The sequence below is a fragment of the Symsagittifera roscoffensis genome, chromosome 4, assembly GCF_963678635.1.
Source record: "Symsagittifera roscoffensis chromosome 4, txSymRosc1.1, whole genome shotgun sequence".
Taxonomy (NCBI): domain Eukaryota; kingdom Metazoa; phylum Xenacoelomorpha; order Acoela; family Convolutidae; genus Symsagittifera; species Symsagittifera roscoffensis.
This window is the reverse complement of record NC_087065.1, coordinates 62,210,754-62,282,842: the sequence shown is the minus strand read 5'-3', so window position 1 is coordinate 62,282,842 and position 72,089 is coordinate 62,210,754. Positions and strand designations below refer to the sequence as shown.

The 72,089-nt window shown below is 39.7% G+C and overlaps 1 protein-coding gene across 4 annotated transcripts; it reads right to left on the bottom strand.

Annotated features, from left to right (window-relative positions):
• Positions 1–18,372: 18,372 nt before the first annotated feature.
• On the bottom strand, positions 18,373–65,300 carry LOC134845217 (unconventional myosin-Va-like). Of its 4 annotated transcripts, XM_063862117.1 has the most exons (24): positions 65,231–65,300; positions 64,873–65,152; positions 41,188–41,336; positions 40,662–40,970; positions 39,909–40,337; positions 39,078–39,211; positions 38,905–38,986; positions 38,473–38,823; positions 36,854–38,371; positions 36,699–36,779; positions 35,481–35,660; positions 35,087–35,332; positions 34,385–34,684; positions 32,843–32,920; positions 32,073–32,138; positions 31,278–31,826; positions 31,005–31,155; positions 30,247–30,420; positions 26,974–27,119; positions 26,738–26,809; positions 21,822–21,907; positions 21,342–21,516; positions 19,873–20,064; positions 18,373–19,693 (listed from the first exon to the last, which is right to left on the bottom strand). In XM_063862117.1, exons 1-24 carry the CDS (start codon positions 65,255–65,257, stop codon positions 19,631–19,633), a joined length of 5,838 nt encoding a protein of 1,945 aa, XP_063718187.1. In that variant the 5' UTR covers positions 65,258–65,300; the 3' UTR covers positions 18,373–19,630. The 4 variants fall into 4 exon arrangements, with proteins under 4 accessions (XP_063718187.1, XP_063718190.1, XP_063718188.1 ...); XM_063862120.1 differs by lacking the exon at positions 30,247–30,420; XM_063862118.1 differs by lacking the exon at positions 32,073–32,138.
• Between the last annotated feature and the right edge of the window lie 6,789 nt (positions 65,301–72,089).

The following is a 72,089-nucleotide window of genomic DNA, read 5'->3' as shown; positions in this document are numbered from 1 at the left end:
TTGCAAGATTTTTGAAATTAAAAAGTGTAAGTAAGTTAATGCGAGGATATTTCTTGATATAAACAATACAATTCCCTATATTTTGTGCAGGAAATTTTTGCTGAAATTAATGCAGAAGTCAACATTTCTCCTTATTATTTGCGAGCTTGGTTAAAAAGTACCTTCATGATTAATTTTCGACTGCTTTAGGTTTTCAAACAAAATCGAGAGACTTTTATTTGTTTCTAGTGGTGAATGATGCATACAGAATATAATAATTTAACAAGAAAGCTGCATTGTCAATCATTCTTAAGAAAAATTTTTTAAAGGGCGAGCTGTACTGGTAGTGAAAATCCAAAAAGAAAATCAGACAAGTTGTTTAGGAGACCGTCATACAATTTGAGAACGAAATCCTACAAAACGTTAGAGTGTGTAAAATATAGTTTCCGGTTCTATCAGTGCATGAGTGCTCAAATTGTAAAATTAAATGGCAAACAAGATGAAGGTTATCATGTGGATTAGTGCTTCTTTAGAAAAAACCTTATGCTCCTTACTCACAGTTCAGACAATTGTTTGTAGATGATTCAATGAAAGACAAATCCAACAAAATGCAACGCAATTGAACTTCTTATGATGATTATTCAATGAAGATATTCAGTCCCCCTTCCTCCACAGATTAATCATATCAACTCAGCGACACTAAAGAAACAGATGCTGGGGAAACACAAACTCTGATATCAGTATATAGTAACAATGAGAATCTTCCGCAGTGTGACGCTATTGTTTCTGCCAAAAAAAGTCGATGTTTCTGCCACGGTCAGCTTGAAGCAAACCATGCAAGTTGAAGTTTGTTTGGCCTCAGAAAAGCTTCCGAAACATCTCAACAATTGCAGAATCCTGTCTCAGAGTATGTCCGATGTACAGACAAGGATAAACTGCAATAGGGTCGTAGACTTCCATGATTATACCGACTCTCCAAAATTTAACCAAAGTTTCAACTAAAAAAGACCGACAACTGTACTCTTCAAAAAAAACTAGAATAAAACTTCCGCGTTCAGTCTCGATTTTTTCCCTGAACAGTAAATTTTAGTAAATTGAACCCACTGATTCAATTATTTAGAAAAGTTTGAAAATACTTTTTTCTCACTAAAAGCATTTGGTTTGGGGAATCCTACAGAATTACCTTCCATTCCCAAAAAAGCTCAATTTTACTGGAAGGGACTAGTTTTAATTGTGACATTCGACCAGAATGACCTGAAATGCATGGCAGAAAAAAAAACGATTTTTTTTCTGGAGCAGTTTAATGAGAAAATTGGCGACTTGGGAGAGGTCAATTTAGAGTGACGAAACAGTTTTTAAAACTTCGGTTTGGACGTGCATGACACAAAACAGTTTTAATTTTCGCGAACACTGAAACCGCGAAAATCAGAACAACGAGTTTCGCTAGAGCAAACAAGACGGACAGGAAAATATAGCGAACGACAGAATCGTAGTTGAAGGCATTTACGGAAGAGCACTCCCAATACTGCTGCTGCAATCGTTTCGGAGCAATTCTTGAAAATTTGGATTGGTATTGGGGAGATAGTGCGCAACAATTTTAATTTTCGCGAATACTGAAACCGCAAAAATCAGAAAAACGAGTTTCGCTAGAACAAACAAGACGGACAGGAAATTAAAGCGAGCGACAGAATCGTAGTTGAAGGCATTTACGGAAGAGCATTCCGAGCTGTGACAATTGTGCTGCTGCAATCGTTTCGGAACAATTCTTGAGGATTCGGAGGGGTATTGGAAAGATTTTGTTACCCTTCCCAGACCGCGACAAGACCGCTCCTTGACCGGATTCAAGAATCCTGAAGGGTCTCGGGAAGAGAATGAGAACTCAAGCTTTACAACTTCTGGCTTCCTGGTATGACCAGAATTGCATTTAATTAACATTCAACTCATTTTTCAGAATATGAGAAACTAGGAGCTGAGGGAAAGGGTTAATCCATCGCCGATGGATATGATGATTTTTATCTACTGAACAAAAACAATCGTAATATGATAATTATGCAGTAGCCCTGAATTTAAGAGTCACCTACTAGTCTGGGGATCCTCAAACCCAGCCATGAGCTCACTATTTTTGCTTAAACAAATTAATTCGCGCGGTTTGGCCAATAGCATTGAATAGAAAAGTTTTTGGCAACCCAATGTTAATTGAACTGGCTTTGCTAGAGACGGTTAAAAGCATGTGAAGCTGTGTTTAGACACTAGCCAGTCGTTTTAAACCTAGCTTTGTTCTCCGCCTGTATGTACTATGTACTTCCGGGCAAAAATTACAATTCTCATGCTTCAACCAGCAAAAATTCCAACTATCTATAGCTTAAACTGTAATTTAATCCAAAAACTTGATATTCTGTTAGATTTTTTTCGTGGCTTGTATCCTCTAAACTTGCATCTCAATTAGTTAGTTTCACTTCAGCAGACCACAATTTTGTCAATACTTGTTTGAATCTGACAAACTATATGCTAATTTTAAAAAAATTGTCTCTGCAGACTTATACATGAATTCACCGTTGTCCTGTCAATCAAAATCAGTTTTGAAAAACAATTTGTTTCTTTTTGATTGATTCAAAAAGACCAGATCCTCATTGGTACAACTGGCTACCGAATCTAGCATGCCACAACCTAATCCAGCAGCACAATCAAACTTTTCTAAATTAGTTTGCAAATCAGGGCTTGCCTGAATAATTAACCAACCTGAGCAAACTAAATATCACTTCCAGTGAAAATCCATCATATTGAAAGTTTCATATTGTACCCTGTGTTCCTTAAACCATAACGCCAATTAAAACTCTGTGACACGTCACTTTTTCAAACTTCAGTTTCGTTTGCTATCCTAAAACTAAAATGGACAATTGCAAGATAGCTGGCATGAATTAAGACTTTTTAACGCCACATTTCTATCTCGCGCAACAAAAAAAAATTGGCAAGGACATAAATTAACACTGCGGGTGCTTTTGCATGCAAAGGTTTGGATGAGAAAGGAAGGTTTTTTTTCCATATGCTTAAGAAACAACTTCCTTGTATTGTTTTCGTTCAAATGCATTCAACTATACGACCTGATATATTTGGTTTGATAGAAATGTTGACAGGCTATATATCTAGACAAAAATGACACAATAAGTTTTTTTTTGACACAATAAGTTGTAGCTGCCTTTTTTTCCTTAGATTTGACTAAGCATTAAAATTTTGCTTTATCTTTTAATTTTTTAAGGCTTGGAATGTATCATTGTTATCATTGTTTGATCCACTGTTTCATCTTTGACACACATAAGTGTTGAGAATTTTAGAATCTAAATTGAAATCTAAGCAAATCATAACGTTTTTGTTTCAATAAGGGTTAAAAGTTGTAAACACATTTTTCTTTGTCAAAAAGCAAACAGCAAAAACCAAATCTATTTCATACATTTGCTTCTTTGTTTTTTTTCATAAATTTTTAGCTCGGTTTCACTTAAATTAAGTAATCTCGCTTAGAAAAAAGCTAAAGAAAATTATTGAAACCAGTTTATACTTCATTAATGAGCCCAAATTAACTTTCCAAGCTTGCGAATTACCGGTGAATGCTCATTTCAACACTTTTTTATTAAGCTATGTTTTGAGTTCATACATTTTGGCGTGTAAATAAACAGTTAGCTTAAGAGATATCTATTCAAATTCCATCTTTTTCAAATTAAACTTATGTGTAGTTAGCTGGTTTGCTATAAATAGTAGTCTTCCCACCTTGCTTTCATTTTGATCAAAATCAAAAAGAAAGTCAAGTTTCAAGTTTATAAAAAACTACGGCGTCAACTATAAATTGCCCACTTTTTTTTTACTATTAAACTTATCTGTAGTTAGCTGGTTTGCTATAAATAGTAGTCTTCCCACCCTGCTTTCATTTTGATCAAAATCAAAAAGAAAGTCAAGTTTCAAGTTTATAAAAAACTACGGCGTGAACTATAAATTGCCCATTTTTTTTACTATGGCGGATGAAGCTCAGCGAAAGATTCTTTACTTTGGCTTATTTTCCGGAGAAGCGGCTATTTGAAAACAAAGAAAAGATGCGATAAAAATTTAGATTTAAACCATCATGATTTTTAGGAAAAGCAATCTGTCGACTCTCTCCAAAAAAATTTAAAACTCAAATTTTACTACCCATTTTTTCTTGTTGTCTATTGTTTCAGGGTAAACGATTCTTAGAATTCTGCAAACTTCTATGCATCTGGTGTTTTAATTTGCACGCTACTCCTTTTTTTTAGACCAGATTGCTCGCTACTTTGATTTTATAAATAATCTAAACTGTGCCTCACAAGCAAATAAAAGGTTGCCAAAAAGACCTACTAAAAATCAATGACTTCAAATATATGTTTAAATCTATAAATTTTTTATTAATACACAGCGTCACGTTAAATTTAGAATGATTGAATGAATTCAAAACAAAACAGCTTTGGACCAGCATCAAATGCATCAAATGAAATTCATCGATTAAAACGTTTTGTTTTAATATTTGTAAAATCTACAATTTTCAAGAGCTTCCACGAAATGTTCGTAGTTGGAAAAGTTGATGAATGCATCTGTATGCATCTGGTCTTTATAAATATATTGGTGTCCTTGACAATATTTCAAAAATTGTTTTCAATTTTTCGCATAACACACGGAAAAAATTACTATCACTGTTCAGAAGACTTACGGGTCTAACGTCTTGCATTATATTTGCCTTTTTTTGTTTTTAGCAACAGTTTTGTTTTTGCGAGGTAAAAACTAGAAAGAAAAAGGCAATTGAAAGTGTAAAAAGTCTAACTTTTGCTCCTATACTAATGTGTTCATCATAGAATTTCCTGTATAAGCCAGACGTGAGTTCTTCTGGTCCCAGAACACATTTATGTTCATTTTTTAATCTCATCTAACTTTTCCAGCTCGGTAAAGGGCTGCTGGTCATTTTTCTCCCACTTTTTTTCAACAAAAAATTAATTTTGCCATTCGAAACAGAAACTGTTTGGTTTGATAAAAAGCAATGCAAAAGCTCTTGAATTCAAAAAGGAGTTCAAATTTTGTTGTTAAAAGGATAACGTCTACCGTAATTTTTTCCATAAATTTAGAAATTAAAAAAAAAAATTTTAAGTCTTTTGATTCAAAACTTTGGAACTCGTTCAAAACTGTACGGATTCGTTTTCTTTGTTTTTTTAAAAGAAATATCTACTAATCTTTTCTAACTCATGCAAATTTGCTAGAAGAAATTGATATTTTTTAGTTTTGACAGCAGTGGAAATGTATGAGCTAACTGAATTGCGCAACAGTTTTTCGCGATGCTTTAACATGGAAATTTAATGAAATTCTTTTTTCTTTTCTTTTGTTTTGAAAGTTTTTTAGCAGATCTTGATAATTAAAAACTAAATCCTGGTGAGCAGCAAAAAAATTATTGAACAAAAAGATGGAAGTTTTTTGTATAAGACGCTTTTTATCATCTAAAATTGTTTCGTGCAATTTCTAGTAAATAGGTCTTGTTTTCGTTAAACGCTGTGATTTTTTTGAACACATACAACGAAAGATGATCAGATGGTGAACTTTAATTGGGTGAAACAGACTCAAATTCGCTTTGATAGACAAGAAATATTGTAGTTTAAAACAGTTTAGGCACGCAAAATTATAATTTTTAGGTCTTCATGAGTATTAAAAAACTCATCTCAGTTTGGATGCTTTAGCGTTCTGAATCTCTTAACTCCAGCGTCTTTCGGACAAAAAACATTGAGATGTTGTTTTCATCATATGAGAGCCTTACAATCTCCAGTCGAAAACGTTGAGGTTTCACTACATTGAATTTTGAGACTCAGAGCCATTTCTTTGAAATTACCCTATAGTTTTTCAGATTCAAACAAGTATTAACAAATTTGTGGTCTCTTGAAGTGAATCTAACTAATTGAGATGCAAGTTTAGAAAATATTAGTTTGTTACTTGTACCAAGACTAGCCTACCAAACAATCATTAGTCCACTGACATTGTTTGCAGCCACAAAAAATCTTGCAGAATATCAAGTTTTTGGATTAAATTACAGTTTAAGCTATAGATAGTTGAAACCTCTGCTGATTGAAGCATGAGAATTGTAATTATCGCCCGGAAGTACATATCGGCGGAGAACAAAGCTAGGTTCTGAAACGACTGGCTATCGTCTAAACACAGCTTCACATGCTTTTAACCGTCTCTACCAAAGCCAGTTCAATTAACATTGAATTGACAAAAATGTTTCTATTTTATGCTATCGGCCAAAACGCGCAAATTAATTTAATTTTGAGCAAAAATGGTGAGCTCATGGCTGGGTTTGAGTATCCCCAGACTAGCAGGTCACTGAATTTCAGGGCTACTGCTTAATTATCATATTACTATTGTTTTTGTTCAGTAGATAAAAATCATCATATCCATCGGCGATGAATCAAGCCTTTCCCTCAGCTCCTAGCTTCTCATATTCTGGAAAAAGAATTGAATTTTAATTAAATGCAACTCAGGACATACCCAGAAACTAAAAGTTGTAAGAATTGAGTTCTCATTCTCTTGCAGCAGCACTATTGGTAATGCTCTTCCGCAAAGGCCTTCAACTACGATTCTGTCGTTCGCTTTAATTTCCTATCCTTATTGTTTGTTCTAGCGAAACTCTTTGTTCTGATGTTCGCGGTTTCAATGTTTGCAAAAATTAAATCTGTTACGTGTCATGCACGCACAAATCCAAATTTTGAAAATAGTTTTGTCACTCCAAATTGACTTCTCCTAACTCGCCAATTTTTTCATTAAACTGCTCCAGATAAAAACTCGTTTTTTCCTGACATGCATTTCAGGTCATTCTGGTCGAATGTCACAACTAAAACTAGTCCTTTCCTGTAAAGTTGAGATTTTTTCGGAATGGAAGGAAATTCTGTAGGATTCCCCAAACCGAATGCTTTTAGTGAGAAAAAAGTATTTTCAAAATTTTATATATAATTGAATCAGTGGGGTCAATTTACTAAAATTCACTGTTCCTCAGTTCGAATTTTTTCTCTTTTTTTCTTCAGGGAAAAAATCGAGACTGAACGCGGAAGTTTTATTCTAGTTTTTTTTGAAGAGTACAATTGTCGGTCTTTTTTAGTTGAAACTTTGGTTAATTTTTGGAGAGTCGGTATAATCATGGAAGTCTACGACCCTATTGCAGTTTATCCTTTTCTGTACATCGGACTTACTCGGAGCCAGGATTCTCGAATTGTTGAGATGTTTCGGAAGCTTTTCTGAGGCCAAACAAACTTTAGGTTCCATGGTTTGCATCAAAGTCACCGTGGGAGCAACATCGACTTTTTTATCAGAAACAATCGCGAAAGATTCTTATTGTTACTGTTTACTGATATTAGAGTTTCACCAGCATCAATTTTTTAGTGTTGCTGAGTTGATATGGTTAATCTGTGGAGGGAAGGGTGCTGAATATCTTTATTGAATAATCTTCATAAGAAGTTCAATCGCGTTGCATATTGTTGGGTTTGTCTTTTATTGAATCATCTACAAACCATTGTCTGAACTGTGAAACGAGTTTACAGTCTTTACGAAAGAAGCATCAATCCACATGATAACCTTCATTTTGTTTGCCATGTAATTTCACATTTTGAATACTCATGTTCTGATAGAACAGAAAATAACTTTCCACACACTCCAGCATTTTGTAGGATATCGTTCTCAAACTTTTTGACAGTCTCCTATACAACTTGCCTGATTTTCATTTTGGATAGTCACTTCCAGTACAGCTCGCCGTTTGAAAACACTTTCACCAGAATGATTGACAATGAAGCTTTCTCGTTATATTATTGTGTTTTGATTAGCTCAATTTCGTAGTATAAGAAATTTCACTGCGTCCAAGTCATTACAAACAAATGGCAGATTTTTGATTTCGATCCTGCTGGACAGTTTCGTGTGAACATTATTAGGTTTTTGTGCCATTGGGATCCGATTGGGAAAATAGTTTTGCCTATTAATAGCAGTCCATGATTCTTTATGCTTGAGATTAACTGTTACTCTGTTTTTAATCTGAATAACTACTGACTCAAAATTTTTTCAGACATCTGTACTCTTCAAAAAAAAGTAGAATGAAACTTTCGCATTCAACCTCAATTTTTCTCTGAAAAAAAGAAAAAAATTCAAACTGAGGAACAGTGAATTTTAGTAAATTGACCCTACTTCTTAAACAATACAAAAAATTTTGAAAATACTTTTCTTTTTTCCCTAAAAGCTTTTGGTTTGGGGAATCCTACAGTATTACTCTCCATTCCAAAAAAAGCTCAACTTTACAGGAAGGGACTAATTTTAATTGTTACATTCGACCAGAATGACCTAAAATGCATGTCAGAAAAAAACGATTTTTTATCTGGAACAGTTTAATGAGAAAATTGGCGAATTCGGAGAGGTCAAATTGAAGTGACGAAACAACTTTTAAAACTTCGGTTTGGGCGTGCATGACACAAAACAGTTTTAAGTTTCGCGAACACTAAAACCGCGAAAATCAAAACAACGAGTTTCGCTAGAGCAAACAAGACGGACAGGAAAATATAGCGAACGACAGAATCGTAGTTGAAGGCATTTACGGAAGAGCACTCCCAATAGTGCTGCTGCAATAGTTTTGGAGCAGTTCTCGAGGATTCGGATGGATATTGGGGAGATAGTGCATAACAATTTTAATTTTTGCCAACACTGAAACCGCAAAAATCAGAACAACGAGTTTCGCTAGAGCAAACAAGACGGACAGGAAATTAAAGGGAGCGACAAAATCGTAGTTGAAGGCATTTACGGAGGAGCATTCCGAGCTGTGACAATTGTGCTGCTGCAATCGTTTCGGAGCCATTCTCGAGGATTCGGAGGGGTATTGGGATGATTTTGCTACCCTTCCCAGACCGCGACAAGACGGTGCTAGAGACGGTTAAAAGCATGTGAAGCTGTGTTTAGACACTAGCCAGTCGTTTTAAACCTAGCTTTGTTCTCCGCCTGCATGTACTATGTACTTCCGGGCAAAAATTACAATTCTCATGCTTCAACAAGCAAAAATTCCAACTATCTATAGCTTAAACTGTAATTTAATCCAAAAACTTGATATTCTGTTAGATTTTTTTCGTGGCTGCAAACAATGTCATTGGACTAATGATTTTTTAGTCAGCTAGTCTTGGTACAAGTAACAAACTTGTATCCTCTAAACTTGCATCTCGATTAGTTAGTTTCACTTCAGCAGACCACAATTTTGTCAATACTTGTTTGAATCTGAAAAACTATATGTTAATTTTAAAAAAATTGTCTCTGAGTCTCAAAATGCAACGTAGTGAAACCAAAACGTTTTCGACTGGAGATTGTAAGGCTCTCATCTGATGAAAACAACAGAAAAACAATCAAAAAACTTTTCAATGGCACCAGTATCTCTGCAGACTTATACATGAATTCACCGTTGTCCTGTCCATCAAAATCAGTTTTGAAAAACAATTTTTTTCTTTTTGATTGATTCAAAAAGACCAGATCCTCATTGGTACTACTGGCTACCAAATCTAGCATGCCACAACCTAATCTAGCGGCACAATCAAATTTTTCTAAATTAGTTTGCAAATCATGGCTTGCCTGAATAATTGACCAACCTGAGCAAACTAAATATCAGTTCCAGTGAAAATCCATCACATTGAAGGTTTCATAATGTACCCTGTGTTCCTCAAACCATAACGCCAATTAAAACTCTGTGACACGTCACTTTTTCAAATTTCAGTTTCGTTTGCTATCTTAAAACTAAAATGGACAATTGCAAGATAGCTGGCATGAATTAAGACTTTTTAACGCCACATTTATATCTCGCGCAACCTCATTTATATCTCTCGCAACCAAAAAATTGGCAAGGACATAAACTAACACTGCGGGTGCTTTTGCATGCAAATGTTTGCATGAGAAAAGAGGGTTTTTTCCATGTGCTTAAGAAACAACTTCCTTGTATTGTTTTTGTTCAAATGCATTCAATTATACAACCTGATATATTTGGTTTGATAGAAAACTTTGACAGGCTATATATTTCACTTTTTTGACACAATATCTTGTAGCTGCGTTTTTTGCCTTAGATTTGACTAAGCATTGAATTTTTGCTTTATCTTTTAATTTTTTAAGGCTTCGAATGTCAATGTAATTATCATTGTTTGACCCAAGTGTTGAAAATTTTAGAATCTAAATAGAAATGTAAGCAAACAATAACGTTTTTGTTTCAATAAGGGTTAAAAATTGTAAACACATTTTTCTTTGTCATAAAGCAAACAGCAAAAACCAAATCTGTTTCATACATTTGCTTCTTTGTTTTTTTTTCATAAATTTTTAGCTCGGTTTCACTTAAATTAAGTCATCTCGCTTAGAAAAAAGCTAAAGAAAATTATTGAAACCAGTTTATACTTCATTAATGAGCTCAAATTACCTTTCCAAGCTTGCGAATTACCGGTGAATGCTCATTTCAACACTTTTTTAATAAGCTATGTTTTGAGTTCATACCTTTTGGCGTGTAAATAAACAGTTAGCTTAAGAGATATCTATTCAAATTCCATCTTTTTCAAATGAAACTTATCTGTAATTAGCGGGTTTGCTATAAATAGTAGTCTTCCCACCCTGCTTTCATTTTGATCAAAATCAAAAAGAAAGTCAAGTTTCAAGTTTATGAAAAACTACGGCGTGAACTATAAATTGCCCACTTTTTTTACAAGAAATTTATGATCAAAGTTTTCACTTTTTAATAAAATGAATTATTTTTTCAGATCGCAATTGTGTTTGGTAGTAAACATGGAACTTACTCCAATTTTTTTATGTGGCCTGCCTTGTCGCTTCCCCAATGTTTAGCTGTTTTTTTTCTGAGCCTTTGAAAGGAATGAGGAAGCGTTCCCCTGAGGTTTCTAAGAGAAAAGGGCAATAACAATTTCAGATTTGGTTTTGGAAGGTTATATTAATAACGAAAACTTATATTTTTTTTCCAATTTTGTGTGGTCAAAGCTAGGCAATCAAAAAACAAATGCTCAAATGCTCTTTTTAAAAATTTACGTTTCTGGAAATTTCATTATTTGATAATTCCAGTGGAATCTGCGCGTTTCGTCCAGAAAAAATTGAAATGAAATTTTGTACAAAAACTTTCGTCACAATCCAAAATTGTGTTGATGACTTCAGATATTTTTTATTAAAATTGAGTCAGATCTCTGGCCTCACAACCCATTCTTTTTGATGAATCAAAAACCTATAACTAAAAATATTTTCTATTTGTCATACATCAGTTTTAATAAACAATTTTTTCTCTTTGATTGATACGAAAAGACCACATCTTCATTAATACTACTAGCTACCAAGCCTAGCATGCCACAACTCAATCCAGCAGCAAAATCAAATTTTTCTAATATAGTTTGCCAATCAAGGAGTACCTGAATAAATGACCAACATAAGCAAAATAAATGTCACGTAAAAATCCATCATATTGAAAGTTATCAATTTGTACCCTCGGTTCCTTAAACCATGACGCTAGTTAAGACTTTGTGATAGGTCACTTTTTTACACTTCAGTTTTGTTTGCACTTTTAATACTAAATAGACAAGTGCAATTTTGTTGGCTTGAGTTAAGTGTTATTAACGCCACATTTTATATCTCAAATGAAAAACCAACAATATATCCCAACCTAAAAGAGGATGATGCAAGGACATAAATTAACAGTGTGGTTGCTTTTGCACGCAAAGGTTTGCATGAAGAAAGTAGGTTTTTGCTTTTTTTTCCATATGCTTAAGAAACAGTTTACTTGTATTGTTTTTGTTCAAATGCATTCTATTGTACCACCTGATATATTTGGTTTGATACAAAATTTTGACTTGCTATATATCTCGAAAAAAAATTATTTCACTTTTTGACATATGAAGCTGTAGCTGCGTTTCCTTGCATTAGATTTGACAAAGAGTTGAATTTTTGCTTTATCTGTTACTTTATAAAACGTGTATTGTCATTCGGATACAAGATTGATTTTAATTTCTTCTTTTGGCTCATCTGCTGCTGAAATAGCGGCTCCTGAAAGCGTAGTTTATCATTGTTTTCCGCTGTTTGATCTTTGACACACATAATTGCGGTGAGATTTTTCCAGCCGAATTTGAAATACATGGAAACCATAGTGTTTTTTATTTCAATTAGTATTCTAAAGTTCTTATCACTTTTTTCTTTGTCAAAGATCAAACAGCAAAAACCCAATCTATTTCACACATTTGCTTGTTTGTTCATTTCACAAATTGTTAGCTCAATTTCGCTTAAATTAAGTCATCTCGCTGTGAAAAAAATGAAAGAAAATTATCGAAGCTAAATTATACTTAATTAACGAGCTCAAATTACTTTTCCAAGCGTAAGAACTACCGTTGAAAGCTCATTTCAACTATTTTTGAAGAGATATTTTCTTTAGTTTAGTTTCTTTACAACGAGAGAAAAAAATTATCAGGTTTTGATGATCAAAACAATCATTGCATAAAGAAAAATTAGGCACTAAAATTAATGCTTCGAATGTTTCCTGAAAACATTTACAGTATTTGCAAGTTGTTGTACTTGATAAGTTCAGTTGAACTGCGCGCTTTGTTCAGAAAAAAAAAACAAAATTTTTTCTCCCGCAGGTCAAAATGGTGTTGACACCATACTTTTTTAGTAAATTGAAACAGATCAGTGTCTTTGCAAATAATTTGCAAGCCAAATTTTAAAAAAATACTCATATCGAAAAGTTTTCCTGTATGTGGAATTCATCACTAGAAACAATTAGATAACCTTCATCTTGTCAGGTACCACTGGATACCATATACAGGTCGCACAATTCAATCCAGCAGCAAAACGAGACCTTTCTCTAATAAGTTTGAAATTGTAAATGTAACTGAACTTGACAGACTAGTGAAACTAAATTTTCTGTCCAGTAAGTGTCCATCAATTCAAAATTCGTTAATAATTTCAATATAATCGTCACATCAAGACTACCAGTGAAAATAAGTGATATAACTTTTTTCCACTAAATTTTTTTTGGTTGGTTTTAATCCTTAACTGCTCAATCACAAGTTATTGACTTTAATTAGAAGTTTTCTAATCGACATTCGTTTTTTGTAGACCATGAAAGCATTTCGGAAAGATAAACTATTTTTGCGAGAGCTTTGGCCAGCAAAGACTCGCTTAAGTCCAGTGAGTTTTTCAATTTTTACTTTTGTTCTATTACAAATTCATTAAAATGTGTCTTTTAACAACCACATAAATCATAACACTCATATTTTTGATTTCATCAAAAATTTTTTATAGCAACAGCTCTACGCTTAAAAAATCATTTAAGCGCTTCAAAAATTTTTTTTTAAAAAAACTAGATTTGAGCAAGCTTAGATTATTTCAAAACCCGGACTTTTTGTAGAAAAAGTGAGGTCATTGGCACACAAATCTGGTTTTGGTTGAGGTTCATCGAACAATTCCAATTAATTACTTCCAATTAACATATTTGTAGATAACATATTCATGAGGTAGCGGCTCTATGAACAGAGTAAAGTAAAAGCAGACAAGGACGAGCCTTGCCGAACACAATAAAAATAGTTTAGGTTAGCATTGGCTGTACTTGATAGCTAGTTATTGATAAAAATGATCACTTTCAAAATGAACAATTATTTGAGACTTAGGTCGAAAAAAAGAGAACTCATACTATCACACAAGCTGTGCTTGAATAAACACAAAACAATGTCCAAAAGGGATTGAAAGAATAGTCATTTCTACGCTCTATCACGATAAGTACAAGTCATGGATCCAGCGGCAACCGCCTACTCGTGGTGGATTCGTCTCCAACTGGAGCAAATGGTGCCAACCCTGCCGCAACAGCGACAGACTTCCCAGAAAGGGACCCTATTCGTCACTCAACCCGGGTTTTTGGTAGTGGAGAAGACAACGCCAGCCTCTTTTCTCCTGCTCCAACTACTGATGGCTGGTATTGAACCCAACCCCGGTCCGGCACAGAAAGTCAACTGCAAAGTCTGCTCCCGAAAGATGAAAACACAGACAATCAGATGCCACCAATGCAAAGAATGGATGCACCTGAAATGCAGCGGCATGCGCAAGACAGCCGAGTACCTCTCTCAGCCAGACTGGAGATGCCCCCCCTGCACTGCAGAGACCCCCCGACAAACCCAGAAAGTGAAGTTCAAGCTACTACAACTGAACTGCAATGGCATACAGAATAAAGCAAAAGAGCTCAGCAACTACCTACAAGAAAGGAAGATCACAGTTGCCGCCCTTCAAGAGACCAAACTACAAGAACGGAACAAGACGCCGAAGTTCCCTGGCTATACTGCCATCCGACGGGATCGTGGTCAAGGAGGTGGCGGACTCATGACCCTCATTCACGAAACTGTCGACTTCAACACCATGGACATAGATCAGCAGAACGACGGCACGAGAGAAGTCCAGGGAGTCAACATCAAGATGAACGAAGTTGAATTGAACATCATCAACTACTACATCCCTCCCTCCAGCAGCTGTCCTCAAGGTTACAAGGCGTCCCTGCAAGACCTCCTCTCCAGCAGCAAGACAATCCTGGTAGGAGACGCGAACGCACACAGTTCCTTGTGGCATTCCAGCAACCAAGAAGACACCCGTGGCTCCGAACTGGCAGAAGAAATTGACTCCTCCTTCGGCGTCCTCAACACCGACCACCCAACTCGCCTCCCACGAGGAGATCAGCCATCCTCGCCGGACATCAGCATGGCCTCCTCCGACCTGCTTCTCGACCTCTCCTGGAAAACAGAGATCACCCTGGGCTCAGATCACCTTCCCATGAAGATCGAACTGAAGAGGGACACAGAAGTCAGAGCACCCAAGCGCACCTTCGTGAACCTCAGCAGAGCCGACTGGGATACCTTCAAACAGGAAACAGAAGAACTCTTTCTGAGCGAAGAAGAACCATCTGACACCCACAGCGGAGAGAAAGTCTTCAGGAAGATTCTGAACACTGCTTCTGCTCACAACATTCCCTCCGGACGCATTCCCAAAGCCAAGCCCAACATTCCGCCAGCAGCCTCCCGCCTGATCAAGCAAAGAGACGAAACAAGAAGAAACAACCCTCACTCCGAAGACATTCCGACCTTGAACGCCAGGATAGACTTCCTCATTTCCAAGCAAAGAATGGAGAAATGGAAAGAGCATGTGGCAACATTCGACAGAAAAACCAATGTGACCAAACTCTGGAAGACAATCGGCGCGATCACAGGAAAGAAACAAAGTGCCCCTCCAAATCAAGGAATAAAATTCAACGAAAAACAGATTAAAGACGCCAGCAGTATGAGCAACGCTTTCAATATACAATACGCAAGACCAATGAACCACAAGACCGAGAAAGACAACAGGAAAATAAACAGAAACATAAAGAAACAACCTCTCAACGACGCCCCAGTCATTACCTCCAAACAAGTAAAAACTGCCATACAGAACGCGAAGAACTCCAAAGCATTCGGCCCAGACAACATCTCGACCACTCACATGAAACACCTCGGACCAAATGCTATCAACTACCTCACGAAGATCTTCAACCTGTCGCTCAGCAAATGCCAGATCCCAGCAATTTGGAAGTCGTCAGTCATTATTCCGCTGCTGAAACCAGGCAAAGACGCAGGCCTCAGCAACTCGTACAGACCCGTCTCCTTGCTTTGCCCAGCCTCGAAGATCCTGGAGAAGTGCATCCAACCTCTCATCACCGAACACCTCCACTTCGCCAGTCACCAACACGGCTTCCGGTCCAAGCACTCAACGGTCACCGCTCTTTGTGACATCACGACAGCCATCTCCAACGGCTTCAACAGAAAGAAACCAGCCGACAGGACTCTGCACGGTTAAGCATTCCAAGCTCCTCGACCTCATCAACAAGACCAGTGCCCAGTGCTCTGAAAAGATGGCTCGCGAACTTCCTACAAGGACGACAAGCAAGAACACTGTTTCGCGACTCTCTCTCAAAAGCACGGATAGTTCGGTTTGGAGTGCCACAAGGATCAGTTTTGTCGCCACTCCTTTTCAACTACTACGTCGCAGACGCACCTAGCCCTCCGGACGAAATCAAGATCAAGTCCTACGCAGACGACTTCACGTCCCTCATTCTCGGCACCGACATACCAGCAATGGCAGGAAAACAAACGGAGTACCTCGCAGAACTAGTGAACTTCTTCGAAGAGCGAAACCTCCAGATCTCCATTGACAAGAGTTTTGTCACGCTGATGACACCACAGACAGCCCAATACAAAACCGTTCCTGAAGTGAAGATAAACAAAGAACAAATAAGAATGAACAACCAAGCGAAGATCCTCGGCATCACTTTCGACACCATGCACACTTTCGGGGCCCATTGCAGAGACACTGCGAAGAAATGCTCTCAACGCAACAACGCCCTGAAAGCGCTTGCCGGCACTGACTGGGGAAGCGACAAGGAAACACTCCTCATGACCTACAAAGCCGTTGTTCGCTCTAAACTTGAGTACGGCGCCGCTGTGATAACGCCCACACTCTCCGAAAGCAACATCGAGAAACTACAGAAGGTCCAAAACAGCGCCCTGAGAACAATCACCGGATGCCACGCCATGACTCACATAGACCACCTTCACCAAGAAACATCCGTTCTACCAGTTAGACGACACCTCAGAATGCGAACGATACAACATCATCTCGCCAACCACTTGCCAGATCACCCAGGAAACCAACTCACGAAAGAACCCAAGAACCCACCAAGACTCATGAAAGAAACCCTCCAAACACGATATGAAGAAAGATACATTGAACCTTTACTCGACAGCAATAGACCTCTAACCGAAAAGAAGTACAGAAACCTGCTAAAAACGATCCACACAAATGAGGTACGCGACGCCTTACAAACCTACGAATACCCAGCAGTCCTCGGACACAATCCACCAAAAATTGCCAAAGAAGAAACCGAATTACCAAGAACAACAAGAAGAACACTGGCACAGCTCAGATCCGGCTACTCAAAGTTCCTGAACTCGTACATGAACAGAATTGACCCGACAGTAAGCGAACTTTGCCCGGACTGCCAGCAAACAAGCCACACAACTATACACCTGTTCGACTGCATCGCAAATCCTACGAACTTAACCCCAGCCGATCTCTGGAAGCAACCGAAGAAGACAGCAATATTCCTGAAACTCCCCACAACCCTGGACCCAACAACGAGCGACGAATAGATCTCAGAAGGGCAACAACAACAAGTACAAGTCATTGTTGCATGAAAAAGCAGTAATTAGGGAGCCCATGAGGTCTATGACCAGCAGATATCATAACATCTGTTGACGAAGTTAACAAAATTGCTTTGCCCCATTAGAAAATAAGCGTTATTATTATGATGACGGTATTAAGTCGCTCAATTTTGGTGATCAAAGAATTGGGCAAAAAAGACAAAAATTGAAAACACCTTGTTGAGCACGCTGTGGTGACAAAAAATGCAGGAAATGAGACTTCCATGAACTGAAATTGTTTATGAAGAAAACGAGATAATGGACCACAATAGTGAAAACGCATTCATTGTTCCAGATCTACGGTTTTGGCGCACTGGAGAAGTGTTAGATCTAGAAACTGATGACTCAGACATTGTTGACTGGGAGGCGTCTGCCATTAAAAAATATTAACAGCTATCAGCTTTCATCAACTCAGAAGCTATAGAAGACAATGAACTACCTCCAGCCAAGCGCTCGCATAAGTGTTAAGAGTAACACATGAAGATAATACTTAACGCATGGCCGCTTCAGTTCAAGTTTTACCAATCGTTTCCTCAAAATACTGAAAATGTAAATGCAAGCTACCTTTAGAGCTGTGGAAGAGCTTTCATTAAATTCTGCAAACAAATTGATTGTCTATTTTACGGGATTGATCCAGTATTTAGCGGGGTTGATATGTTATTTTAATCTCGTAAGATGAATTGTATGAGTTCGGGTTCGGAAAATATCAGGCTCAAGCATGTTTCTTTCCCCCGCCGCGAGATATGATATTTTTGAAAGAGCTAAATACAACGGTTATGGATGGCTCACAAGATCCATCGCCTTACTACTTAATTACTTTTCCCAAAGTTGGAACGTTTTTTTTAGCGCTTGGGATTAAGCAAGCGTAATGAAACATTCAAACTTTGGTAAAAGTAATTGAGTAGTTAATTTTTCATTCGGCTTTGACCTTCCATCTTAATAATTTCAATTACGAATTGACTCTAGCAGGGAGATTATTGTGACCAATAATCGTGTTAGTAAACCCAAGGCCAATACGTTTTTAAGAACTTTTAGCACGAATAACACGTTTTTTGTCCGAGCTAATTCTAAGTCAATTTATCAGCTCAAGAAGAATAGGGCTTGGTCAAAAATAAATTAGAGCACACATGCAATGAACATAATAGAAAAAATATCAAATCCATTTCGTCTAGCAAACTGAGTCTTTAAACAGCATGAGTAACGAACAAATGCAGAACTCTGGGGACGAGAATTCTGTGAATTTTGAAACTTGTTGGCACCAGGAAATAATTCTTCTGTATAAAAGGTCCGGCACTGACTCAGCAATTCTATTAGGGAGTACTTCCGATTCGTGGAATGGAGAATAAAAAGCTTATTTAAGGAATGTATATCACGGCAAAATAAATTTAAGAACTATCAGTTTTCATCTCCATACAAGAGACAAACGAAAATCATTTCGCTATCAAGCTGTTTGCAAAAATTTAGAAGAACCGTTTTGAATAATGAGTTGTATGTTTGAATGAGCACATTCAAGTAGTTCATGGCCTCAATTTCAAACGATCCTTCACAACTTAAGAAAAATAAATTACACGGTTACAAACAAATACAGCAAGCACAAGCAAGTCTAACTAATAAGATTTATTTCTCAAAAGGATATTTACAAATTAGGAATGAATACAAGCTGGGAAAACATGAATTTACTTGATTTTAAAGTTAACTTTTAAAATTTTCGTTTTTATTTGACACATTCTTATAGTCCTAAGAAGGCTTAACTAAGCATAATACAAAAACAAGCACCTTAGGTAAGGGTAATGAAAAACAATTTCAGCTATATTTAAACTTGTCATTTGAATTGGAGGATTATAATTTCTCTATTGTATATTACAAGTTTTATACAAAAAGAGTTACTGCAGTAATAAATATTGGGTTTCTGAGACTTTCGATGATCGAAACGATCACAATAAGGTTAAGCTACTACGACATTTTAATACAAAATATTACACAATTTTTTTGTTCTGGATTTTAAAACTTTGAATTTATTTACATGCTCCAGAAAATTGCATTCGATTTGTGCATTTGGAAGGAATGATAATAATGATAAAAATTGACTTGCTGCACGCTTGGAAACCTTTGAAAGAATTCTCGAAATTCCATTTTGCACTTCTTGATCGTATATTAAACATCAGCATCTTTGGCACAATTTTTTTGATTATCGTACAGTTTACGGTTTTTGTCTCTTTGGCGTGAGATTCCGTCCAAGATTCAGTTTGAACAGTTTTGCTTGAGCCTATCCTTTCATATAGTACTAGAAACATATGATCCCGAGGTGGTGAAGATAAGAGAGGTAGTCTTGAATCTCATTCAGCGTTCCAGCCCCTTTAAACCCTTTTGATGAAGTCCAAAGACAGCGTCTCTGGTATTGTAATAGACAGTAGCGACACCTAAAACACATCAACTCATGACTAAACTACTTGATCGCATATCAAAAAACAAACTTAAATGGATTACTTTTTGACACCCTTTTTTGGTAGCATTTTGGAATTGACAATCGTTGAAAAGCTTAGTTTACACAAAAATGAACAATTATTAAATTTTGTGGGACAGTTGATAGTATTTCTACCTGCGAGGGGTGGTAGGGGAATGTGATTGGGAAGAGGTGCTTGCTGTCCATCAGCAGTGACCCCCCTGCTCCACCGACACCGGGGGGACTAGGTCTCTGCTTCAACTTCTCCTCTGTCTTGCGAATGAAATCTACAGACACTTTGTCCTCGTAGTCATTGATTGGAGTGTACAGACTCAACACTTTGATTATCTGCAATCAAACAACACAAATTTAGCTTTCAATTACTTTATAACCACAACTTATCACAAATATACTAAATTCACTTCGCTTGTATACTGATGATTCTTAGATCTGTTCTTAGATGACTTTTGACACTAAATTGTTTTATACTTCGCCAATTAAACATATCCGAGACAAAAAAATAAATAGTACACAGAGAAGCTAAGCCGAGTATCGGAACACTTCCGATATCACAAAATTGCGTTACAACATGGTGAATGGAAAAAAACTTCAATTTATGGCCTTAAATCTCTTCAAATTTCAAGATTAATCTATAAAACACACTTTTTTGACAGAATAAAACCAATTTGAGACACAGAGACGAAGCTGTACCTCGCAAACAATAGCAATAAAACGACGAAAAGGAGATCATTAAATAAAAATTAGGCAAGTCGAAAGTGCCACCAAATATAAATCAACTACTTTCTTCTATTTGCGCGTTAGGTTGGGAACAAGTAGATTGCTACTAATAAACTACGCTAAATGGTTCGCTAATGTGAAAAATGGATCAACAGGTAATTTTTTCCGCTAGGAAATCCGAAAATTAAAATCCACTTTCGGAACTAGAAGTCGATAAATTTTTCATTGACTTTACATTTTCGCTGTTCGTTAGTGGAGTTTGCCTTCCTTTTAGAATTGAGTTGAAAATTAATCTCAAAAATCAAACCGCGGAAAATTCTAAGACTTCCTGAAAAAAAATCATCAAGACCTGTATAAAAGTATACACGATGTTCATGACTCTTAAAAACGAGCTGACGGAAACTAGGACGAAAACTACGAATCCGAAAATCAACATCGAAACAATAAACTGAAACTAACCTCGCCTAAATACTACATAAATGATGGTAACTTGTTTTTTAATTTCCAAGAAATTGAGCATGGCAACTTATCATTCCTACTAAATTTACCATTCTGTGAACATGTTATTTACGGGGGAAAAGTCTAGTACCCGATTGCAGCACTCTTGCTGATCTCAAGGGTAAAGAAACTTTCTCAAATTGAAATAGATTTATTTCCAACGAATTTTTATGGTAATTACTATGGGGTTTCTCGTTTATCTTATTGAACTATTTAATTTCCACCCTGGCTATTCGGAATGTTTTGACCAAATAAATTTTCAGAACTAGACGTCTCAAAAGACTAATTGTCGCAAACAGGAAAAATACATTTTCGCCTTAGTTAATTTTCCCAGTATAATTAAAACGAGCTTTGTTCAGTTCTAGTGCAAACATTATGGGTTCACTAACTTGTTGGTTAGTGAGTTTCTTGCACATGAACACGATGTTGTCGACATCTGCGTCTGTTTTCTTGCCCACTTGCAGCAGCTGTGCGATCTCCACCAGCACTGCCAGCTGTTCCTCGGTGCCACATTCTGCCAGTCTGTGGTTGCGAAGCCACTCCTCCAACTCAGACAAGTTGTACCTGAAGTATCATTACATTCATTACTTTAAAAAAAAATACATAATAATAAGATCCTAAAACAGTTTACATCGTACAGTGAAGACTAAAAAATAAAATTAAGGATCAAAAACATGATGCGTATCTGTATAATTTAATTGGTTAATCTGCCACGAAAATGTTTCGGAGCATCTTTCAAATTTCCTTTATGGAGACCAAACTATCATACTTGTATCCTTGTAGGAAGTAATAAACGTATTTTTCAGTAAAGAGTGGTAACAAATAGTCACAATGTGAAAATTATTTGAAGTGAATGATGTTGTGCGTACCTGATCTGCATGCCCTTGAACCAGTGGCACATCTCCCTTCGCAGCAACAGGTTGTTCACAGTAGACGACACCACCATGTATATGATCTAGGCAGACAACGTGAGATTTTATGCTTGACTATTTTTTGATCAAATTAACCCAATTTGAGGAAACTCGATCAATAAATAATTTTTATTCCGCTGAGAATTCTGAAAAAGAAACTAATTCTTGTTTTTTACGCCATTTGTTTTTAAGTTCTTTTAAAGCGTATATAGCTTTCCTCAAAATTAAGAAATCAAGTCAAATTTGGCGTGAACTTTCCTGAAAAACGACAAAAAAAACCAATGCGACATATATAAGTTTCTTCCCTCCGTCTTTTACACTTCAATGCGTTAAAGCCTTATTTTAGAAATTGGTTAGCGAAAAATGCAACCAGAGGTTTCTTTTTTCACAATTTCTAGACCGGTGTTTGACTTAAACAATTTTAACGACATTTGAAAACCACGCCAAACCGATCTCTTCCCGTTCTCTACAATTTAGTATACGACTGACCTATGTGTATCGGAAATTAAATAACGCTAGCTACTACCACTAAAGCAGTAACAGCAACTATTAAATTGACAAGACTATTCAGCAACCAAAGAAAACCCAAACTCTTTCAGATTTGGCACGATAGTTTTCGAGAAAATCAAAAGTTTCCGAACGGTCTAAATTTCAAATGTCGATTTTTTCTGCGTTTAAACTAATTTCTACAAAAAAGTTCGTAGTTGCTCAGCAGACAAAACTGCTGCTACCTTTTCTTTCGATTGATCCCTTTATGCCAGATTTGCCATGATAGTTTGAGAAAAGTCAAGTTTCCAAAAACGGTCAAACTTACAACATTTTTCTACATTAATTAGGTTATAGCCGTTTCTGCGGGAAGGATTCTAACAGCAGTTCTTATGATTGAGCCTTTGATCTCCAGTGTTTAGCAGAGTAGTTTTCAAGAAAAGGTAAAAATTTTCCTAGAAACGGTCAAACTAAAATTTGGACATTTTCTGAAGCCATAACGCTTTGTCTACAAAAACAAAAGCGAAGCCAAAAAAAGTTATCAAGAAATTCCCCCACTACAATTTTCGAAGGCCGCCGGGTAAGGTAGAGAGACAAGCAGAATATGCGACACAGGGTCTTCCCATCACACAGGGTATTTGCATTAATCATACAGGGTCTTTTCGCCACTTTTGAGAAAGCAAAGGTGCCAGCAAAGAAGCTTCACTTGTGTAAAAAACAGTTGAGAAAAAAAAACAGTTCTAAAAACAAAAGTCAAAGAAATGAAATCAAAACCCGAAAAAAGTCTAAAAAACAGTCCCTTCAATCGAATTGACAATTGTTTCATTAGCTGATCAGATTATTTTCGGATTAATTCTGGTATCAACCCTGTCAGCTAAAGGAACAAAAATTTTTGTGATAATTCATCTGGTTGATACGTTAGCATCACGGAAAATTATCAATTTACGACAGAACATCATAGCAAAATTATTATTAGCAAAATTTTAATACGCATCAACAAAAATGGACGCTTTTTAGACATCTAGTCAGTGAAAAACTAGTTGCTAAAAATTTTTCAGTTGCAAATGTTTGTACCACAATTCACGTACCAGCGAAGCAAATGATTTTTCAATTGAAAACTATGAATGACTTATCCATGAACAAATTTCTTCTCAAATGAAAACTATGAATGACTTATCCATGAACAAATTTCTTGTCTTATATTAAACATCAAACAATGTCGGATAACTCCCTTCCGATGCACTCTACATAAAGCAGTTCTATTAAACGCGTTCAGCCAAAAATGTATTCGGTTAAAATCGCTAAGGATCACTGTCAAATTCTCGGCCCTAGTGACATCAAAAACACAAAGTGAGAAAAATTACCCAAGCAGAGCAGCAGTTTCTGATGTATCGCCAAAACAACAATTTGGCAGTCCAGCGAACGTTATCCCACAAACAGAAATACACAGAAGTCAAAGAAGTAAACCAAAAATGGGAGCAAACTTTGTTAACAGAGTTTGCATTACCGGGCATAACGATGTAGCACAGAATGACGAGCAGTTTTATCAACTGTCTAAGCAAAAAGCTCTACAGCATGAAAGGCGGATGGTTGTGTTTGCAACGTTACAAGGGTTGGATTTACGTCAAATGACCGCTGACTCGTTGTCCAACTTACATTTTCTAGAGTTCCCAAGATATTCTATCAACTAGGCATTAAATACATATCAATTCAAGGATGCCTTTTACCCATAGTTTACCATCTGCTTATAAAAAAAAGAATCATCGTTTTACCTCCTGGTGATGTTTTAAAAGTCAATTCTTCCAAACAAATTACAATTGACTTCGAAGTGTTTGTAAGAAAATCAATTGCAATAATAAATTCCAATACGTTTTGCCTCTTCCCCATAAGTCGGTGACTAACCACAAACTCAGTCATCAGGCCCCACCATTTATCACAACACTCAACTAAACTTACGGGAGCACATTCGATTAAATCTCGCAACAGCATTTCTGCCTAAAGAAGACGTCCTAGCTGCCGGTGATTTTCTCCGAAGTATGGCATCTGCAGACATCAACCGATCTTCGATTATTCCGAGGACACTTGCATTGGTAGATTTAACAGGTTCGGCATAGAACATTGGAACAACGATTAAGAAGGATGTAATAGCGATTTTGTTAAATTAGTGAACGGCAAGCATCCTTGCTTTTCCTGTTCTTTGATAGTTAATTCTGCTCACGTTTGATGTCAAAGCACAAAATAATTTTGTCGACGTCATAATAGACAGAGGCAAAGCTGCGCTTCGCAAACAACTGCGAGAACACGACCGAAAATCAGCTCTATCAAATGAAATAAGAAAAAGCAGAAATAAACTTCGAATTAGCAAAACTCGGCTATGTGTCGGTTTCGAAACTGCGACCTGCCAAACTTGAGTCTCACTCAATAACCACTCAGCCACGGGTACTTAAAATCCCCAAAAACTAGTCACAAATAATGCAGCTACATATGCTAATAAATTGTCAATTCGATGAAGCAAAAGTAGCACTAAATACAAAAGGACGAAATTTTGCTTGTTGTAAATTGGAAAGCATAATGCTATGTTATGTATAAATTATGCTAAAATTATGTATAAATTATGCATTTCAAAAAACTTGCGAGATACATTAAGTTGGAAAGTTTCTAAATAGAGCTTTTTATCATTGTACTGCTGTTTGAAACAAATAACTTTTTTCGGTTCATTTGATGACATAAAATTACATCAGCTGTGTTAACTTTTTACAAATCAAATGTCGACGCACATATGATATTATACTGCTACCGCAGCCTACCGATTCAAAAACGCCACCAAAAGTAGCACTTTTATTTGCGAATTAGGTTGAAAAAATTCGTACAAATACACTTTGCTTCGCTACCTTTCGGTCAAAAAGGACGAGTGACCTTGGACAGATTTGTATTGGACTGCTTTTGCGGTTTCTTCTGATTTTTTTTTGTACGGACTGTTTAAAACCAGCGTGCTCCTTGCATTTAATAAAGCTAAAGTGAAAACTTACTTTTTAACTGAATAAATTTTTTTTACAGAGGTAAAGCTGAGCTTCGCACCAATTGCGATACAACAAGTATAGGATCAAAACAGCACGACACTTAAAAAATATCGAAGAAGAATTCGAACGTTGCTATCGTTGAAGAAACAACTCGAAAACCAAAAAAAAATAGAAAATAAGTTTTTTTATGTTCAAATATATTTAGAAAATCAGAAAATCTAAGTGGTGTTCAATTTGAGCATTCAAAAACTTAAATTTGGAGCCAAAGACTTTAAGATCTCATAAACAATATCGGAAATTTATAAGAAACAAAATATTAGGTAAATAAGCCGACAGAATCAAAGCCGACAGCCAATTAGCTGAAAATCAACCAAAATCTTATTGGAAAAATAAATGTACTGCCCAAATAGTATCCACAAAAGCCATTTATGTACTGAAATCAAGTTGTTATACACACCGAGAGCTTAATCGAAAGCCGAAAAATCATAATATCGATATTAAGCGTAATACCGATGCTTTATCACTATAAAACCAACTAGATCTATCAAAATGAATGAAGATAATTTTGAAAAAACATTCCACATCAATAGAATGCAAATTAGCATCAGAACAAGACTGACCAAGGGGTAACAAAACAGAAAAAAACCTGGGCAGAAACCTTTCATGCCGAAAAAACTTTAAATAAAAACTTCTAATAAATAAAAAAAATTTGAGTATCCCTTCCCCTCCGAACACATAAGCCGCAAAAAAAGACAAAAAATGAGAAAATATATATATATATATATATATATATATATAAATATATATATATATATATAAATATATATCGCGTTGAAAAAGTTACAACCAATGTAAAAAAATTCGATTCGGCTAAAACACTTAAAGCAACTACAGTGAAAATTGTTTACAGCAAAAATGAACAACTCTTAGATGTGGCAACTAAGCTGAAAAAAGATAAGACAAATAATAGGATGAAATTTTTTGAACCGTTTGAAAAAAAAATCAGGTCCTGGTCAGATTCGAACGAGCCCTGGACCTTTGACGCCCCAGGCGTATTCGTCGTTACCTCCAAGCTAAGTGTGCAGGAGACGATAAAAAATTTGAATTCATGAACCACCAGGCGTCGATGAGTCATGCGAACAACGTTTCTTACGGGAAAAACTAGTATCCGATTGCAATACCCTTGCTAATCGCAAGGGTAAAAATTTATTGAAAACTTTTGAAGTTCATTGAAAACTTAGGTTTGATATTTTTGTCTGAATGAACGTATAATAAAATCAATTATCGCACACTGCAAGCATGCAAGCTTTCCGCTATACCCGCATCTTTCATTCAGGACTGATTATTTTGAGGAAGCTTATAACTCACTTGTTTGAACAGCTGCTTTACGACATCGAAGTCCAGTGAGTGCCTCGAGAACACGTTGAGGAAAATGGACAGCTGAAACGATCGGAAATTAAAGACATCTCACCAACTAGCAACATTTTAAAATCAACAATTTCAACTAGCGACAATTTAAAATCAACAATTTCTATCTTCATCAGATGACGTGGACTAAACTGCCTTAACATTTAAGCCACAACCTGATTGCTGTCACATGTTACCTGTTTGAGAATAGTGTCCAGAGTGTATTGCGGTTTCTTGTTTGGTTCGCCTTGACTGGCTGCCCTCTTTGTGGCTGCCCCTCCTCCTAAGGCCTTGCCACTGCTCATGATCTTGTTCAGACCCTCATTCTCCAACATTCCAGAGACTATGGAACAAAAGTTTCAATTGTTTCCCATGCAACTTATCTATGGGGAGTTTAGTAATCTGGCAGCACTATAATGAGCCTATCCACTAGGATTTGATTTGAATTTGCGATACAAAATTAAATGCAAGATAATGATGGTCGTATAAAAAAAAAGATAAAATAAAATGAATTATATTGAAAAAATAGTCGCCTGAAAACTCAAAAAAAATCGGCAATTCTTATAGAAACCTATTAATTAATTCAGGCAACACTATCAGCCTTTATTTCTTTCTTATTACTAGATGGAAAGGACAAGGAAAATGCGAGGTTTCGGTCCTAAAATCCAAACCTAACAACTTGGCTCAAAATCTTGGAACCAAAAACACTGCATGACTTTTAAGAACATTCAGGGGTATCAACAGGTACTTTCGATATTTTGCTTGCTATAAACAAAAAATTGAAGGAAAAAAAATTGAAAACACACAATTTTTTAACAATAGCCACGAAAAAGAATTTGCTGAAAATCTACAAAACTCTGAAAGCCTATAGAGTTAACCCCATTAGATCAATCTTGTCAATTATTAATTTAATACGCATTTGTAAGTGAGCTAAACTAAACTACAACAGAACATAGCCAACTGACAGTTAGAAAAGAGTAATGAACGCAAGGAAACTTGTTTTTTCAAAAATCTTCAACTTTTGAATTTCGAAGAAAAAAATAGATGGCCTTAAATCTCTTTGAATTTGTAGAATTTATGATGGACATTTTTTTTTCTTAAAATCAACCCATTTAGGAAAACTGGATCAATAGGTAAGAGTTTTATTTCGCTGGGGAATCTGATAATTAATTTACATATTCGAAATTAGAATTAGATAACTTTTTCGTGACCTTTACAATTTTGCTGTACGATAGTAGAGTTTGCCTTCCTTTTAACAATAGAAATGCACTGAACTCAAATAGAAATCACAAGTCAAACCGCGAAAAATCAAAATTGAGCGTGAGCAAATTTTAATAGTTTTTCCTGAAAAAAAAACAAAAAAAAATCAGCAAGAGGTATTTAAGAGCACTCACTACGTTCATTACTCTTAAAAAATAACAATTAAAAAAAAGACGCCAGTTAACGAAAAAAAAAACACCAAAATTTATAATTTCAAAACATCAGACAAAAAACACTCATGGGTCTCGTGCAGCAACCGCCAAATATCTTCGTACACAAAACAAATTGCGAAACAAAAATTTACTAATTAAAACAATACTGAGCCATCACCTAGAATGGGTTTAAAATAAAATTGCTCAAAAATAATAATGTCGCTTCAAAAATTGAAATGAAATCAATTAAACCTACAAACAAAACCAATTCACATCTGAGAATTTTTTCAGCTGTAGATCCAGTAACTCATTAACTCTATACACAGTACTTGTAGAGCCAAAACTACAGCTCCTAAAGCCAACTTGGGTGAAACTGGAGATCTTCTATCAAAGGAGATCTAGTGAACAAATATATTTACGGGAAAATAGTCTAGTATCCGATTGCCATACCCTTGCTTATCGCAAGGATAAACATAACTTAGACAGTGGTGCAATTTCACATAATTTTTGAGACAAAACTCAAATATGATTTTTTTAAAATTCACCAAAAATTTGGAACTTACTCACTTTACAATTTAAGCGCACGTCACAATCTGTTATTTTTTTCGGTCAAATACTAATAGCTGAAATGTTGTAAAATCACTGATTTAAATAGCTCTACTAACTGATTCTAATCTGTTAGTAAACAAAATACCTTTCGTTTCCCTTTTAAACAGTCACAAGTTCACACTCAAAACCGTGCACAAGCCTCGATTATACTGCAATGAAATTCTATCTAACCTTGGACGCATATTTTGGCAAAACAATCAAACCAATTCATCAGTTCTGATTCAAATTAACCGGACAATACGAATAAAGATTGCAATTTAAACGCGTTTTTTTTTTCAAATTGAGTTGATTGTAGATAAAAATGATACAAGCAAATCTTACAATTCCAGCAGAATTAATTTGGTGCAATTTATTTTGCGAAATTTGGGTTCACAATTTTACCCCAAAACCGATCATTTTCGACTTTATTTAGTCAATGTAAAAATACGCCGGAACTACCAAACCAACTGCTAATAAAACTATACCAAAAGGAGTGTCTTATTTAGCCGAACAATAGTGAAGAACTTTCCATCAAATTGAGCAAAACGTTTAAAAATTGTTAAATTAAAAATTGGAATTTTTATAGGAAAATGACACTTTTTGGATATCAAACGAATAAATAAATTTAGCTATAAAAATTTTGAAAGATTAAATTCTTCTTCAACTTGGTTCGGCTACATAAGACACTCACTTTGGTATAATTTTATCAGCAGTTGATTTGATAATTCCGGTGTATTTTTACATTGACTACAAGAAGCCAAAAATGATCGGTTTCGGGTTAAAATTTTGAACCCGAATGTAGCAAATTAAATTGCACTACATTAATTCTGCTGAAATTCTAAACAAGTTTTGTCTTCTTCATTTTTTGTCTAAATCGACCCAATTTGAGAAAAACGCGTTTTAATATTCAAGTTTTATTCGTTTGGTCAGAATAATTTAAATCAGCACTGCAAATCAGCAATTTAAGTCAGCATCAAATTCTGGAACTTCAATCTGTTTGGTTATCAAATGCACCCAACCCGTGATGCGACAACTCGCATTAAAAGACAACTCGCAATATTCTCACCTCAGAGTCGCGCCAACGTGTTACGTGCTTGACAACTGAGGGTAGGACTAAAGACAAAACTTAGAGCCGGCCATCGCCGCGAAGCGTAGACGCGCGCATAGCGTGCCCACCGGCGACCTTAAACCAAAATTCTTAAGTTACAAACTAATTTTTAAACTCGCTTTCCTAAGTTTTGCGAGTTGTCTTTTGTTACGAGCTTTATTGTTGCGATTTGTCGCAGTACCCACCCAACCACATGCTCACAAAAACACACCAAACCAGCGAACATAGCTACTCATCTTAGAGGTCTGCAGTCGATAGATAATCTATATCCTATCGACGACAATCGATATCAAGCTATGTATCGTTAACCCGAATCCGTGTTTCATTCACACCTTTACACGCATGACAATCTTTACCCTTACCCGATCTAGGGATCGACATCGCCAGCCCACCTGCAGGCTCTCTGGTGGTGGCGGGTGCTTTCTGCGCGGAGTATGTCGCTATAAGCGAATCTGTTTTCAACTTTACTGGCGCGGCTGTAGTTGCCGTGAAGGCGGCAGGGGAAGAAACACTTTCATGTTCCAGCATGCCTTTTACTATAGCAGCATAAGGGCAAAAATTCACAGTAAGAAACTGCATGTAACGGTAAAGAAATTGCATGTAATCTACGTCATTGTCTTTTCATTACACAACGCTATTACATAACGCCCGATATATTAATGTCATCTACACCACATGTAAAAGGAAAAAGACTTTAGGCTAGACGGGGTTTTGAATAAGAGGGTAGATAACATGAACTGAATACATCGTACAATACAAATATCAAGTTAGATACTAACGGCAGTGAAAAATTAGGAGATCATGTGACTAATTTATGTGGGGCAGGGAAAGCTCATTAACATTTTGAAGTAAACGAGCTAGGCCGAATGATTAGACATTTTGAAAATGTGATTTTTATCCTAATTTGAATTCAACCATGGAAAACCATTTCCACAAGGAAATTTGGAGGAAATTACATTTTTGCTGTAAGATCAAAACACTAACAAGCTTCTTATGATGTTTTCTTTTGAACAATCAAACGCCAAGACAAAAATAATCGAATTAATTTTTAAAAAGATGTCTGAAGGCCATTTGTAAAAAAAAATAAACCCTGTTAGATCTGCTATTTTATACAACCAACCGATCATGGGTTGCAATTTGGAGTCGATGATGCGCACTAGGTTCTGGTAGATCTGGATGGCAAGGTCATTGATGATGTTTCTGTACTCTGTAAGATCGAAGTTGCGTAGAGACATCTGATTCTGGTGGTCAGTGTTCTTGCTCATGTAGATCTTAAAACAAAACACTTTCAGTACTTTATTGCCACACAATTCTCGACAGCATATACTTTGAAAACCTAGGATGAACGTTGTAAGATTTCCAAGTTGTTTTTATATTGAAATCGAAAAAGCACCTCCTCTCCACTATATTGCTTGAGCAGATGAAGAAGCATCACGCAGTTAGACAGCCAAAGAGACACACACTCTGCGTCATCGTATCTCTTCTTGATAGCCTTCTTGACTCCATTGATTGTCTCGTGCAACAGAGACCTCACCCGGAAATCATCATTCAAGTGGTCACAGTGCCTTATACACATCAGGATTACATAACTCGGCAAACACGGGGTCATTGTGGCAGCCACAACTGGCTTCAAATCTATGATGAGGTTTCTTATCAGACTCTGCTCGTCGCTCTTCGCATATGACAGCATTCCGTGGAATATCTGCTGTTGGTGCATGCTACTCTTTCTGTTGCCATGGGTTCCATTTGTAGCTACAATACTGTTGGTTCCCGCGCCTGCCATAGAGGCGCCCCGACCAGTCATCGGTGATCCCGAAGGAGTGTCGCTCTTCCTGGATCCACTCTCGTCGTCCGAGGACTTCCCAGTGGATCCAGATCCCTTAGACTGCTTTCGCAACTTCTTTATTATCTTGTCCTGGGAGTCGATCACTGCCCTCAAATCCTACAAAAAAGCAGCCCAACATTATCACTTTTTTAAGAAACAAAAGTTCTTCAAGACAGAAAATGAAAACAGTCGAAGCAATGATCTTTGATTACATAAAGTTGTCCAATCAGAAAGACGTAGAGATGGAATTTTGTTGAGATTCCAATGCAAGTAAGTTTTTCTCTCAATTTGTTAAAAACTGAAACTAATTTCAGATCAAGTTGATCTCACTCTCATTTTGAAGCAGCTAAGATAAGAACTTACAGCCTGACTGGACAAAGCCTGCACAAGTGCTTTGTTTTTAGGATCAATGTTGAATTTGGCTGCAATCTGCAAAACAAGACCTACGCTGCAGACACATGCATAACACTGAACTTAAGTTCACTTGACTTTAAAATGCAGAAAAAGAACACAACCAGAAGCAATAATTAAAACTTTCCATACTTTAGGGTTGCTTCTGTAGCAAATTGCTAATATAAGTCTAAAATGCACTACCGATTATCACGCAACCAATATAAAACAAGACTAATAGTCAAAACAAAAACAGAATTCAATTAACAGAGTGAAATCAGATAACATTTGTGATGACTGTACACATCGTCAGACGATTTCGAAGCTCGAAGGATGATGAAAAATAGGCTATAATGTAAGCGTTTTATTAGCTAAAATAAGCGTTCTTTGCTGAATAAATTATCTATTTACAAATTAGGTATCGATAGATCTGATTGATTAAGATGGAATGTACGTCAACCGTAGCTAGCAGTTCTCTCAAATACAAAGTTCCGTTTTGTCGATTTAATTTTTGCTGTATTTCCAGTAAAAGAGCTCAAAAGGATTGTTCGACACAAATAGCTTAAGGGATGTGTTGTTAAGCATGCTGAAATTCTATAATAGATGCTGGGCACACAATACACGGTAAGCAGACCCACGAAAGACACAGATACACATGCAAGTCCACAGAACGCCCCCCTCCCAAGAGAGAAGGTGGGGCGGGTTTTGGGGTTACAGGCAGGAACCGGGGCTCGATCACGTACCATGTTGTCGCTCTGCAGTCTATTAATCTCCACTTGGTAAGTCTGCTCTATACGCTCTCGAGCGGTTAGTCGCGAGTACTGCAATCACAAAGCCACTATCATTAAAGTTTTAATGGTTCCGACCCACGAAAAAATGTAGGGCCTGTCATTTGGTGTGGTATGGTTTTTGTTCAAACTATTGAAATGGGAGACGAGTTGAGTTTTTTTTCTATTTTTCCACGCAAAATCAGTCACCTAAAGAATTATCGGGATGGGTTGAGTTATATTTCTTTTTGAAAACCTGTCAATCGTTATACGGATAATAGGTTTTTAAATACCAAATTTTGTCCCTATTTTGAAAAAAAAAAAAACGGTTTGCAGGTTTTAGCCGCAGCCTAATTTCAAGCGAGGAAAGGGAGCTATAACGCCTAATAAAAACTAAAATTTTTAATTCGAGTAGTGAAAAACATATTCTAACTTCGGAAAACTAGTTTTGAAGCTTTATTTAGCAAGTCCTTGGCAAATAAAAGTTTTTGAAAAATCAAAAAATTTTTCTACAAAAAAATCAGAAAAATAAATCTTATCTGATTTTTTTTGTTTGTATTCCCTTTTCGAAGACAAATAGTGTGTATAATGTCTAATTCACTAACTTTCTAAGGCGTTCGTATAATCAAAAAAGGCACCAAAATGAAATATAGCCAAAAGAAGGTTGGAACTGTGTAAAAAGAAAAGCAAACCGAAAAAAAACTTTGAATTTTTGAACATTTTTCAACTTTAGAATTCCGAAGGAAAAACATCAGGAGAAAGCTCTTTGAATTTCAAAAACAACTTCTGAGTGAGGTTTTAACCCATTTTAATTTGACACCAAATTTAATAATTTATACCCAATTTTTTTAAAAACTATTGTTTGAACAAACCTCAACTCTCAAAATTAAACGAAAAAAGTATATGACCATAAGGCTCTTTAAACTTCGAGAAAAAAATTATGACTGGCGTTTTTTTGAGACAATTAAGCTTATTTGAGATAACTGCAGAAAAGGTACATTTTTATTCCGCTGAAAATATTAAAATAAATTCCCTTTTCGAAATAGAAATCGGTCACGTTTTTGCTCCATTTCCACGTTCGTATTTGGAGAGTGCTATTTACGTCATTTTCAGCAGATGAATTTCAATTGAACTCAAAAAGTGCATTATAGCAAGTGCATTAATATTTTAAGACTTTTTTCTGAAAAAAAAACAAAAAAATTCATCAAGGCCTATAAAAGAGTCTTCACTACGTTCATTACTCTTAAAAACAGATGACACCATCTGACAGTTCCCAGGCTACGCCTGCCATACGATGTCATTTTGTTTTGATTAAGAGTACTTTATTGCTACCCCTTTTTAAAACTTACCATCTCAGATGGTACTTTCAGCTCCACCTGATAATTGTGTATTTCAGAAGTGAGCTTCCTTCACTTCAAAGCCGTTTAAAAAAAAATTGGCGGAAGCTGCTAGGTTGTCCAACATCCCGATTAGTTTTCGAGTGGTCAGCCTGCCAGCGTTCCTTAAATACACCCTTACCTCTGAGATGATTCGCTGCTGCTTCTCTATTTCGTTCTTGTGCTTCCCTATCTCGTCCCGCAATTCCTTCTCTTGTAGCTTGAAGTTCTTAGTCATGGCTTGCAGCTGTGCTTCTAGCAATCTGTTGGTGTCCTTGGCCGACTGATACGCCATCATCATCTCCCCCTCTTCATTGACCCAATCGTCTGTCATTGTACCCTGAAGACGCACACTTTCCGTCTCTCCCCTCTCCCTCTCCTCTCTCTCCTTGCGAGCCTTCTCAGCCTCCAAAGCTGCAATCTTCTGCTCTAGCTGCGAGTTCTAAATGACAGCGGAAAAAAACAATTAAGAGCAATTCTCAAAAGGCGATGAGTCAATTTTACAAAAAAGAATCAAACATAGCCAATAGGCGCTTGGAAAAGTGTCGATGAAACAAGGAAATAAAAAAAAATAGAACATTTTTTAACTTTCGAATTCAAATATATCTCGAAGAAAATTTTTCCTCTTTTTACGTGACATTTTCCGCGCCAGTTCTACTTTTTTAATTGGATAGCGTAATTTGCCTTTGGTTTTAGCAAACAATTTTGAATTAAATTTGAAAAAAAAATTGAAAAAACCGCAAAAAAATTAAATTTGATTTTTTTGCGCTTTAGATTTCTATTTCTTTACAAATTTAATTCAACATCGTTCGCTATAAATTTTTCCTTAATAAACATGACAAACCTCTTCGTTCTTTTGCTTCAGTTGCTCATTTACAGCGTTCATCAACCGTTCCACCTCGCCCTTCAACTCCGTGCCCTCTGTCTTGTCCGAAATGAGTTTACCAAAACTTACAACTTCTTCCTTAAGCCTCTCGTTTTCCTTTTCCAGATGGGATATTTTGGCTTTCGAGGTGTCCATTTCCTGAGAGGACTCCTTCGACAGTGACTCCATCCTTTCCTCTAACTGTGCTTTTTCCAATTCTAGTTCCTAAAATATGACAAAACACTTTTCTCATACATTCAGTTTTCACATCAGTTTTAACAAATACAGCAAGATGAAGAAATGGAGACTGATAAGTGCCTTGACATTAACTGCACTAGAACACTATGCCGTACTTTAAAATAGCAAAACTTACTTTTACTTTGTCCTTTAGATTCTTGTTTTCTAATTGGTTCGAGGCGGCCGATGACGAGGGTTGGGGCTGGAATGATGCCACCTGATGGGGACTCTTGAGAGTGTCCGTATCCTCAGTATCTCCTGCCTCCTCGCGGATCCCATCTAAACCCTTCGAGTTAGGTGTATCCTCCTCTGTTTCCTGAATTTAAAAAAATTATGACAAGCAGCAATAAATTTCCTTAACCTAAATAATTAGATTTAAGAAATAATAATAATAATTAAACTCAAAAATTTAATTTACTAAGATTATATTTTAAATCAAGAAGTATTTATAATCTTTATTTTCTAGGGTAGACTTTCAGTGGGTATTTATTTTGCTCTTCGTCTATCCTCTACTTGATCATTTTGGTTCTTTATAATGTTTGACGATGTTGTGTAAAAACTTCATTTGGGAGAAATAAATTCTTTCTTTCTTTCTTTCTTAAATAATAGAGTTTTCATAGCCATAAACGTCAACGAACTCAAGAAACCAAAAAAAAATTATTGTTGACTTTTTTGAAATTTTCTGAAAATGGAAGCCAATCCACGTTTTTTTTGTGCCATTTGCACCTTCTAAAACATAGCAACAGACAGTTACTACAAAAAGATTCAGTGAACGCAAACTGAAAAAAACCTGACTTGTTTTTTGAAAAAACTTTTGATATAGACTTAAAGCTCTTTGAAATTTATGAATAATGTATGATTGGCATTTTTTGATAAAACTAGGCTAATTTGTTAAAACTGGAGTTTTAGGTTAAGTTTTTATTCCGCTGGGAAATATAAAAATTACATTCGAATCAACAAATCGATCACGTTTTTTTTGCGCCATTTCCTCTTTCGCAATTGGAGAGCAATTTTAGCCCACCTTTTAGCAAATGACCTTGAATTGAACTCAAAAAGTGCACATCTTTCTAAGTGCATTCATAAATGCATCAAATATCAGTGCATTTTAGGACTGTTCCCTGAAGAAGAAACAAAAAATCATCACGATCTATATACGAGTCTGAGCTACGTTCGTCGAATCTTAAAAAACCCACTACCCCAATTATAATGGTCATCACTTAGTTCATTGACCCTTCAAAACTCCTGTGCTATGAAGAAAACGATTTGATTTTAACAGCGAAAAAATTCACACATCCGATTCCTTTTCAAACAATGACTGATCACCACTCAATAGACTTTATCAAAAAGTACTGACCTTGTTTTGACTATCGGAAGATATGCCGGAATCATTAGCAACTTCGTCGTAGCCATTGGCATAAGGCCTTTTAGCACCACCCTGAAATTCACTCCCATTGAAAAAAAAATTATCTTCGGAAGGCGAATCAAGCATCGAACGTAATGATTACTTACTCTCTGTTGAAAGTATTTGAGCTCCTCTTGAAGGTTCTCGTACCTCTGCTCCAGACGTGTGAAATCATGCAACAATGTCTGGTACCTTCCTCTAGTAGTTGACAGCTCATTCTCCATTTCTTTGTTATGGTACGCTTCGTCCTGTACCGATTGAGCGTTATACTTGTTTTGCGTATCTGACACTACCTTTTCCAATTCACCCACTTTTATGGTCAATTCTTTGTTCGCCGCTTCCAACTCGGAAATTTTAGAGTCTTTCGATGTCAAAATTTCCTCGAACTTTGCTTTTTCCATGCTGTAGACATTTACACTTTCATTGAGCTTCAGATTCTCCGCCTCCAATACAGCCATTCTATCTGTAAGTCCCTTCGCACTATCGTCACTTTTCCTGAAAATTTCCAGTTTCGAATTCAACTGGTCGATAGAGAGCAACTGTAGTTTCATCTGCGCACTCATCTTCTCTTTATCATTACTCAATTCGCTGATTTTGTTCTGCAAGCTGAAGATCTTATTCTCCATTCCCTTATTCAGTTGTTTCAAGTGATCTACCGATTTGGCCTGGATCTTAAGTTCTTTGAACTCCTTCCTGGCAACTCTTCGTCGCCAGCAACATTGAGCCAGAATAATTGCACGCCTCCACTTCTCATAACTTTTAATGGCAGCCCATCTTTTGAAGTATTTCTGGATGACTATTGCTTTGCTATTTCGTAGCCTACTCCTGAACTCGTTTTTGGCCGCAATTACCCTCGCAAAGCATTGCAGCTTGACAATTGCACTGTAAGTATGCAAGTACTTCTTGCGCTGAACAAACTTTCGGACTGATTTCTGAATTTTAATGGCTGCTCTTTCGCGACGCATATGGTATACACGTCTGCGTGCCATGAAACCGCGAGCCACCTTTTGAATTTTGACAATCGACCGCTTCTTTAGCAGAAACTGTTTCCTAGCCACAAAACATCTCAAAGTTTTCTGTAGTAGAACACATGCCGCTTTCAACTTATCCAGTCTGATTTTCTCCAAATAAGCAACTTGCCCGGCTCGGAAGAATATTTTCGTTTTTCCGAACTGAAACTTATCGGGGTCGTTGATATATTTTGTTAGCACGTATTCACAAGTTTTGGCAACGTCATCCCTGTTGATGTTCTGAGAATTCATCAAAACTCTGTACCTCTTAAAGAAGTCACTGTAACTCCATCTAGAAGGGAACCCGGCAGCACTGATTCGAATAGTCTCCAGGACTCCGCAAGCACGCAATTGCTGAACTGCTCTTTTGTTATCAAACGCGAAAGGTTCTTTCTTGTCGTTCGGTTTTATGCACCTTATGTAATGAGGGGTTGTTGAGTTTAGCGAGTCCATTAACTGTTTGAGAGATTCTTTGAACTGTCCTCCGACTGTTTTGCGTAAGTTTTTCGTATTGCGGGGTCCCATAGGGGATACTCTTGTCGCTTTCGTTTCTCGCTTTTGTCCGCCAGCTGATTCCGCGGAACGTTCTTCAAAAATCTCGGCAACTAATTGAAACTAAAATTAAACTTCCCTTAGACGCTCAAGCATAGTTGAGTGTTCCATACAATTTATGGAACGCTCAAAAAGGCTGAATATAATTCATTTTAAAAGTTTACCTGACTGGCCTTCAATAAGTTCACATGCTCCTCATAAACAGTGTCTTTGTTCTTTATAAGGAAACCCATCGATTCGTACTGAACTTTGTCAGCAAAATGGTTGATGATAAAAGCTTTCTGCGACATTCTTGGCTTGTCGAAATGAGACGATTTTTTCAGATGATTGTTGTACAGTTTCTGGCACCAAGAGATATCCGATCCTTTGGGCATTTTACACTCCTCGTCTAGGAGGTTAAGAAGCCCAATTTTGCCCTCAATCATCTCAATACAAGGCTGGTTGTCATAGAATTCAATGAAGCTCCAACTTATTTCTTCTTTCACGTATTCTTCCTGTTCCAGTTTGAATACATGCTAAAACACAAACATGCATTTAGCATGAAAATACAACTTTTCTCTTTGAGCTTCAATTAGATGAACGAAGAGTTGAATTACTTGCGTAAACTGCTGTTGTAGTTTTTCGTTAGCATAGTTAATGCAGAACTGCTCGAAGCTGTTTATTTGGAACGTTTCAAAGCTAAAATGCAGAAGGATTGCAAGCCCCCAATTACCATATGACAAAAAGCAACAACTATAGCCCTTGGTAGTGCTAGAAACCGAACACCCACCCGTAAATATCCAGAACTCCGATGAAGTTGGCTGCTTTGAAATTGGGAGCGAGTACTTTGTTGATCTGGTCCACGATCCAATTGAACAGGTTCGCATAAATGTGTCGACATAGGGCGTTTCTGCTTCCCATTCCCTGAACGCAATAAATTACTTCTCGTTTTACTTTTCTCTCATTGCAAATAATTGAATCAATTTGAACTGACATTGAGTTTAGCTAACAAAAAATTTGAATTCGAAACCCTTTTTAATATGAAACTGCGTAAATACTATTTGAGTTCATCGTCCTTCATTTTCTGTCAAACACTATACATAAGAACATAGCCAACAGACGGTTAGAAAAGAGTCAAGAACGCAAGGAAATAGAAACTTAATTATTGAAAAATAATCAATTTTCGAAGTAAAAAATATATGGCTTGCAGCTTTGTGACTTTCTAGAACTATTTATGATTCACACTTTTTCGGTAAAATCAGTCCAATTTGAGAAAACTGGATCAATTGTTTTTTTTCTGCTGGGAAATCTGGAATTAAATTTCACTTTCGAAACTGAAAGTCGATCACGTTTTTCGTGACCTTTAAACTTTTACTGTTCGATAGTGGAGTTTGCCTTACTTTCAACAAGGGAAATGAATAGAACCTCAAAAGAAATCAAAAGTAAAACCCGAATTTTAGCGTTAGCAAACCTTAAGGCTTTATCCTTTCAAAAAAAAATCACCAAGACCCATACCTATATAAAAGTATTCACAACGTTCATGACTCTTAAACACTAACAAACTGACGATGATGATGATTGTGCTGCTTAATGAAGTAAAAAGGACTGCATATTAACTAACATCTGATGCATTGAGTGGCTTCGTCATGATTTCGTTCATGGTCTGTATCTTGCGGTAACACAACCACATGGCCGTTTGTTCCAAGTCAATGCCCAACATATCACACGCCCTCTCCAGATGTTTGTTTGCATCTGATATCTTGCAGCCTTCATTTCCATCGTCCACAAAATGCAAGTTACCCATGTGAAGCACAGCCGACCAGATCTGGAACATCATGACTTGGGTCTGGTTGTTGATTCCCAACATTTGAAACGCTTCCCGGGTGTTCTCGAGCTCTTCTGCGTCGTTGACGTTGTTGATGACAGGACAGTTTCCCTGGTTGGTGAACACGAACTGATCACAAGGCCCCAGGTGCAATTCACAGAACTCGGGATTATCTGCCGAGGCACAGAGCTGATAGAAAATGTGATAGTTTCTCTCCTCGTTAGCCTGAAAATGTGCAAACTCATTAAGTTATTTGACACTTAGTTGATTTGAAAGCATAGCAGAATAGAAAGACCCCAAGAATAGAACTTTTAGCTTTGAGAATGAGATGCGTACTTCGTTTATCCTTGTCGGGACCTATCCCAAGCAAAAAATAAGATATTAACATGATAATTCCTCAAGTTCGGGGAAACTTCGCAATGATAGTTAAAGCTGAAGCATCAAGTCAGACACACTCGCACACAAATTTTCATATTGCAAATAAGATAATTCTTGTACCGCGTTATTGATACTTCATTGCATATGAAATTAAAAGCTATCTTAACGAACTTGGAAAGTGACTCTAGACTTCTCTAGCAGGTAGGTCTTCATGTGAGCTCCGGCTATTGTGTGTTTAGACGAGAAAAGGATCTCTATGTATTTCCCAAACCGACTGCTGTTGTCGTTCCTAGTAGTTTTCGCATTGCCTATTGCCTCCATGATGGGGTTGGATGCCAATACCCTCTGTTCTATGTGTGTCTCCCGGTCGGCCTCAGACCAGTCGGATGTCACTGATGCCAGGTACCGCATGACATACTTAGCCGACACTGTCTTACCCGCCCCACTCTCGCCCGATATGATGACTGATTGGTTCTTCTCCTAAACAGAAACCAGAATCCACTTAAAATTAACCCCAGCTACTTTTTAATTTTAAACTTATGTAGTTACAAGGTTTTCGAAAAATAGCGTAAAATATTCAATCTATGATATTTTTTGAAAACCATATAACTAAATTAGCTACCTTCCGACGGCATATCAGTTTTTTATTAATCTGTTCCGATTCAATGAGAAAGTTATCAAAAACCAATGAACAAACCTCGATGGCCAGATTTTTGTACGCCTCTTCGGCGACTGCGAACACATGAGGATCCATTGAAAAGAAGTCTTGGCCGCTATAAGCTTGCACGACGTCATTGCTGTACAGTGGAAGTGATTTGTAAGGGTTAATGGCAACCAACACGATTCCTGTCAAAACCATATAGATAACGTAAGGCAATGATTTACTGACTTAAACAGGAAAAATGTATGAAGAGAGGAGGCACTTTTAATCAGATATGATCTTCGCATGATGCATTATTGCACATAAAATGACAAAAAGAACAATAACTATTCACACATAGGCCAAGCGAAGCTTCGCAACTCTTGCGATACAACCAAAACAATGCATTACAAGATGTTGAATAGAAAAAAGTAATATATTTTTTGAAAACTTACGCTGAGAAAATTAGTTAAAAAATTGAAATTATATCTACAAAAATTATACACCATTGTCTTGAATGAGACTCATTGAGAATCAATGACACAGCGGCAAAAAAAACTTGGGTCGACCCTCGTTAAGCCGAAAATGAAACTGTCGTACAAAAAAGTTTCAAGCTATAAAATTTTCAAATCAAAATTTTCACGACCCATCTATCTTGAAACGGGTAGAAGTATTTTTAAAAATTAGCCCGTGAAACTACGCAACATAAAATGACAAAGCCGATATCTTATAAGCCGAACCCGTTTAACCGAAAATGAAAGAAATAAAATTATACAAAATCAGAGTTGCGAAATATACAAACTGAAGAACAATTTTCGATTATTGTTTTAGCGGCCCATCTAAAGCTGGAGGTACCTGTTTAACTCCATTTTGAATTTGTTAAAAAGATTCAAGATGAACTGGGTAATTTCGAAAACTGGGCTTCACCCAAAGCCTTAGTTGTTTCTCTACTCAGACCATAAAGAATTTTTTCGAGGAATTGGAATTTTCCCAAGAACAAAGTTTTATTTAGGGCGTAGCCGCTTATCGAACGATTAAACTATTGAAATCAGATTCAGCTGGGTTGTTTTTAAGAGAAGTCAAAATGTTTCAAAAAGCGGTCAAAAACTCAAAAGATAACCTACAAAAATATGGGTCAATATCTCCCCCACAGACTTTTACGAAGGGTGTAGAATGTGAGGTACGGTACAAAAGAGACTAGGCGTATGAGCAGGCACAGAGGAGAAGAGGCGGTCTTCCAATATTATCACTTTTTGCAAATAGAAAAATTAGTTTTTGAGAAAAACTAAAAATTTTGAATAAAGTGAAAAAAATTTCCAAAGTCTTTTAACAAAACAATAATTAAAAAAAAAACAAATCCCCTGCATTTTAATAATGCATAATTTTCAAAGGAAACTTAGCATGTCTCAGCTGCAGCAGAAATTGAGCAGCAAAATTTGCAAGAAAATTTGTTCACGGGAAAAACAAATTTGTTCCCGATTACAAGTCACTTGCTCTAGCAAGTGAAAACTTAAATCCCTGAACCCATTGGCTTGGGAAGTTTGCCACTTAGTTGAATCAAGCAAAAAAAGTATCGAAATCAATGAAAATATAAAAGCTCGTAGAGGCGAAGCGAAGCTTCGTACCACTTGCGATAAGAAAATATGTGCAAATGCTCTATATAAAATTGACATGTTTAATTTTTTCTAATTTTACAACGGAGCTTTTAAAAGGGTGATATAGATTTTTGAAAAATGTCCTGTTAGAGATCAATCGTTACACAGAAGTGAACTTGCACTTCGCATACACAAGCAAAATATGACCGATAACGCTACTGGAAAAAACTAAAAAGCAAAACTTTGAGTCTACAAAATTTCTTAAGTGACGCACGCCAATTATGAGTCTACATAATTGCTAAGTGACGCAAGCCAATTATGACGCATTAGCAGTCACATTGAAAAAAGAAATTTACCAACTAGCATGCCTCAATTTATAGAGCGGACGCATTTTAAACAGTATACAAAAAAGTTCATTAAAAACATCCGACCCAGCACAGGTTCGAACCCTCTTATTTTGTTGCGCATTTCCTTCCCTACTTTTACGCTACAGATCCATGATTATTTGAAGCTAAAGTGCTATTTGTAATATAATAACCTGTGTTAATACCCTTAGCATTAGCTGTACTTAATAGCTGATATTTGATCAAAATGAACACTTTCAAAACAAACACATTTTGTCGCAACAATATTTGCGACTTAGGTTGGAGAAAAGATAGTTCCTACTATAAAAAAGTTTTGCTTGTAAAACAAACAACATAACTTACAGATTAAAAACACTCGGAAATTAAACGCACAGAATTAAAGCCGAACAACCTCAGTGCCAAAAATTTTCGAATCTGATAAAGTATTGATAGGCAACTCATACCGTAAACACAAGGCCAATACAGTAACCAAGCTATTGATTAACCATGCGGATAAACTAGTGGGTATGAAATATACTGATTACCATTTGACCAGTCTGTGAACTAAGTTATTTACGGAACGAGCCAAGTACCCGATTGTAACACCCTTGCTTATCGCAAAGGAAATAATTCAATGAAGCAAATTCAATTTCTTACAGAAAACAAATCTGCTCTTTCGTATATTAAATGAAAATTTCATTTGTACCAAATATGAACCACCTGGTCTAATCGGAATTTTTACACAGAATTGAAGCTTCGCGTCGTAAACACTTGTGAGTAGACGACAAGAAGCAGCTCTATAAAGTGCAATAATAAAAATTAGAAATCAGCCTCGATTTAGCAAAAATTCGTGTAATTCTGAGATTCGAACCTGCGACCACAATATTAAGAGGCCTAGACACTACCCACTCAGTCACGGAAGCTTAGTAGACAACACAAACAGAGCAGAGAACAGATCCTATGCAATTTCCAATACTACAGTGAAATTTCCAAATAAGCGAACACTTTTAATCAACACTTTTATTTGCGTTAAGTTACGAGTTAGGTTAGAGAAAAAGAAGGCTCGTAATAACACACTAAGCTGGTCGGAAGTGTAAAGGACCTGAGCAAGTCAGCACTTGCATATAACAGCAATTTCACAGCGCCGAATATTTAATATCTATTCACAACGCAAAAGGATTATTTTGAATACAATTCTGAAAAATACAAAATGAAAATTGATTGTTTTAAATACAGTTCTTAGAATTACAAAACGTAAAATTTACCAAATCGAGGCGCTCAAGCAAATTTATCGCAGAGGAGCCCGGAATTTGAACGAATACTGGACTGGACTGTGATGTCGGAAACTTGTTTTTAATTTGGAAGAAAACATTTTCGGCACAGAGAATAGCTTTTCAATTTTCGGCGCTGTGAATAGGTTGTGCCAGTCGGTCATATTCGGAAGTTTGACCTTGAGAGAAGCAAAAAACACTTGATTTTGGAGTGAAATTTAATTTTTCAAAATTTCGAATGGAACCTGTCATGCACGATTTTCTCGCGATAACTGAAAATCAGAAAAGAGAAGTCAGAACGATCGAGTGACAATCGCGGGAAAGTTGCTAGAAAAATCAGTGGGAAATTGCTATTCGCAATTTCAGTAGCAATAATAATCGAGAGTAGAGCTGTCCCATCTGAAACAGAGACGAGCGCATTCCCACGAACTGGATTGTTGTGATTGGAGTACTATTATTAACTGGACCAGAGTGAACCTTCGGTGGAAAGGTGGACAGCTAGAGTGTCCCAATGGTTCACGAGAACTTACAGTCTAGAGTAAAAACTTGTTCTTGTTATTGAAACTGACTAACATTAAACTCATTTTAGTTACTTTATTGATTCTTGAGTTGCTTACCGACTTATTTACTTCCTGGTTCTTGAGCGTGCTACAATGTGAGTACTAATTTAAATTTCTAGAGTGTGTTTTATGATTGTTATGTTGAGGTGAGGCGAGTTTTAGGTTGATCCATCTGAAATGGATCAAAGTTCCACTGTCTAATAAAAAGTAACTTAACGGATTGTTCCGACCCGGTTTTTAATGGCGTTCATGTATTTTGGGTATCTAGAGACCTAAGTATGGGGACGTTTCTAATTCTAGAGTGGGGGGATATTTTAGTAGTAGCCTTTAAGCTGTAACGGGTCGTAGTCTCATGTCACAAGCGAACCGAATTGGCTCCGACTGATTTGAGGTACAAAAACACAAGAGATAGTGTCCCTGACTCTTGAGCCAATGGTTATAGGGCCTATTTTTCTTAAGCCTCATGTGTGACTACAGTAGACGAATGTTACATAGTGTTTTTATGGCGCTCCTGGGTGTTTACGACATCAAGACTACGGAGTCGAACCCACTTGAGACAGCTTCGGGCTGAATGCCCATTCTAGAGTACCGGCGGTACGGTTCGACAGGAACGTGCAAACCTTCCGGTTGTACCGTGATAGCTTTTTAAGAAAACTCAAGAAAACTTCCTGGTACGCTCTCCGAACGAGGCTTAGCTAACCGAGTAAAGGGGGGCAACTAGGGGGACAAAAACACGAGCAAAAAGACAAAAAGCGAAACAAAAACCATAAAACGAAAAAAGACAGTGACTTTGACACCAGATTAGTTGGATCAAACCTTTATATTAATTAAATAGTATACCCATACTGTTTTACAAGTTCGATCGTTTCGATCAACCTAGCAATTTAACCCAGTAACCTCAATAAAGAGCCCGAGTGTGGGGCGTTGTCAAGGGTTTTTAGATAGCTTGGAACTTAGCTGGACAACAAGGAGACTTGACTGGAAGAGGTGACCAGCCGAGTGGGAAAGTGGTTCAGGAGCACTTGAGCTGAACCAATAGGAGACTGGACTGGAACAGGTGACCAGTCGAGTGGGAAAGCAGCCAAGAAGGATTTGGCAATTCTCGAGTTCTCAAGTTGGGCAGAACGGGTATCGTTAAAATCCACATTACATTATAGGAGATAAGTGTAAAATAGGATAAGTGACATCCCTCGGTTTTGAGGAACGTTTTTACTTGAGCAGGCCTGGAGACAGGTCTACGGTTTCCTCTTGAGAGGTTTAGCACCCGGCGCTTAAGGTAATTTTAGGCTTAAGAAGGGGGGCTAAAAAGGGGGGAGGTTAGAAGGGGGCTGGTTAAGTTAGAGGTTGGCGGTTGTAAATTGTAAAAAGGGGGAAATTAGAGTAACTAACCAGTCGACATCGTTGACTTAGTTACATTAGACATTAACACGCGTTGGTCATAGGAAGCGGATATCCAAAATTGGAATTAGGTTAAGGTAGGTACCCTGGTCGGATCGGTAGGAGGGAACGGACATAGACAGTTTTTGTGATACCCCATAAGATCACTAGCAGGGGGGAAGGAAACGCGTGGCAATTAGGTACCAGACATTTTTTTCGATAGAAGGTAGACATTCGTCACCTTTGAATTATAGGTGGGCTCATCTTTCTGTTTTTATTACTTTTTCTTGCTTAGATTTTTGTTGCATTTTGGTGAGGATTTGTGTTAAAATTTTGTACGAACAGGTGATCACAAGATACCTGCGCACAGGTTTTGGTCTCAAGTTACTTGGAATATTGAAATAGAGGTAGCCAAAAAGAGAAATAAGAAAAAGGGGGGTCAGCATTTGGCTTTTAAGAGAGGATTTTGAGAAAATTTTACTAGAGCTTGAGTGGTGGTACAAGGTACAGTGAATCAAGAAGTCCCCATAACGAAGAGGAACGAAGTCCCACCACCCAGACACTTGTCAACAGTCTTGGGACAGTGCCAAAGAAGTCTTAGGACAGAGCAGTCTGGGGACAGTACAGTCTTGGGACAAGGGTCTTGGGACAGGGTCTTGGGACAAGGTCTTGGGACAGGGTCTTGGGACAAGGGTCTTGGGACAGGGTCTTGGGACAAGGTCTTGGGACGGGGTCTTGGGACAAGGTCTTGGGACAAGGTCTTGGGACAAGGTCTTGGGACAAGGGTCTTGGGACAAGGTCTTGGGACGGGGTCTTGGGACAAGGTCTTGGGACAGGGTCTTGGGACGGGGTCTTGGGACAAGGTCTTGGGACAAGGTCTTGGGACAGGGTCTTGGGACAAGGTCTTGGGACAAGGTCTTGGGACACCAGTCTTGGGACAGTAGTCTTGGGACACTAGTCTTGGGACAGTAGTCTTGGGACAGTAGTCTTGGGACACTAGTCTTGGGACAGTAGTCTTGGGACACTAGCCTGGGGACAGTAGTATTGGACAAGAGTCTTGGGACACTGCCGGAAAGTACTGGGACGGTACCGAACAAGTCTTGGGACAGGAGAAAAAAGCCTGGGACGGCACAAAGAAGAGTAGGGACGGCAATTGGAAGTCTTGGGACAGTATAAAAATCGAAGTAAAATTACAAGAAGTGTTTTAAGACAGAATTAAGATAGAACAAGACTAATTGGAACCAGGTATGGTTGAGATCACAAATAAGGAAAGTTTCTCGAAAAGTTAATAAAGAGAACTGAAACAAGGTTTTCACCACGTTGTATATTTTTATTAAGAAAATTTTTTTTTTTCTCGAAAGATTTTATTCTTAGAATAGGATTGTGTATATAGTAAAATTGTAAATAAGAGCAATTGTAAATAGAAATAATGAGGCGGAGCAGGGTACCGGTAGCTGAAAAAAGACCTACCGAAGCAAAGTATAATTCGTCGCTACGCAAAACAACATCAATGGGCCCAGAGATAACAAAGAAGAACTTTTCAGTTAACATGGTCAGCACAAGGAGTGCAGCGGAGAACAGGGCAAAAGAGGGCACGGAAGGGGAACGAGTGGAACCCACCATCGAGATTGATCTAGAGACACCCGATCAAAGTGTGGATGAAACAAGGAACATGGCGACGGAGTCAACTCCGATGCCCAATGCCGAAGAACCAAATCCGAAACCCATAGAGTTCTCACCCATAGACAATGCGGAAGATGCAATAGGCAACACCGAAGAAACGGTGAAAGAAGACTCTCAAGTAAAAAAGACATCTTTTACGGAAAAATTGGCAATGATGGTCGGAATAAACACGAAAGAAAACGTGACTGAAGAACCAAAAGCTGAAAGAGCACGAACATTTGGGACAGTGAGCACGAAGACGACAGAAGCCAACCCAAGAGAGGAACGAGCTAAAGCGGAGGCTACGGCCAAAGAGAGACCGACGGCTGACCATGAAGAGGCTACCATTGAGCTGGGTGACTTGATGGCGAAACTGAATCAAATTGACAAAAAACTAAAGCACAGTGAAGAGGACAGAGAGGTGATAAGAAAAGAATTAAGATACAACAAGCACGAGTATCTGGATAGTTATTTTAACCTGGCTAAGGCAACAGATGAGAGACTCAAGGAGATGTCAGATAAGGTAGAAACCACCTATGAAGAACGAGATAAGAACATCAAAAAAGACATGCAACAGTTGAAAAACCGATATGATGATGTCAACAGCCAATTAGGCAGCCTGGAAAAGAGAATGGACACAATGAGCAAGAATCAGGCCGAAAGTTCATGTGCAATACAGACGAAATTGGATGCAATCTTGAGAAATTCTACCTCACAAGAAAGACCGGCAGCGGATCGCACGCAAGGCACCAGAGTTGACTTCGTGGAACCACAAAGGGGCAAACGGCAATCGACACCGTTGCCCTTAACCCTGGATACGGTGAGCATAGCACCAACAGCTGCTAAAACAATCATGAAGAATGGAACGTCAAGCACAACGACTGGCCCGGGGGACTCAACAGCTAACAGCAACGCAGGTCCGGATGCTATGACATGGGCAAGCACTTGGGAGATGATGAACAGGACTCTAGAGGCCTTCGCCACGAGGAACACTGACTCGAGCGATAGGAGGGACGGAAAATCAAGAAAAACTTTCAAGAAGCCAAAGGAATTCAAAGACGACTCCGATGGATGCATCGACACTTGGGTGGAAGTGATGAGATTACACCTAGAGCAAGACAACTTAAATGATGAAAGACAAGCATGCACGGCCATACTTAGCAACTTAGAAGGCACGGCATTGAAATGCGTGGTCGCAAAGAAGGAAGAAGAACGCGACACCGCGGACAAGATCTTCGAGATATTACTGAAACGATTCCGGTCAGGAATGAAGGGTCACCAAGCGATGATGCGATTTGAAAAGAGAAGGCAGAGGGACGACGAATCAATAGATCGGTTCCTAGATGACCTCGAGAGCTTGAGAAGAAGGAGTGACCCAGAGGAGTCGACAAACAGAAGAAACTTCAGCATTGCCTCGAAGTTCATTGATGGGGTAAAAAGTGATGACTTAAGGACAATGTTAGCTACATACTACACATTGTCGAAAGACAGCGCACCAACCCCAGAAGAAATGAGACAGAAATCAAGGGAATACATGCTGATGAAGCCCAAGAAATACTCATATTCGGAAAACAGGAACACACAGGGGGGAACCCAACCCCAGAGGTCATCATGGTACAAACCTAGAGATGATATGGACAAGCGCAGATCATGCGCGAACTGCGGGTCAGCGGACCACCACGTGGCTGACTGCACAACATACAAACAAGGCATGAAGAGCCTAGGATACGCACCGGATGAGGAGGACATGAGCCAGATGGAGGAACACGAGTACTACAATGGCTTAATCATCAAGATAGGCGCTAGATGCTTCTTCTGTAACCAGGAGGGGCACTTCAGAATGGATTGTCCCTGGTTCTGGGAAGCAGTCAAGGACCAGAGTCACCCCAAACATAAGTTGGCATTAGCGGCGGTGCAGAATCAGCGGAACAGGCAAAACGAATTTGAATCGAAGAACTTAGGAACAACAAGCACGGAATTGCCAACGAAGACAGTGAAAGCTGTAACACACGTTAATGGTGCGATAGAATCCGCGGCAGGGAATTCTCTGGTGATAAATTATGAGAAAGCGGCGACGGAAGCAATTGCCAAAGTGAAACAGGATCTGGCTGCGAAAGAAATAGAGCAACGACTAAAGCTGGAGATAGAAAGACAGAATTTTAACGAAGCATTAACCGGATCGAAACAAATACCAGAGGCTGTACCAGGCTCAACAAAGACCGGGAATTGCAATACTGTGAAAATGGTGACAGGTAAACCTTTTGGCATATCGAAAATCGGGGCAAGGATAATGTCGATAATCACAGTGGGCGGCCACGAGGTAACCAGAAACTTGAGCGAGCCGAGCGACCAGACGATAATGCACATTGACGTGTATGCAGACTATTTGAGTGGTATAAGCCCACAAACGACTTCTAGAGCACTGAGAGAACTACTCATGAGAGGGGGCAGCAAGTCGGTACGTGTTGATAGCAGATATACTGAAGCTTACGGTCCACACGAGGTGATGCTAAATATAGATGGGATTAACATCTATACCAAGACGATGATAACATGTGACGAAGACCTAATTGGACAAATCTACGTAGGGAAAGAAGAATTGAAAGTGAGATCGATTGGACACTGCGCCATGCTTGAGGAAGATGCAATGCACATCGGGACGGAGGCAGATGTGACAGGGCACGTGCTGGATATAAGTGGCAAAAAGACTCAGTTGCGTGGGTTGCTTGACACGGGAGCAGTCTTGAGCGTTATACCAATCGAAAGTTGGGAGAAGATGGGCTTTGACAAAGGTGACTTGATAGACTCGAGAATACGGCTGTCAGCTGCAAACAAAGGGGCCCTACGGGTGCTGGGCAGGACGCCGATAATAGCCCTGAATTTGGGGGAACGTAACCTGTGGATGAGCTTTATCGTGGTAGAAAACCTAGATGAATCTGACCAATTCATTTTGGGCAGAGACTTCATCAGGAATTTCGACGTAACGATTGATCTAAATAACGCAATGTTCAGGATACGGAACCCGGATAGGAGGTACGCAGTCAAACCGGTAAATTTAATAATGGCAAATGAAAACAAAGCACCGGTATTCTTGAGTAGGAGAGTGAGGCTAAAAGCTAATGAAGCGGCAATCGTAAGTTTGAGGATGAAAAATTACAATGAACTAAGTGACAACAAGCAAGTGTGCATAGTTCCGAATCCTAATAGTCAAAGTGCTGCTGTTTTAGGAAGATCATTTTCGATAACGAAGAGCGGCCTCTGCGTCAGTGTCTTGTTGAATACCCTTGATATACCGATCACGATACAGAGAGGGAGGAAACTGGGATATGCTTTACCGGTTAAAACTCGATATGAAACAATTGAGAACTCAAAACAAAATGAAGTTGTTGATTGTCCCAATCACAGGGACAAAATTTGTATCTTGAGACGATTGCAGAAAATAAAAGATTCTTCAGGTCTTATTAAATCACTTAAGTCAGAAACGGATGATGGTCTTTCGAGCTGTTCGAACTTTCCAGAGCGACCCACACTAGATGAAATGCAAAATGAAAAACCGGTTCTGCCGGAGATTGAACATTTGAGGGGCAAACTGAAAGATGAACAGCTCGAAGCCATCAAGGACGTACTAGAGCGGAACGAGGAAGTTTTTTCGAGGCATAAGGCGGATATCGGGTGTTGCAATTTCGTTGAGCATGAAATAGAACTTGAGGAAAACGCGGTACCACACAGGGAGGGGGCGAGGCGCATGACCCCACACAAATCGGACGCGTGTAGAAAAGAGATCGAGACGTTACTAGAGTATGACATGATAGAACCATCCAAGTCACCGTGGGCGTGTGGAGTAGTGATGGCCAAAAAGAAAGGCGACCAGTTGAGGTTTTGTTGTGACTTTCGATACCTGAACTCCGTCACGGTGAAGGATGCCTATCCCATACCTAGGATTGATGAGAGCCTCTCGAAGTTAGGTGATGCAAAATTTTTTACGACTCTTGATTTAGGCTCGGCCTTTTGGCAAGTACCACTAAGGAAGCAGGACAGGGACAAGACAGGGTTTGCCTGCGAGTTGGGTCTGTTTCAATGGAAACGGATGCCGTTTGGACTTTGCAATGCCACAGCCACGTTTCAGCGGTTGATGGCACACGCGCTGATAGGCGTAACGAAGAAGTATGGCAACCTGGTAATGTGCTACGTGGATGACGTGGTGATAGCGACGCCAACACTGGAAGACCACATTGAGAGACTAGACGAAGTGTTTGCATGCATGAAGAGGTCGGGGCTAAAGTGTAAACCATCAAAGTGCGAGATACTCAAGGACTCAATTAAATACTTGGGCAGGATGGTAGACAAGCACGGCATCAGACCTGATACGGACGCCGTGGAAGCAGTCCTGACCTGGAAATCACCGAAGACAGAGCACCAGTTGATGAGCTTCCTGGGTTTCGCTAACTATTATAGAGAATTCATCAAAGGCTATGCAGACAAGGTATACCCGATGCAACAATTAATGAGACACAAGGGCAAGAAGTTCACATGGAACAACGCAGCAGAAGAGTCATTCCAGAGAATAAAGAAAGAGCTATGTGAGGCACCAGTACTGGGTATGCCGACGGAGAAAGGGATGTACGTGCTGGACACGGATGCGTCGGTAGTCGCGATTTCTGGGATTCTCCACCAAGAACAAGAATGGAATGGGAGGACAGTCTTGAGACCAATAGCATACGGGAGCAAAGTCCTGAGTGACACGGAAATGAAGTACGGAGCACCGAAAGCTGAGATGTTCGCGGTGGTTACCTTTTCCGAGAAATACAGGGCATACCTGGGCAGTGAGCCATTCAAGTTGCGAGTCGACAACAGAGCACTGAGCTGGCTGAAAACGTACTCAATGGACCAAAGTTACATTGGCAGGTGGATAGTTCGCCTGGACGGATACAACATGATAATTGAGCATAGAACGCGAGATAAACATCAGAATGCCGACAGCTTGAGTAAGAAGACGGAGTTCTATGAGAGACAAGAGCAAAGAGAAGCAGACAGACCTGAAATCAAAGATGGCTTCTCATTCATGGACAAGGAAACGTACGACAGTCTTCCACTCACGAGATGGCTGGACAAGTCAGGCAAACCGATAGAAGATCATCCTGAATTGCCTAAAAAGCCTCCAGAGAAGACCATCTTGAGGAAGAGCAAGAGGATTCCGATTGAGATTATACTCAAGTCGAAGATCGTGAAGGAGACGCTCAAGGCAAAAGGCTATGATCTTAACCAGGTGGAAGCAGGAACTGCACAGATAGATGATGACTTGATGAGGTTGCTCGAGAAACTATCAGATGATAAGCCAGTGATCCAGGAGAAGGGTACAGAGAAACCGGAATTCACTATACTTCGGAGAAAAGAGACAGTGAACGATACTGACTCATCAAGAGGAAGCGTCACTGACAGCAAAGATGTCGTGCGGTCACTAGTTGACAAAATCCCCGAAGACATTCTGGAGCAGACCAGGGTAAGGAAAAAGAAAGTGACGTTCAAGGAAGATACTGAACACCTGGACTAGGTCAAGAATCCGGGGAGTGTTCCAGGTTCACGGAAGAAGGAACCGGGGAAGGAAAATTGTCCGGGGAGCGTGAAGGATGGGATGAAGACTCGGATGAGAGCAGCGAAAACCAGGACAGTCTGTGCATGATACTGGCGGAAGAGAAGACAAGGCACCACGACAGGGAGTTACAGACGGATCCATCTTCAGGAACATACAACATGGACATACAGGAGATGCGAGGTGGTGAGGAACTTGAGAAAATTGCGGTCGCAAGGAAACCATTCAGGGAACTATCATGCAACTCAAACATCAGAACGAATCTGGTGCCAGAAGATGATATGAAAATCGTGAAAAGGATGATATGCGTGAAACTGAGTGATGACATCCACAACCCTGGTGAGATGAATGGACAGATCATGGCGTTAAAGGAGCATGTCAAGGCAAGATATAGGCTGTCAGACCTAATAAGAGCCCAGAAGAATGACAAAATGACAAGTAACCTCTCCAAATGGATCCAGTCGGGGGTCAAGGAGAAGGGGGAACTTGAGGAAGACAGCTACAAGATCTTGAGCCAGTTCTACAAAGAAAAGAGAGACTTACTTTATCACACAGCTGATGGAGTGGTAGCGTGCAAGAGGAGAGATGAGGAAAAGATATTACACAAACACAACCTCATCATACTACCACAATTGTACCAGACAGAGGTGCTTTTCAGATCACACGACCAGATGGGTCACCAGGGGATAGACAAAGTACAACAAAGGATACTTCACAGATTTGATTGGCCAGGAATGAGAAAAGCTTGCGAGAGATGGGTGAATGCCTGCCTGGCATGTCTCCAGGTAAAAGACCCAAGGAAGATGAAGTTTCCCCTCAAGTCCGTTGAGAGCTCGGAGTTCAATGAAGTGGTGCAGATAGACCATCAAAAAATCTGCATGACAGAGTCGGGATACAACCAGATACTGGTTATAATAGATCACTTCACAAAGTTGGCGGAAGCGGTTCCGTGCCAGACAGCCTCGGCCGAAGAGACATGTGATCATCTGATAACGCATTGGATATCGCGGTATGGTTGTCCAATGACTTTCCAGTCGGACAACGGCAAAGCTTTTGTGGGGGACTTGACAAAAGAATTGATGAAGAGATCGCACATTGCTCAAGCACACTCGACGACCTATCATCCGCAGACCAATGGGTTGGTAGAGAGACAAAACAGGACACTGGTCAACATGTTAAGGGTGTACTGCTCAAGATACATGACGGACTGGGACAAATACCTGCCACAGGTAGTAGGAGCCTACAACAGTACACAGCACTCAACTACGGGCATCAGTCCTTTCATGATGTTGACAGGCAGGGAGAGAGCAATACCTCTGACATTCTTTTACCCAGAATACGAGGGGAAAAGGACGTCGCCTCAGGCATACGTGAAAGAAGCGATCAAAAGACAACAGGAGTTGAACGAGCTATGCAGGAGGAACACGGCGCAAGCGCAAATGAGGCAACGTAGGAAATATGACGAAAAAATATTAAGAGCAAAGCCATATGAAGTGGGCCAATATGTGTGGGTCTTCCAAAATGTAATACCGCCCAAGGGAACAAAGAAACTACTCAAGAAGTGGAGGGGACCATTCATGATAACGGAGGTTCATCAACAAGGACGGTTCTATCGCTTGAGTACTGGGCGAGCGGCACATTATGAAAATCTGAAGCCTCACGTCCCATCCCCAGAGGATTGGTGCATACCGAAGGACATGGAGGGTCTTGAGTACCTGGTGGTGGAGCCAGCGTGTGAAGTGAATGAGAAAGGCACTAGAGAGAAAAATGATGGTAATGAGAACTTGAGTTTGGACGACAATGAAAAGATAGGAGTGGAGTCTGATGCAGGATCATTTGTAGAAGAAGACTGGAACGACCCGGAGCAAGACGAGGTGCCGAAATGGATGGAACCGGATCGAACAACACCACCGGAAACCAGGACTGGCAATCGTAAACGCACAGGCATGAGGTACAACAGGTACGGGGATGACTTCTTGATCGATAAGATACAGCCAGACAAATTGGGCGAGGAATTACTGAAGGCAGGCGAACTGGAAGCAGGAGAGGAATGGCAGGTCATTGACGATGGTGGTCATTATCCGCAGGATGACTACTCGACGCCAGAATTAGAAACGGATCTCGAACAGAGTGAGATAGAGAGGAGGGAGAACACGAACTTGAGGATTCTAGAGTGGATGCGTGATGTCAAAGACGAGAGCCGCGAAGGACAAAGCATTCAGCAAGTCGATGTATCAGCAGCGAATTACATGAAGACAGAGGACCCTCTTTTCGGATGGACGGCAACAGACAGGCCACTGGACATTCCTCAGGACAATTCAGACCCGACAACATCGACGGGGACGTCGATAAATATTTTTGTCCGGGGAGTGGGGGTAGGACTTACCCACACCGAAAATTTGATGATAAAGAAGCTCAAGGAAGTGAGAGAAACGAGCGAATTGGAACTGGAGGAAGAAGAGCCAGAGCCTACTATAGGTCGGAATTTCAAAACGAAATTCGAAATACCCAACGAATACTCGGAGAACATCATGATAACGGATAGCGACTTCATCCTGTCAAACAGGACCAGCGCGATCTGCATCACGGCGGACATGAGTTTCAAATCAAGATTGGAAGCTGACTTCAAAAGAGAGTACCAGAATGTAGAGTTTCTGTTCAGACAGAGACCAGGACTGGGAGGGATCAGACAAGTCCCGGGCAAATATCTGTGCTTCCTAGTAACGAGGGTCAATGACAGGAACACAATCGATCCCGAACACGTGATATTGGCACTAACAAGATTACCAGACTTCATGATTGAAAGAGGGATAACAGAAGTCTCAATGCCGGTGTATGACCCAAACAGGGGCAAACTGAGCCCGAGGGAATTGTACGCTATCCTACATGTGGTCTTTGCAGAAACTGAGATAATGGTGTATCTTCATAAGAAGTACTACTTGAGCATCGCCTGAGTCGGGTACATGGGGGTATCGAGTCGGGTGTGAGGGAGGAGTCTTGAGTTAGGTACTGGGGTGCGGCGCAGGTAAAGGGATCTTAAAGATATGATTGGCATGACAATTGAATAAAAAAAAAAAAAAAAAAAAGAGTTAACGGTGCTAAAACATAAAATGAATCTGCATGCTTTTAAGGAAATTCCAATTGAATTGTTTTAAGTGATATGAGAATGATAAGATTTTAACCATATTGGTAAAAGGGGGGTCCCTAGGTTAGGAACATGACATGTCAGGTTTCAATATGCTTTCTGTTTTCAGATCAAGTTTGAAAAACAAAGTTGAGAGTCCAACTATACTCAAGCGAGAGAAACAGAGAGAGAAACCTTGATCGAACTCGCGATAATCGGCACTTACAGCAAGTATTTGCAAGGGAACATTTCGAGAGAATTCTTGAGTTGGGTAATACTTGAGTCGGTAAGGTAATTCTTGAGCCGGTAAGGTAATTCTTGAGCTGGTTAACACATACCTGTATACATCCCGAAGTCACAGAGAATGGCAGACAGATTCTGGAAATCCATGCCCGCGGCCCTGAAGAAGCCTACTCTTGATGAGCTGTACAGACGCCTGAGGGACCTGGATTATACCCAAATAGACGAGAGAATGGCGATAATGCTGAATGCCATCCTCCAGTTGGAAGACCAGGGTGAATGCAGGGAGTCTGCGACGGAGGCTGTCTTGATGATCGGCTACACCACCGAGGGAATATCGAACCAAGAACAGACCAGATGGTTGTCTTGGAATGTGGATGGAGGAGTAAGGGGTTTTGACTTGGCAAGGAATCCTGGCCTGAATAACAATACCGAATATGGCGCAGGGGAATTCCCACTACCGACTAGGCCAACAGTAAGATCCACAAGCCAGAGCTCGAGTAGGGTGCCATCGATGTCACGAACGCAACAGACGACCGAGGCATATCCGGATCTAGGTGTTCTAAAGAAAGAGCTCGAGAAGACGCAGAAGGAAAGGAATAAGGCGAACCCCGATCGGGAGTTGGAGCCATCGAACCTGAGGCTTCGCAAGTCAGAATTGGCGGCGGCATGGGCGGACATATCTCATGCACTGAAGGGCTTTTATGGACTAGCCGACATCCTGATCGTATTAGACGAGGTGCTCTTGCTAGAGATATCGAACTTTGCCAGGCAACTCAAGTTCAGCCCAGTCATCGGGGACGATCACCCGGCGATAAGCAAATTAACGGCCAGCTTGTGGTTTCGGAGTATGGACGTGAAGATCACAAACTCCACCAGCAAGTCTAGAGGTCCCAGTAACGAGAGAAGAAATGTGGCCGAGACGGAAAAGCAATTAGAATCGATGAAATATCGTTTGACCCATGAGAATGGCTGGTGGCCATTTTTGACACCAAGGCTGGAGAACGCCACGAACAAGACAAGGGAGGAAGCACCACCCCTCGTGAAACAAGTCTGGAGTTTTCTGGAGAAACAACTGGAGCTGGCCGAAACAAGAGACATGACGGTGGCTAGATTTGTCTCGGCCGCCAATGAAGTGACGATTGGAGGGTTCTGGAGAGAGCACGCCAAAGGCGAATTGAAGACTAGGAGGGATTACGAGATTCTCAAATTCTTGAGTCCTTGCTGGGAGAAGGAATTCTTGGCAGGAATATTCGGTACCACGGCGACTATCTTTGGAGCCTTCGTGCAGGAGATACTGGGCATGCCCATCAGCCTGCTCTTGGCCCTGTATTTGGTCTACCCCAGATACTTGTTCAACATGGGCCCAGCATACATGTTTAGTCGAGGAGTGGAGACACTTCGAGTTGATGGGTACCTGGCACTAGTACTCTTGACCCATGGGGAATTGGTGTCGTTTCATCGATTAATGGAATATGGAGAGCCTCTGTCTATGGGGAGAGTCCACACGAGCATTGAAACCAGCTCCTACAAGTGTGCCGCAGGGTTGAAGACGTTGCTAGTACAATACCTCATGATACAAAATCGGCACATGACGGGTGAAGATGAGAATCCAACTTCGAGAGAAGAATGGAAGAAGACGAACAGAGGGATGCCTCTGCTGACGGACCTATGCCTGGCAATGAGGTCGGACCCAATGGGGATAATCCGGGGCCTAGAGGAGGTGGTGACCTGCATTTATGGTCCAGCAGTGACGTACGCGTTCCCAGACCCCCTGGTGACAACGTATCGTCACTCTGTAACGCACTTGAGTCTTATCAGTATACTGGATGGGACGGCGTTAAATTGGTGTCAGCAGGAGGTGCTCAGAGGGCGAATGAGCAACCCGGTACTCTTTGGAAAGGTGAAAGATGCCGAGCTAATAGTGTACAACTTCAGGGGGCAAATGCAATGTAGAATGGGAGGCAAGCGAGAGGGTCCCATCGAAATGTATCCCAAATTCTGGAACTTGAACCCATTGACGGCAGACGGACGAGAAATCTTGAGAATTCCTGCCTGGAAGGTGTGCTTCGCATTGGTGAAGAGGCAGCTGGAGACCATAATGGAGAAAGAAATCCTCCCAGCCACCATGCCTGAGTTCCCAATAGTCAGGAGGATGACCTTAGGAATGAATAGTCCCTTGGTAGTTCCCTCCATAATGGCGAGGATGACGACGGAGGAAATGCAGAAGGATTTCACTGATGGCTGGGACCCCCTGTTCATCGGCTACACGGCGGCGGTCTACTTCCATACCAGCGAGACGAAGGTAAATTCGTGGACGACGCAAGCGAAAAAGAGTAGAGGTTCGCAGCCCCCAGGATATGAGGTGCGGAAGGTCTTGAGAACTCTAGAGAAGGAGGGACTTGAGAACATGTTACCCATATGGGATGATGGCAGGATGATCGTGATGGAGGGGCACGTCGCATTGGTGGACGACATGAAATTTGCCATGAGAAAATATAAGGCACCCTATGGCTTGGAACAGGTGGAAATAAGACAGGAGGGAACAGAACTAGATGCAGCAGGTCAACTGCATGTAGCACTGACGGAATACAAAAAGCTGGATCCTACGACACCATCACCACTGTCAGTGGACACGCCTGGAGACAAGAGGAGTGGACCCGTCGAGGACCGATTTAAGAAAATTCTCGAGAGAATGAGACATGAGTCAGAAGAAGAGAGTATGGATGAAACTCTAAGTGAAGCCGGTGAAGACATGGAAGTGGGGAATACGCCTGAACCAGGGCCATCAGGGGAGGAGCTCACCCCTCAAGAGCTGTTGAAAGACTTGAGCGAGGAGAATTGGGCAGATACGGCCACCCCACCCCTGAATCCGTCCCCCCGGAAGAATCTGGAATTGCCATTGGCAAGTGAAACCTTCAATATGGGGATGATACTCTTGAGCTCGGAGGAAAGGGAAAGGAACACTTTCGAAGGGAACAGGGACATATTCCTGGGATCCCTGAAGGACGATGCTTGGCAGGAGTTCTTGGAAGAATTCAATCAAGAAGTGGGCAGCGAGACGACGCTGGACAAATTCAAGGAGGAACTGTGGGACACAGTCGTAAGATTTGGAGAACCGCTTCTGATAGGAACGGGCCTGGATGAGAAGGCGAGAAAAGAGCTACTGAGCAAGCTGGTAGAGCTGAGGAATTCACGATCGAAGACTAGAGAAGAAAAATGTGAGGACAGCTCTACTCGGAGACAAAAAACTGTAGATAAAATGGTTGATGATATAAAAAGGGATAAGGTTGGGACTAGTAATATGATTAAAAGTACTAATATCCTTAAGGCTCGAGCAGGGGGGAGGCAAGAGTTGGAAGGAGTGGATGGAGAGGTCGAATCAGTGATGGTAGCCACAACACCCTCAAGTAGAGATGTGAAGACTCGCAAGAGGAAGAGAGAAGTGGAAGGATTGGGTAGTCCTTCAGTGGATGCTGTTTCGGAAGGAAACTTGAGAGAGACGGCGCCCATGATTTTGGCTCGATGCAAGACGGCGGCATACAAGAGCAGCTCGGAGCTCAGAAGACCACTTGAAGTAGAGAGGGAAATAGAGGTTTCCACCAGTTCGACATCGGAGGAAGACTTCAAGCCTCAGAAGATAAACGTGAAGAGAGGTTCAACGAACGGACAGACATGGGAAGTAGATGTCGGCAAAGAATGGATCTCGAAGGCACACCAGGCCACGGGCAAGCGAGTGACAAGTGATCCATTGGAGAGGAACAAGACGAGGAACACCTCCCGGGCGTGGTGGGTGGCCCTTGAAACATTGAAAGAAATGGAGGACTGCTGGAAGAAGTTGGACAGTGGAGTAGCTCGCAAGCGACGCAATTGGGCCACCCAGCAAAAGGCCGAGGTTAATAAAATAGAAATGGCAACTCATCTGAAGAGGTCCTGGCAGAGTTTGTTGAAGGATCATTTTGAAGAAGCAATGAGGACACCCTCATCAGCACCACCATTAATGGCGAATCCCTTCGTTAGAACTGCAGGACAATTAATGTTCACCTGGAGTCTGGTGGGGATAGAGTTGGAAACGCTGACCTCGTATGACAGGCTGAAGTTGGGAAGCAAGAAGCTAGATGTGTATCAGGCACTGATGCAACACGTAGCCAGGGATAATTCAGGCTTGAGCCTAGCTAGAAGAAAGGACGCCACGTGTTTCTTGAGATGGATAATGTCGATGATGTCTGATAGCACCATCCTGGCATGCCAACAGAGAGCAAGCGTAAGCAAAACCATGGAAAAAAGAGTCTCAACGGTCATCTTGAACGTGTATCAGAGCACAGGAATAGAAAAGGAAGAGGGTTCCAGACTATCCCTAGAGAACCATAGGAAGCTAGACGAGGTGCGGAGGTTTTATAATAAGAAGTTCGAAGAAAAACATGATGTTCACCGTAACCTGGCCTCGTCAGAGCAGTACTCGAGGCTCAGCGAGAACGGGGAATACCAATATGTGTCTGGAGTGATGGGAATGGCCTACAACCCCTTCTTAGACTCGGAAGCTGGAGGCGCCCACAGGAACCATGAGGTAGCGGAGCTACTGAAGTTTTGGACAGAAAGAATAATGAAAATAGACGCGGTGGAAAAAGAGGGGCCGAGCCTGGGCCTGATTCTTGAGAAAACACCAGAGGTGGTGAGCATAACGCGTTCAAACAAGAGAGTTGAAGTGAACATGGGCGATGGAAATGGCTTGTTAACCACGAACTTGGGAGTGGTGTGGAAGCTATTAAGACCCTCCTGGTGTCCACATCCCCACGCGAGTCTGATCGAGGAAACCACCGAGCGAGTGAGGTTAGCACCAACGGAAGATGAAGATCTGGCAAAGTTGAGTGTGCTGCATAAGCTAATTTCACCTCAGATGCAAGAGCCAGGCGAAAGACTAGTAATCCCGGGTCAGCAAAGAAATTGGAGCCGGGTAGCTGTCTGGATTCGACGTGTGGAAACGGAGAGCACACCTGCGATGGACGGTCATGCGTTAGAATACTGTCATTTCAAAAAGAAGACCTGGTCACTTGGTTCGAAGACATAACAGAAAGGGAGAAAAGTGAAGTGCAAATAGTAGCGGAGTGTTACGCGAGAACCACGGTGAATATAGCGACAGCTCTCGGATTCTTCTCGAGAATGTGTAGTCTGCAGTCACTGGAAAGACTAGAATCTGAACATCATTTAGTGACGGCGTTGAGCGTAGAATCATGGCCCGGGGTGTTGCAGGTGACTCAAAAACACATCCGGAGCTGGAAGGTTGGTCTCGAGGCGGAAATGGGATTTCCCATGAGCGAAGCTTATGGCTTGCCATTGAACGCGAAATCGCTGATAGGGTCAATGATGGCCAACTTGTGCGGAAGTCACTACCCACTGCACATGGTGATGGTGGAAGCATCCAGCCAGAGAGTACTGGTGGACAAGGCCTTCTCAGTGCCCAAGTGCGTGAGGTTGGCTCGGATATCGCATCACTCGCACAAGTTGTTGAGAAAAATCAGAGGGACAGTACCAAAAGAATTGAGAGATGACTTGAGTGAAATCTGGGGAGAAGAACTTTTGAAGTTGGAGAGAGAGAACACAAGCGATCACGAGAGACAAAACGTGATCGGAAAACCTGTGGGAAGTGCTCCAAACCTGGAAGATAACGACACGATGCATGAGAAAATGATGGAGCTTGAGCCTCTCTTGGAAGCCTCGGGGGAGCGTAACCTCAGGAGCATTGAAATCACCCATGGAGAATGCCCATGCCACTGTTTAGCGCAAACGGTGTGGTATCCAGATCACAAGAACCTTTGCCTGGTGTGGGATATGGAAGAAATCCGGTCGATCGGACTACCGGATCACCGACAGAAGGTGACGATCTTGGTAGTGAGTACGATGTTGGCTCTGAGATGGATAGAAGAGAATCTAACGAAGTATCGGGAAGCGGGGACGCCAACGGCTGAGTCAATATACGCGATAGACTACAGTAGGAGACTCGAGTTGTTTGAGACTGCGTGCAAGGTATTCGCCATACCAACGGAAGTCAGACATGTCTGGAGCCGTTTGAGGTACTTCCCATGGTTTCGGGCGACGCTGACGTCCTGGTTGTACATGACAACGAAAGATCACATGAGAAAACATCGAAAAGAGTATCGACAGTTCCAGGCCGAGATTGGGCCGGAAGCTTTCAAGAGACCCCTGTTAACCCATCCTAATGCAATCACGACAGGATGGAAGAGAGTGGGTAAAATGTCTAGAGACAATACCAAGGCGAGGGAATCGATACTAGAGGAGGACCTGGCGAAACACGTGAGCTTGAGCCTGCACAACTCCTTTTGTTTGAACCGGGAATCTAGGGTGAAGGCACTACCCAACCAAGCAAAGAGGTTGCAAGAGCAAAGAGAATGGATGCGATCCTACGAGCAGCTGAAGGCTTGGGAGGAGATTGTGATTAGCTCCGATGATGAAGAGGAACTGTTGAGACAGTTTGCCGTATCTAGTACTTCAGGGTGCAGTACCTCCAAGGCGAAGAGTGCGAGATGAGCAGGTGGCTCGAATGGATCTTGAGTCTTGAGAGGGAACAGGGGGGCTTGAGCGTGGATCCGGGTGAAACTTGGATTCACGAAAAAGAAGTTTTAACAAAGCAAATATTGTTATTAATATACTATATTTATTATATAAATCAAAATGCTGCATGACAATTTCCTGATTGAGTAGGACAAAAGAAATTTTAAATTATTGGCTTGGAAAGCAAGAATTCAAAGGTGCAGGTGTGTGCAGATTTTGATTGCTGTTTAGCGATAGTGTGAAAATTTTACATGGCTGTGAATTTTGGGGTGTAGATAAGCTTAAGTCTGCTGCAAACTTCTGTAAATGACCGCTGGCACTGTATCTTGAGTAACACTCGGTTTTCTGGGACTCACTGGCAGAAGACAGCACGCGATGAGGACATCGATCTCGAGTCCGGGGAGTATGTGCCAGTCGGTCATATTCGGAAGTTTGACCTTGAGAGAAGCAAAAAACACTTGATTTTGGAGTGAAATTTAATTTTTCAAAATTTCGAATGGAACCTGTCATGCACGATTTTCTCGCGATAACTGAAAATCAGAAAAGAGAAGTCAGAACGATCGAGTGACAATCGCGGGAAAGTTGCTAGAAAAATCAGTGGGAAATTGCTATTCGCAATTTCAGTAGCAATAATAATCGAGAGTAGAGCTGTCCCATCTGAAACAGAGACGAGCGCATTCCCACGAACTGGATTGTTGTGATTGGAGTACTATTATTAACTGGACCAGAGTGAACCTTCGGTGGAAAGGTGGACAGCTAGAGTGTCCCAATGGTTCACGAGAACTTACAGTCTAGAGTAAAAACTTGTTCTTGTTATTGAAACTGACTAACATTAAACTCATTTTAGTTACTTTATTGATTCTTGAGTTGCTTACCGACTTATTTACTTCCTGGTTCTTGAGCGTGCTACAATGTGAGTACTAATTTAAATTTCTAGAGTGTGTTTTATGATTGTTATGTTGAGGTGAGGCGAGTTTTAGGTTGATCCATCTGAAATGGATCAAAGTTCCACTGTCTAATAAAAAGTAACTTAACGGATTGTTCCGACCCGGTTTTTAATGGCGTTCATGTATTTTGGGTATCTAGAGACCTATGTATGGGGACGTTTCTAATTCTAGAGTGGGGGGATATTTTAGTAGTAGCCTTTAAGCTGTAACGGGTCGTAGTCTCATGTCACAAGCGAACCGAATTGGCTCCGACTGATTTGAGGTACAAAAACACAAAAGATAGTGTCCCTGACTCTTGAGCCAATGGTTATAGGGCCTATTTTTCTTAAGCCTCATGTGTGACTACAGTAGACGAATGTTACAGGTTTTTAATTTTCGGCGCTATGAATACGATCCGATAGCAACCGCATTCGTTTTCCTCATAAATTTTAGAACAGTAAAACTTATTTCGTCAATATTTACCACAGTATGTGTAGATCTGGTAATTATCAGTGAATCTGACTTTCAAATTATGCAATACTGCCGGTTCGTGAAGGTAGCTGAGAGATGTTAAGTCGTTCTGGCCAATTAGAATTTCAGGGTTGCGCAATGGTGGTAACTCTACATCCTTCTGAGAAAGGTCAAATGTGATTTCGTTATTTTTATCTAATGTGCTAACAACCAATTTTCCTTCATTTAGACTAGTCCGAATAACTGCTGGCTTCCAGACTGTCTCGGCATCCTTCACCCACACCTGTACATCCTAAAAACAATTTATATTGTCGTTGTATGGTTCTTACTGAGGTCAGAAACTAAATACGAACATTTTTTGGCGCCATACCTTGACGTAAAGCTCTTCCACGCTCATTTTGCTAAATGTAGTTAGCCAACACCAAAAACATTCATAGTTTTCATCTGAAAATATAAATTAAAGAAGCTTTCAACTTGATTCCGATATTTAAAAAAAAACAAAAAAAAAACAAGAGGAGTCGATTGCTATGCAAGTAGCAGAACGTCCCGACCAGTTTTTATTTTTTAAAACCTTTTTCTTCGCACGCATTCCGTTTTTCTTATTCCGGGGAGGGGGGGGGGGGCAGTGTGGTGAGATGGCTAAGAGAACGGATATTTTCATGATCGATGATTTTTATGAAGGATACTTTTTTGATCCATGATCATTTTAGCCTAATTGTTGTGATAAACTTATTAAGTGGATTTGTTCAAATTTACCGCTTGTGTGTTTTCATATCATATGCGCGTTGGGCTTTCCTCTTCTGGTTATCTTACCAAATCTCGCCGTCCCAGCCGTAGGCGAGTGAAGTTTCCCTGGCGTAACTAGACGCAAGAAGAAGTGAGCTGGTGAATCGACCTCCAAATCGACGTCAGGTTGTACCACTCCTTTTTTTATTCATCGCCTTTGCCTCAGCAATTTTAAACCCTAAGTGAAAGTATTCATAAATCACCCCAAAGAGCTTCCTTTCTCGGCACAGTTGTCTGTGTTTCAGGTTGATGCCCCGATTCCAGGCAAGACGCATCCCTGAGTTCTCACAGAAACTAGCTATCGGGACTTCAAGGACCAAATATATCAAACCAGCTCTAGTAAAATCAACAATTCACTCCTACCGCGGCGCAACGCTTCATGATCTCTTTGAAACAGTTTTACAATACAGACCAAAGCGCCTAAATACAGTAACAATAGTTGCTGGATACAATGACAACAGGCTGCATCCACAAGAATTAGAACAGCAGTGGAAAAACTTGATTAACATCGTCACTAATAAGTTTCAGCCCAAGACACTGATCATCCCCAAAACAATTCAGAACTGTAATAATTCCGAAGTAAACCGCAAAATTTATATTTATAATCATGTGCTGTTTAATTTGATAAATAGATTTGTACACCCCCATACACTTATTGTTTCGCCTAACCTCAACCTAAATCTAACCCTTCAAATGTTCTGCCGTGATGGCATCCATTTCTCGTTCTACGGTTATAATTTCTTTACAAATTTTCTTGCAAATTTAATCTATAATTTCTCTCGCTAACTTGACATCGCCGTCCTTCCTAAAATGGCTACTCAAACACACTGCCTTATTTATAAAAGCAGCCTGCGAGGCGGAGGTGTTTGGTGCTTCACATGCCCGGGCTACATGCATGTAAAATGCAGCGGCCTAGCCCGCAGCAGTGATCACTATGACGATCTCAGTTGTCATCGCTGCACCTCCCAATTTCATTCAGCTAACGACAAGCATGAATGCAATCCCCCAACCCTAGCTACAACCACGCTCCCCCAAATGCACCCTCACGCTTCCACTGCCCCACACTCACAAAACACAGGAGAGTCTTCCACTATAGAACCTAGAGCAATACAAGACCCATGGTCAAACCCCTGTCCAGAACACATAGAAACTACCAGGAAATTATACACCGAAGTGGTCCACTGGAAACCGGTCTTTATGATCTTGTCAAAAAATAAAGTTAGTTATAACTTCATTGAAACCCTCAATAGAACTTTGAACAGCCTAATAGAAAACACCGAAAATACCTTCGCAATGCACGCAGCAATGATTTTTCCACACTTATTACTGTGCAAAACAAAGTCCAAAATTGATGGATCTTTATCCAAAACAATAGCAAGGCGACTTAAGCAATGGCAAGACGGAGACCTGGATGGACTAAATAAAGAAGGAAAGGCGCTGCAAATGCGCGTGTTGAAAGGAAGTAGAAGAAAAACTGAAACTGAAGTACAATAGTTCAACAAACTAATGAGTACTGGAAAAATATCATGCGCAATTGCAAAACTAACAGACACATCTTAAGGCGTTCTTTCGCTCGACGAGATTGTCAAAGGTAAGACAGTAGAACAGACTCTCATAGAGAAACACCCACCATCTAAACCAATTGATGAGAACTATATTACACCAGTCTCAAACGAAACAATTCTTTTCCATCCATTGATATTTGATCAGATAAACGGTCAACATATCAAGAAGGCAGCCATGAGAACGCACGGATTGCATGGACCATCTGGCCTCGATGCAAATGAATGGAGGCGTATTCTAACACACTTCGGGCAACAATCAGTTGAAATTTCAAAAACAATTGCTAAAATTGCCAAAAAAATTGGCCACAGAAGAGCTAAACCCAGAACTAATGGAACCATATAACGCATCCAGATTAATACCATTAGATAAGAATCCAGGGGTAAGACCCATAGTCATAGGAGAAGTTATGCGTAGGATAATAGGGCGAACAAGAACTAAATGTCGCTCGGTTCAAACTACCAACTCTGCCTAGGAAAAAAATGTGGCATTGAATATGCGATCCACACGCTAGGAGATCAATACAGCAAAACTTCCGCCGATGCTGTTCTACTGATAGATGCCGAAAACGCTTTCAACTCGCTGAACCGAAAGCTGGCATTAAAAAACATCGAAAATACCTGCCCTTCCCTTTTAACAGCGATTAAGAACTCCTACTCCAATCCATCTAAACTATTCGTTAACAAAAAAACAATCTACTCTCAAGAAGGGACAACCCAGGGGGATCCACTAGCAATGGCCATGTACGGTCTAGCCATAATACCCCTCATGAAACTTTTATCAGTAGACGATGTAACCCAGAAATGGTACGCAGACGACGGAAACGCAGTCGGTAAATTAAGCAATCTACGAACCGTCCTCGATAAAATAGTATCACTGGGTAAGTTTTTCGGGTACCACGTGAAAGCATCCAAATGCCAACTCATTGTCAAGGATGAAAAAATCGGTGAAGCTCAGAAAATCTTCGCAAATACAGGAATCACTATAAAGGCAGGAGCCCGAGTGCTTGGTTCAGTTATAGGAACAGAATCTGAATGTAAAAAAATCCTGGAATTTCAACAGAATGAGCAAACCAAAATTTTGAAAAAACTAACGAAAATCGCTAAAACCTCCCCTCAAAACGTTTATGCCTGCTATACTAAAGGAGTTCAAGAAAAGTTTTCATTTCTTGCCAGGACAACGCCTAACACTATGGAAAACTTAGAAATATGTGAAAGTATTATCAAAGAACAATTATAACCTAACCTAGTCGGTAAAGACACTTTCAACCCCCCCTTTTCCGTGAGATATCTTCCTTACCCCTTAAAATGGGCGGACTTAACATCAAGCTGCCATCAGATCATGAAAGCTACCTTGAATGGTCTAAGGAAACATCACTAGTACTGGAATCTCAAGATCCTATTACAGCAGTAACACAGCAAGAAAAAATATGTACGAAAATCAAAAAACTGAAAACTGATAGAACAAATCGAAAAAAAACAAACCTCATTAACTCCTTAAATGAAACAGATAAATACGCAATCGACCTGGCCTCTGAAAAGGGAGCCTCTAACTGGCTCAATGCTCTACCACTGAGCAGATACAACTTCAACCTGAATAAATCAGAGTTCAGAGATGGTATTTACAAAGATACGGATGGGAACCAGCCAAAACCCCACTCACATGTGCATGTGGTGCTGATTTTAACTTGACACATGCGCTTCACTGTGCAGAGGCTGGTTACACACACATAAGACACAATGAAATTAGAGACACATTCGCCAACCTCATGAACGAGGTTTGCCATGACGTCGAGATTGAGCCGAAACTTCAGCCGTTGCAAGGCGAAAGCTTTGTCAACAATTCAACTACAACTGAAGATGAGGCACGACTTGACATTAAGGCAAACGGACGCTGGGGTTCACGATTCAGCCGCGTTTTCTTTGATGTGAAAATTTTCAACCCCCATGCCAAAACATCGCGAAAACTGCATAAGGATGCATACAAATACCACGAAACACTGGAGAACTCCAAATATCAGCAAAGAATTTTAAACGTAGAGCAGAGTAGCTTCTGCCCGCTAATTTTGGGATGCACCGGTGGCGCTGTTCCAACAGCCACGCGGACGATGCAGCGATTGGCCGAAAAACTAAGTGAAAAAAGACAAGAAAGCTATCCAGAATCTATAAACTACATAAGAACTAAAATAAGCTTCGCGCTCCTGAGGAGCTCTATACTTTGTATAAGGGAGTGCAGATCACTACGCAAAGTTCAATTTATCGACAACTCCATAAGCGCTATTGTAGAGGAAGGAGGGCTAAGATAAATTAACATTACGACGATGCATTTAATGCTGATTTATGATTTCATTGCTGATATATATGCATTTTTATATCGCTGGTATGGCCCTATCCAGCTTGTGCACTTACTGTAACTAAACCGAAGGGCCCCTTTTGTAATTTTGTTTTTTTAAGTGGATTTGTTATGTTTGATGTTTGTGCCTGTTTTGAAACATTCGCCCGGAAGTACATATCGATTGGAAAATAAAGCTAGGTTCTAAAACGACTGGCTAGCGTCTAAACACAGCTCTACATGCCTTTCTCTACATCGAATTGACTGAATTAAATGCAACAATAGTGAGCTCATGGCTGGGTCTCAGTATCCCCAGACCACGAGGTCACTACTAAAAACAGGGCTACTACTTTATTATATTCCTATTGTTTTTGTTCAGTAGATAAAAATGATAATCTCCATCGAACATGGGTCAACCCCCCTTTCTCTTAACTCCTAGCTTCTCATAATCTAAAAACGAAATTAGATGTTAATTGAATTCAATTCAGGACATCTCCAGGAAGCTACAAATTTATAAAATACAGTCTGAGTTCTCCTCCCGAGACCCCTCCGGATTCTGGAATCCGGGGAAATAACGCTATAATTTCTTTCGGGAAGTCTGGACAAGCCGTCCCAACACCCCTCCCTGTTCTCGGGATTCGCGTTGTAACGATTGCAGCGGCACAATCGTTACAACTCGGAATGGTCTTCGTAAAGTTTTCTTCAATCTCGATCAATTTCTACAATTTCTGTTTACTGCTTTTCTCTACGAATTCTCTTGTTCTGGTTGAGATTACTGTTCTTCTATGTTCGCCGTTAGTGTGTGCGAAAGATAAAAAGGTTATGTGTCTTTCACTTCTGAATCGAAAATTACAAAATTTAAATCTTAGCTGAACTCAAACTAACCCTTCCGTGTTTGTTAAAATGCACGATTTACACCGCTAATCCATGAAAACCGTCAATCTTCTCGGTCAGATGCATCAAAAAGTATTCGAAATCCGACTTTGCATTTTTGTACATTCTGTTCGAATGCCACATACTCCCCGGCAGCCCGGTCAATGTCCTCATTGAGTCTCGTAGTCCTCATCAAAATGGTACAGTGCCATCAAACAGAGTTTACAAAATGCATGAATGTAACAGTCGCCTACTTCGGTCACATATGAGGTTTAAGAAAAATAGGCCCTATAACCAATGGCTCAAGAGTCAGGGACACTATCTCTTGTGTTTTTCTACCTCAAAACGGTCGGAGCCAATTCGGTTCGCTTGCGACATGAGACTAGAACCCGTTACAGCTTAAAGGCCACTACCAAAATACCCCCCCCACTCTAGAAAATAAGAACGTCCCCATACTTAGGTCTCAAAATACCCAAAATACACGAACGCCGTTAAAAACCGGGTTGGAACAATCCGTTAAGTTACTTTTTTATTGGACAGTGGAACTTTGATCCATTTCAGATGGATCAACCCAAGACTCGCCTCACATCAACATACTTATTATAAAATGCACTCGATAAAGCTAAATTTGGTACTTACATAGCAGCACGCTTTAGAAACAGAGTAATTAAACTAATTAATGACTCTAGCATAAATAATATCGAATTTAACTCAAGAAGTTTTCTAACGATGAGTTCCAATCAAGGAAAATAAGTTTTAATTCAAGAAAGTAGTTTTGGATCATTGGGAGACTTCACTTGTCTGCCTTTCCGTTGAATGTTCACACTGGTCCAGTTGATTCTTGCTCTGCTCTCGTATTTGTTTGGTCTCCTATATCAGATAGGACAGCTATACTCTAGTTTTCTACGATGGAAATTGCGAATAGCAATTTCCCACTCTGTATGTTTGATAACTTTCCCGCAATTGTAATTCGGTTGTTCTTTTCTTTTATTTTATGTTTTCAGTTGTCGCGAGAAAACTGAGCATGACAGGCTCCATTCGAATTTTTGAAAAATAAAACTTCATTCCAAAACCACGTGTTTTTGTGCTCCTCAAGGTCAAACTTCCAGATATGACCGACTGGCACAAAAATCACTTTTATCCACGTCATATCGACCCACTGCAAAATACAAATGGCATCATACTACACTATTATAGCCTTCCAAATTCCTTCACTAATCAGCACTTTCGAGGATATGACTTAAGATAAAACATTATTTCTGACTTCTAACGTCAATGTCCCGATTCAAAACTTTTTCTCCTAGGTTTAAAAAATGTTGGGAGGCAGGACGGTCCTGCCAACCAACAAACTAAAATTATGCTACTATGCTTCTTCCCTTCGGTCCTGAGTATTAAAATTAAGGTACTCGGTTGTTAAAAGGAACAATGAAACAATCTCCTTCTTCAAGAGATTACCCGAGACTTTCATATCACCACAAAGTGATCAATCATCTTAGTTGATTAAAAACAATCATGCAGGCTGGAAAATATGATAAAGTCTCCTTTCAAGCCTTTCAAAAAAATAGTAAGTTTCCCTACAGCCACTGACTATAATCACAACAAAAAATTTATAAATGCAACAAGTTCTTTAATCTTCAGTATTTAACTAAATGTTTTCTCTTCAGTTTCAATTGCAA

Bases quoted from the DNA above. Each gene is read 5' to 3' on its own strand.
- LOC134845217 (XM_063862117.1), bottom strand. From the start codon at position 65,257: ATGAGCGTGGAAGAGCTTTACGTCAAG. The intron at 32,139-32,842 runs GTACGTGATCGA...CTTGTTTTGCAG, and splicing joins GACTGCAGAGCGACAACATG to ATTGCAGCCAAATTCAACAT. The intron at 31,156-31,277 runs GTGCTTTTTCGA...TTTTGTTTTAAG, and splicing joins AGCAATATAGTGGAGAGGAG to ATCTACATGAGCAAGAACAC.